At 42.4% G+C, this 63,437-nt stretch overlaps 1 protein-coding gene across 1 annotated transcript; it reads left to right on the plus strand.

Annotated features, from left to right (window-relative positions):
• Nucleotides 1–9,951: 9,951 nt before the first annotated feature.
• On the plus strand, nucleotides 9,952–42,986 carry LOC122560451 (WW domain-binding protein 2-like). Its single transcript, XM_043711084.1, has 10 exons — nucleotides 9,952–9,974; nucleotides 13,486–13,594; nucleotides 13,692–13,830; nucleotides 18,376–18,468; nucleotides 21,377–21,535; nucleotides 23,274–23,381; nucleotides 28,021–28,062; nucleotides 32,404–32,496; nucleotides 42,048–42,152; nucleotides 42,964–42,986. Exons 1-10 carry the CDS (start codon nucleotides 9,952–9,954, stop codon nucleotides 42,984–42,986), a joined length of 894 nt encoding a protein of 297 aa, XP_043567019.1.
• The last annotated feature ends 20,451 nt before the right edge of the window (nucleotides 42,987–63,437 follow it).

A 63,437-nucleotide genomic window follows, 5' to 3' on the forward strand; every position in this document is an offset into this window, starting at 1 on the left:
GGAGTGTTGCTGAACAAAGAGACTTTGGAGTGCAGGTTCATAGTTCCTTGAAAGTGGAGTTGCAGGTAGATAGGATAGTGAAGAAGGCGTTTGGTATGCTTTCCTTTATTGGTCAGAGTATTGAATACAGGAGTTGGGAGGTCATGTTGCAGTTGCACAAGACATTGGTTAAGCCACTTTTGGAATATTGCATGCAATTCTGGTCTCCTTCCTATTGGAAAGATGTTGTGAAACTTGAAAGAGTTCAGAAAAGATTTACAAGGATGCTGCCAGGATTGGAGGATTTGAGCTATAAGGAGAGGCTGAATAGGCTGGGGCTGTTTTCCTGGAGTGTCAGAGGCTGAGAGCTGACCTTATAGAGGTTTACAAAATTATGAGGGGCATGGATAGGATAAATGGAAAAAGTCTTTTCCCTGGTCAAGGGAAGTCCAGAACTAGAGGGCATAGGTTTAGGATGAAAGGGGAAAGATATAAAAGAGACCTAAAGGGCAACGTTTTCACGCAAAGACTGGTACGTTTATGGAATGAGCTGCCAGAGGAAGTGGTAGAGGCTAGTACAATTGCAACATTTAAAAGGCATTTGGATGGGTATATGAATAAGAAGGGTTTGGAAGGATATGGGCCAGGTGCTGGCAGGTGGGACTAGATTGGGTTGGGATATCTGGTCGGCATGGACGGGTTGGACCGAAGGGTCTGTTTCCATTCTGTACATCTCTATGACAGGCATAGCGTGTAAAGAAAGATTGGATCGATTATATTGGGCTTTAGAAGAATGAGGGAGGATCTCATGGAAACTTGTAAAATTGTAATGTTTGATACACTTGCCTTTATTAGCCGGTGCATTGAGTCTAGGAGTTGTGATGTAATGTTGTGGTTGTACAGGACATTATTAAGGTCACTTTTGTATTACTGCATTCAATTCTGATCTCTTTCATGTAGGGAAGATGTTGTGAGCTGTCGAACTTTCTGCCGCAGAAAGCAGTTGAGGTTAAAACATTGAAGTTTTCAAGAAGGAATTAGACTTGTTCTCTGTGCTAAAGAGACTGAAGGGCTTGGGGAGAAGGTGGGAATGGGTACTGCGTTGCCTGATTAGCAATGATCATGTTGAATGGTGCAGGGCCAAATTACTTACTCCTCCTCCTATATACTCTGTGTCTATGTCTGAAGCATCTTTGATTGGGAACGGAAAAAGTACTTTGGGGAGAGGTTTTGATGTAAATAAGTCTCTCTTGTAAGCAGTGATGTAATTGTGACCTCAATGGTCATGTGGTAGAGTTCCAATAAGACATTGGACCCTATATAGCTTGGTGTCTCTTACTCCATAGCCTTACTATTACATGCAAAGCTAGAATAAACATAAACATTAACGGTTACTACAAGTGTAGCCTGAACTTGTATCAGACCCCAATAGTTCTAGCAAAGAACATGATCAAATATAAAAGATAACTCTTGACAAGAACATGTTCACTTTTTGTTTGCTCATAAGGGATTATGTTGAGTTTGGCACATTTGTTTGACTTTGAACATTTTGAAATTGCCATATGTCCTTGCTTGTATAAAACTGGCATTGAAACCCATAGCTGGTGACATATAAATTTGTCAATGATTATGACATATCAGTATGTTACATGGGGATGGAGGCAGAGAAAAAGAAGAGAAAGAGGCAAGAGATACCGAGAGGAGGGCGAAAATGAGGAAGAGATAAAGAGTTAGAAGTGAGAAAGAAAAAGCAGGTTGAACAAGAGATTTAAAAAAAGAGAAGCAAGGGGAACGGAAAATGTATTGAAGATAGGACAGGAGTAAGAGAAAGGAAGAGGCAGAAAAGGCAACATTTTCACACCAACAGTGATGTGAGGGGCATAGACAGAAATTGAGAAAGAGAATGGCACTGAATACAGTGGAATCACAGAAAGGAGTGCCAATTCTACAAGGTCCAGAAAGGTAGAGATAATAATACCAAAATGGTGCAAAATAAGTTATTAATATTCACAAATTGTGCTCATGTAGAGGAAACTAAACGACTCACTGTAGCATCTTGTAATAACAATAATATGCAATTGAAACAGAAAGATATCATATTAAAAGTTGCATGGCCCAGATGTAGTACCAAGTTTAAGAGTTGGGTCAGATCCCAAGTTTCTAGAAATGAATACTTCATTTCCTACAGTAATGGGAGAAATATTGGAATGTTTGTTCGGCAAAGAATTAGCCCAACTTATAACTTAAATTCCAAATTGCCAAAAGGAACTTGGCTATGCACACTTCAAAGGGGCAGTAATCAGTAGTCCAAGTTCATTTCACTAAATAACAAAAAACAGCCTTCCTGCAGATCTCCAAGAATGTTTTTGAACTTATTTTTTACCGCTGTGTTTTCCTATAACTTCTGTTAAATTGTTATTCAGTAAGTTTGTAAAGACAAAAGTAGGAATGTATAGATTACGAGTTAGCCATTCAGGGACTTGAAACTGCTCAGGTAACTAATATGATCATGATCAATCTAATTATGGTCTGAACTCCACCTTCCTGCCCACCCCCAATACCATTTAAGTATCTTGTTGGTCAAGAATCTATCTCTGTGTTAAAAACACTCCATGAGACCACCTCCACCATTCCCTGGGGAAGACAGTTTCAAAGACTCACACTCCTCAGACAGAAAAAAGGTTCCACATCTCTGTCTTAAATAGGAAGTCCCCTTATCTTTAAACTGTGTCCCCTAGCTCTAGTCTCTGCCATAAGGGGAAAAATCCCATCAGCATTCGCCCTGTCAAGTTCACACAGCATCTTTTATGTTTAAATAAGATCACCTTTCATTCTTCCAAACTACGATGAGGAGAGGCCTAACCTGTCCAGCCTTTTCTCAGCGGTTAACCTTTCTCATCACAGGAATGGCATAGCTACAATGTTCCTGCTGACACTTTTGATGAACTTGATATCATTCTCTGTCTATCATGATAATTCCCAGCAAAAAATATTGGTGAAGGCTGAATTTTCTCTTCTTGCGATAAAGCGCGGAGGTGGAATGTATAATCTCATTTGCTAGGAATGCAATTCTGTAATTTTTTTTAATAGGGCAGTGATGGCCTAGTAGTATTGTCACTAGACTATTAATAATCCAGATACCCAGGTAATGTTCAGTGGACCCAGTTTGAAATCCTACCTTCGTAAACTGTTGAATTTGAATTCAGTAAAAAGTCTGGGATTGTTTTTATTCATTTGTGAGATGTGGGCATTGCAGGCCAGTCAGCATCTATTGCCCATCCCTAGTTGCCCTTGAGAAGGTGGGGGTGAGCTGCCTTCTTGAACTGCTGCAGTCCACCTGCTGCGAGTTGACCCACAATGCTACTGGGGAGGGATTTCCAGGATTTTGACCCAGTGAAGGAACGGTGATATATTTCCAAGTCAGGATAGTGAGTAGCTTGGAGGGGAAATTGGAGATGGTGGCATTCCCATATCTCTGCTGCCCTTGTCCTTCTAGATGGAAGTCGTGTTGGGTTTGGAAGGAGCTGTCTGAGGAGCTTTGGTGAATTAAGAGTCTAATGATGACTGTTGTTGATTGTCGGAAGAACTCATCTGTTCATGAATGTTCTTTAGGGAAGGGAATCTGCCACTTTAACCAGAATGGGCTTCATGTGACCCCAGACCCATAGCAATATGCCCAGAATCCCTCTGGGCATTCAGGGATGGACAATAAGTACTCACTTGGCCAATGACATCATGAACCATTACTGACTAAAAAAAATCCACACAAAGCATGCCAATCACAATGGAAGTGACAAACATTTCCACCTTTCGCTATTGGGGCCTCACAATTCTGCTTCAGCTAGGCGACCAACAACATTCCTGCTCTCAGAATACTAATTGGAGTTTTTTAGTGAGCTGGATGAAGTCTAGCTCAGCTTCTGACAATGCTTCAGTCTCCGGTCTCCACTGAGTACCTTTATACCTTATAGTTTACAAAAGGTTGCAGCATTATGAACTGATCTTGTGAGAAGTCACATGGAACATGAATGGATCACTTCCATCTGTGACTATTCCCATATTATCTGCAATGCCTCTTCCCCATGGTATGAAGATGTGGGTGTGTTATACCTTTAGGAGAGTAAAAGCTAGCAGTGACAGCACCAAGTGTTCTCAGTAAGACACAATGTAACATGTGCTCCAGCTACTGGGGTAGCTGGTTGCCTGGAAACAACAAAACCAGATTCGAATTCGGCCAATCAGTTTAAATTGTACCCCAAAAAATACCAAATTCCAATCAAGTTTGAATTGAGTATATTGATAATCTTAAAAGACAATGACACAATCAGATGCTTTGGTTATAAAACCGGGGAAAATTGAAGAGTTGGGAGGAGAGCTGTCACAATAGAAGAAGTTTGCACAGATGAAAACCGCAGCACTTACCTAGGGAGTCAATCTAGCAACAAAGATAAAGAGAATATTTGACTGCTGGCTGGTTTTAAAATTTGAATTTTCTATAAATCTTAATTGGGAGTTTTATCCGACTAGTATTATAGAAGGGAAGATAAAAGGCATGTTAGAGGAAGGAATTGTAAATAGTTATTAGTTCATTATTCTCTGTTATACTCTAAGAAGTAAAGTTGTTACTTTTTACTTTAAATAGTTCTTGGCCACTTGCATTTTTACAGATTACTGCATGGGATAAAACATTTCTGGTTGCTGGTTTTAAATTAAGCAGGAGGATTTACCCCGTGTCATAACATCTGTAACTAAATTGGTTTTAACTTCTGTAATACTTATTGTTCTGGTGGCTGTCGTAATAAGGTTAGAGTACAATTTTAGAACTGGATGTTGCATTATTGACCACTCTCAACAAAACAGCGCAGATTTAATACCTCCTGTGAATTGATGACAAAATGGCATTGTGTTCTTCAAAAAAACATTCTTCAGCCCAAAAAGCTCTTTCTATCTTCCATCTATCATTGCCTTTGGCTGTCCCTGCCCATCCAATCCCTTACACTATATCCCATTTAGCAGAGAAAGGACAATAGCAGACTAGCATTAGAAAGAACTTCACATATTCGCATTCTACCTTGACTTTGCTAGAATAATACATAATTCATAATACATTCCAGTGCAACCCTACATAATGCCCAATTACTGAAACACAAACAATTTTGCAGTACATAACACAGGTCAAGTTGCAGAAAATTCTTCTCGAACTACTCATTGAATTTGAGTGTATTCATTAGCCACGTCATGAAAATACAAAAGCAACCTTTTAAAAATTCTGGATATCTAAAATAAAAACTAAAACTTCTGGGAACAGTCAACATGTCAGGCAGTATCTGTAACTGAGTTAACATTTCAGGTCTTTGCTTCCTGATCTACTCAGTATTATCTTATATCAAAACAAACACTGAGAAATAACATCATGTTAGTTCCTTACAATTATCAATATATCCCTGGTGTAGTGAGATCATATCTGGGTTGTTGGTAGATGACAGTACATACACTTGCAAGTGAACATTAAAACCTTGGTCAAGTAAATACATGATATACAGCAGGGGGAAGAGAGGAAATCTTTTGCAACCCTACACACTGAGGTCTCACTTCCATGTGATTTGAAATTATTATGACATAGTTTCTTACACACTGGCTCAGTAATCTTCTTGGAGAAAAGATATAGTTAATCCCTTACACTACAGCAGGCACCAAATAACACAGTAAAAAACTGAAAGATAAAATCATTACCACCAGATGAGCTGCACAGCCTGCTACCTCAGTTATGGCATTCATTTATAGCTGATTCAGTTTGGTCATTTCCAATTTTAATAATGTCAAACTGATAGGTCTTGTATGCAAAAATACATTCACAATGTGCCTATACCCACCCAACCCGAACATGATTGTAACAACACTACCACAGGACTGTGATAGGTCAAACAGAAAGCCAGCCATCCATCACTCTATTATCAAACATCTTTGTTAGTGTTGGTCACGTCATATGAATGAATAAAACCAGCACTTCCAATCTCACCAACCTGGACCTCATCTAAAATTCTACTTCAGGTGGTGAAGCTCCAGTAAAAGGAGCTGTGTAATTATAAAAGGACGCTATCTCCTGGATTAAGATGTCATACAAGGTCAGGTCAGCTGATACCACTCCTCTGTTCTTTCCCCATAGTCTTACGGCCTTTCCCCCTTCAGATATGTCTCCAATTCTCTTATGAAAGCCGTGATTGATCCATTGTCCACCATCACTTCAGGCAGTGCATTCCAATTCGTAACTGCTCACTGTATAAAGCAGTTTTCCCATTTGTCACCTTTGTTTCTTTGGCCAATCTTTGAAACCTGTGACCTCTGATCCTTGATCCTTCCACCAATGGGAACACCACACTGTGCTTTATTCCCTTAATAGCAGTGTTATGTAATCATTTAATCAACTCTTCAAAAGATCCTTTCTGTGTCTCTGGTCTATAGAACATAGAACATAGAATATAGAACAGTACAACACACTACAGGCCCTTTGGCCCTCAATGTTGTGCCGGCCTTTTATCCCACTCTAAGATCAGATTAACCTTTATACCCTTCATTGTACTATCTTCCATGTGACTATTCAAGAGTCACTTAAATGTCCCTGATGTACCTGACTCTACTATCACTACTGGTGGTGTATTCCACGCACCCAGCACTCTCTGTGTAAACAACCTACCTCTGACATCTCCCCTAAACTTTCCTCCAATCACCTTAAAATTATGCCCACCATGATAGCCATTTCTGCCCTCGGAAAAAGTCTCTGGCTATTCACTCTACCCATGTCTCGCATCATCTTGTACACCTCTACCAAGTCACTTCGCATCCTTCTTCGCTCCAATGAGAAAAGCCCTAGCTCCCTTGACATTTCTTCATAAGACATGCCCTCCAGTTCAGACAGCATCTTGGTAAATCTCCTCTGCCCTCTTTCTAAAGCTTCCACATCCTTTCTATAACGAGGTGACCAGATTTAAACACAGTATTCCAAATGTGGTCTAACCAGGGTTTTATAGAGCTGCAGCATAACTTTATGACTCTTAAACACAATCCCCATGCTAATGAAAGCCAACACACCATATGCCTTCTTGTCAACCATATCAACTTGGGTGGCAACTTTGAGGGATCTGATCAAGACAACTGAATCAATTGAATTCAATGAAATATCACTCATTTCATTCTCTAAGCTTAGACAGTCTATTCAATGATGACCTTGTAGCGCAGTGGTAATGTCCCTACCTCTGGGTTAGAAGGCCCATGTACAAGTCCCAACTGCTTCAGAGGTGTGCAATAACATATCTCGACATGTTGACTAGACAGGTCTAGATGCTCTACTCTATACTTTGCATCCATGACATCACCAGAATAGCTACTGCATATCGAAACAGATGATGTCAGGACTTTATTACCATGGTTTCTGTCATTGTTGAATTATACTTCAGCAATGATCTCACAACCACCAATCACAAGAAGCCCAATAATGGTTTAAGTTCTCAAATTGCCTATCTAATGGAATAAGCAGATCTAATGGCCACCACAAACTAAAGTGGAAGCAACTTACAACAGTAGTGGAGGTCACGTGGCTATAGCAAGCCAGACAGCACACCATGTAGAAATGCATCTCTCCAAGCACTGCCAATCTTGCAAAGTCAAAACATTATGTGCTTTCAAAAAGGAAGTAGATATAACTCTTGGGGCTCAAGGGAAATGGGGGAAGAGCAGGACTAGAGTATGTGCTCAATGATCAGCCATGTTCATATTGAATGAGGGAACAGACTCGAGGGGTTGACTGGCCTACTCCCATCTTCTACATTTCTAGGTTTCAAACAGGTTTGAGAAGAAAAAATCATGTTGGTTCAACTCAGTAAGGTTTATTCCCAGAAGAGTATTTTGCTGATGAAGCCTTGTTTATGCTCCAAATTGTATTTCATGATAAAATCTAAAGTGAGATGAAATACCATATCTTTTAGTCGCTAATTCCGCAGTTAATTATCTGCAACATTCTTATTCAAAGGATTTCCCCAATAACTTCTCAGTTATTGGCCAAGCTACTTGAAGGCCCCATGGTTGATGTACAATTAAATAATATTAACCGGCAGAATTAAGCTTGGAACAATTTGTTTCAGAATGAATGGGTTGGGGAGAGTTAAAAACATGTTACAACCATTGACAATGTAACCAACCTGTGCCATTGACCATGTCACAGTTTACAGCTAGCCACAGATCACTTAACTATCTTTGCCAACACAGAGTTCAGATTTACGGTTAGGCTAGGACCAAATATTGGTGATTTCTTTAAATTTGGTCACGGGATATGGGCATTGCTGGCTTGGACAACATTGATTGCTCATTCCTAAATGACCTGGAGAATGGAGTGGGGACCTATCCTTGTGACGTGTTGCAGTCCTTCAAGTGTAAGGTCACCCACAGTGCTGTTAGAAAGAGGATTACAGGATTTTGACCCAACAGCAGGCCCAAGAACGACAATATGTTTCCAGGTCAGCGTGGTGTATAGCTTGGAGAGAGACATGAACATGGTGAAGTCCCCATGCCTCATACTCCCTTGAACTTCTACGTTGGGGATTTCTAAAGATTAGAATTAGCTACCGGGTAGAGTCAGAGTTTAATATTAGAGTTGTCCTGTGGATTCAGGCTAGCAAGTTAACATTTAGTCGTTAGTGAGAACAAAAAGTGCTGAAGATCACGGCAGGTCAGGCAGCAACCATGGAGAGAAAGCAAGCTAACATCTCAAGGCTGCGTGACTTTTCATTAGTGTCTGTTCTAGTATTCCGTTTGAGGACCAGTGATTATTTACTAAGATCAGAAACCACTAATGCCTAAGTGTTGGATTCCATTCCCTTGCTTAGAGCAGTAACATTTCTGATACAGCAGCTTTGACATAGGAAAACATCTCAATTCCATGGAAGAGAGTCTATCATTCCTTGGCAAATGACTGGTGGACTAGACCAGAAAAGCCCCTAACCTCTCCTTCATTAAACGTTAGTGCACAGGACTAAATAGAAGGGAACCCAGGACTCATCTGATCCTGCTGGAAATAATTCTTTTAAAGTACAAGGCTTATAAAATTTAAACAAAATAAAGCACAAGGCTGAGGTGCTATTGAGGCACAATAGTAATATCTCTGCCTGAGACAGGTAGGCCTGAATTCAAGTCCTATCAGCTCCAAAGGTGTGTACTAACATCTCTGAACAGGTTCATTAGAAATTATCTGAAGTACAAGGCTTTTGAATATGATTGCATTTTCTGCCAAAGTCTTTGGGTCGATTTGGAAATGTTTTCTCAAAAGTGAGGCTAGCTTGTTTGGAAATGCATTGACCCAGTTTTGGATGTAACAACAATATAGGCAAAAGACTCTGGGAGCCACAGCCACTTGCATTTATATATAATTTTTAATTCGGGATCAATAGTGCTGGAAGAGCACTATTGATCCCGAATCTGGTTTCCAGCATCTGCAGTCATTGTTTTTACCTTTATAATTTTTAATGCTTCAACTAAAATGAATTTGAAATAAAGTAGCTTTGGCAGGTATATACACAACCCTCTGTTTCTGTTGAACACGCAATTTCAGAATTTTATTTCAAAAGTTAGGCTAGTATCTCACCAATGTAAATTCATTAACAGTAAAACCTGCACTTTGGTATGGGATTAGGCCTCATTGTTTTCTAGCTACATATTACAAGTCATAGGAAGTCATTAAAAGCTAACAAATTTCCAAAGATTTAGTTGTCAGTATCCTATTTTTCTTATGATTAATGGAGTTGAAACTCAACCTAATTTTCTAAAGCTTATAATGCAGAAATGTTGTTGCACTACAATTCATGTGGCAGTTTATTATGTTTGAACTGCATGTTTAATAAGATATAATTATTACCTTAACTGTAATGTACCATCAAAAACCCTGGATAAAAAGTCAAGTCACACATCCAAAATGAGGGTACGATGAACTGCAAAGGTATCCAAAGGTAATCCTGGTCTTGTGAGGTCACAACATCCAACAAAAAAATGTTGAAGAGGAATGGAAGCCAGCTAAAGGAAATACACAATACATCAACTGTGCATCTCCAACATGAAAGAACACACCCAGATGACAGAAATGTGACAGAATAGCATGACAGCCAACACATTAGCAACATGCCTGTGAATTGAGAACAGCCAAGGGTTAAATCTGCAACTCCAGAAGGTTACCACACCAAGTTCTAGAAGAGTTGTCCAACCACTGAATAGATACTTGGCTTCTCAGACTTCAAAACTCACACATTTTATAGTTTCTACCTCTGTATAACTACTTTTGTTATTGTCCAATGATCTATATGTTTCCACTGGTAGAATAAAAGATCTATCTTTGGCGAGGAAAAAGAAGATTGTTACATCACTTAGAGTAATGTCTCTGTAAGATACAGGTGAGCCCAGTACGTGTCAACACATGACAATAGACCGTAATCATTCTGTATTGTTACACCCTAGACAAAGGATGTGTCTGGAGATTACTCTGTACTGTCTGTACAAGTTTAGTTGCAAATAAACACACCAGAGATTTCCACGTAAGCAGAATCTGTATACCTAATTTACACGGAGATTGGCTGACTGTGGTGACCACATCATAATTTGAGCTGCTTTGGTTCCACTTAAGGGACACATCATCTCCACCCCATCCTTGATCTGTTTAGGTTTCTCCAGATTTTCCATTGGAAAGTTGAATCCTGGGTCTTAACCAGTTGGATCAGTTACCAGGTTGTGGTTGCTGATGTCTGCAAACGTCCAGGAAAAGCCCCATCAGGAAGCAGGGTTTTCGTCAGTTTGTAGAGTGTGACGTTTCTACCAGCAAGGACCAAGCAACTTCAGACGACTGTGTGGAGTTTATTATTGAATGCCTATGTCAATGCCAATGTTTTGTTAGCTGTCAGCTGATGGAGGTGTTCTCTGTGGAGGATATTTTCCCTGCAGACCTTGGGAGGTTCAATATGCATAGGCACAGGAAGCCATTTGAGTTGTGTTGACTTCAATGTTCCAGAAAGCGTTGCATGACTTCCTGGAGGTGGATACACTGGTGTGATGGATCCTGAGTCAAGTTGAGTGTGTCACTCTGGGATTTGATAAATCAGTGCTAGTGGAGCTGTGTACAGCTCACTTCTAACCATTAGTTTATGGATGAGATTCATTCTCGTCGTGACCTGTGCCTGGTGTTTTGGAGGTGTTGCTGAGTGGTCAATGTACAATCAAGTGGGATGCCAAGATATCTTGACATTGACGTATGGCAACGTAGTTGGCCAGCGTGTTGGTTAGCTCAGTTGACTGGATAGCTGGTTTGCTCCAAACAGTGTAGTTTCACTTGCTAAGGTAGCCGGGCCCTACATCTGTGGAGTACTCACCCTCAGGTTAAACTCACCATCAGTCATCTTTCTTTCTTGAGAGAGCAACATTCAGTCTTCTTGAGAAAGTGACTTTCACTTCACAGAGTGTTTGAGTTATAGGGAGAGGCTGGATAGGCTGGGGCTTTTTTCACTGGAGCATCACAGGCTGAGGGGGCGATTAGATTAGATTACTTACAGTGTGGAAACAGGCCCTTCGGCCCAACAAGTCCACACCGACCCGCCGAAGCGCAACCCACCCATACCCCTACATTTACCCCTTACCTAACACTACGGGCAACTTAGCATGGCCAATTCACCTGACCTGCACATCTTTGGACTGTGGGAGGAAACCAGAGCACCCGGAGGAAACCCACGCAGACACGGGGAGAACGTGCAAACTCCACACAGTCAGTCGCCTGAGGCAGTTTACAGAGGTTTATAAAATTACAAGGGGCATGGACAAGGTGAATAGACAAGATTTTTTCCCTGGGATGGGGGAATCCAAACTAGAGGGCATAGGTTTAAGATGAGAGGGGAAAGATTTAAAAGGGACCTAAGGGACAATATTTTTATGCAGCAGGTGGTGTGTGTATGGAATGCACTACCAGAGGAAGTGGTAGAGATGGTACAATTGCAACAGTTAAAAGCCATCTGGTTGGGTATATGAATAGGAAGGGTTTGGAGGGATATGGGCCAGGTGCTGGCAGGTGGGACTAGATTGGGTTGGGATATCTGGTCAGCATGGACGAGTTGGACCGAAGGGTCCGTTTCCATGCTGTACATCTCTATGACTCTATGATACTATGACTCAAGTAGAGCGATGGTGTTGGTTGAAAGGGTGAGAGTAGTGGGGCATTTGAGGTTTGCAATAAAAGAGCAAACACACAAGCATTTTTCTTATGTCCTATTCCCAAGAACCTCTTTACATTTAGAATGCCATTCATTTTTGGGAAAGCATCAGCTTTTATAGACTGACTAGGTCAGTTTGCGATGTGTGGTCAGTGTGGATGAATTGGACCAAAGGGGCTGTATGACTCTATGACTCTATAACTGACTGGGCCTGTTCAGGTGGAAGCTGAAAAAAACAGATTAGCTAATGACTGGTCAAAGTCTTCATCTTCCAGAATGTGCTTCCTGATAGTGTAAATCTTCAGTAATTTTTTTTTCCCAAGTCCTGAAGTTCTCAGTGTTAATTACAGTTAATGAAATACCTTTGCATTGTAGGCACTGTTGGTAGGCAGCCAATTTACCCACTTCATTTTAATTTGAAATAATGAAACAGAGCTGGGATGGTGGTGGTGAGTTAATGCAATCGGCTAGAAGGCTGTGCATATGTCTCAGACTAACGTCAGCAATACAGCCAAGCTCCAGCTGCCTCCTGAAAGTGAAAGAGTACTGTAACCACTGCCAAGAGAAACACCTCGGGAAGAAATGTCTGCAGGCAATTAGCCAAGCCTCTCAAAAAGGATTTCACCTGAAACGTCGACTTCTCCACCTCCTGATGCTGCCTGGCTTGCTGTGTTCTCCACCTCCTGATGCTGCCTGGCTTGCTGTGTTCTTCCAACCTCCTGCCTGTCTTCTAACAGCCTGCCTTCATACTGAACACTGGCATTTCAAAAGAAGTGGTGAAAATTAGAAAAGAATAATCACATTGGAGAAGTTTGCATTGAGGTTTTATTTCGATGCATTTTCAAATTGATTAATCAGCCAGCACTTATTTCCCATCTCTACTGAGCTGCCTTCTTTAACACCTGTTGTCCTAGTGGTGGTAAGTAAAGTGAATAAAGCTGTTCAGAAGAGAGTAACCAGCATCTTGACCCCAGCACAGATTAAAGAGAGCTGTATATTTCCAAGTAAGGATGATGAGTGGTTTGGAGGGGAATTTGAAGGTGGTGGTGTTCCCATGTATCTGCTGCCATTGTCCTTCTAGATGGAAGTGGTTGTGGGGTGCTGTCTAACAAAATTTGGTAAGCAACTGTATAATGAGCATTCATGTTTTCTCTTGCTTATTAGCATTTCGATTTTTTTGTCATACAACATTACAATATTGAACCTATGTAAAGATGTCTCATACGAACCTGTTTAAATTTTCACTGTAACCAAATACTTTAATCATTATCAGAATTCTGTTGAGTTTTGGCAATGTTCAGTTGACATTGCAAGACATGAAGACCATCCCTGAAGCATTCAAAGGCAAGAAGAAAGGAAAGGTTTTCCTCACACAGCAGAGGGTAGGGGTATTTTAAAACAAATTACTTGATATAATTCCAGCAAAGAAATTGATTTATTTGAAATTACCTTCTCTTTAAATGGTTGTTTGCTCATCAGGTGATATTCATACCAAGTGATCAGTCCAAACCAATGAAGTCTTTCTCAATGCCTTTCAATTACATGGAAAGATGTACTGTCGAACAGGGCTTCTTGGTATCCAATTACATCAAGGGTAAAATTCATGCTCAGCCTGGGGGTAAGTGACAATTACCTTGTGTGAAAAATAAGGTGTTAAAATGTTCAATGCACAAATAGGTAACTCTAGGCGATTCAGGAAGACATTAACGTTTTTACAAAATTGTGCTTAATCAAGGTCCACAATTACCAGATGAAGCACCAGGTTAAGTTCATTAACTTCCACATCAGTCCTTTAGTACTGTAGCATATTAGAAGTGGAGTCAGGTTACCTTGCCACTGAAAAGCCAGCCAAAGTCAGATGTATAAGTAAAGCATCAACATTTTCTAAACTCCAACACCAGGCTCACATTTTATGTAGTTCTGCATTTTATAAGTACACTCTGATAAATTATTATCAAATCTCTTGTATTTATCTCTTTTAAAAAATCCTGTTCCATATTGTGAAGCAAATTTTAAGCTTCTACCTTAGAAATGCTGTGAACCCATCGTCTCAATTTAATGGTAAAGATGCCTGCATTCTTTGTGAATAATAACATTCTTTAGATTTGGAGACACCGGTGTTGGACTGGGGTGTACAAATTTAAAAATCACACAACACCAGTGCTCCGAAAGCTGGTGCTTCCAAATAAACTGTTGGACTATAACCTGAGTGTTGTGTGATTTTTAACATTCTTTAGAAAATCTTGATTTATTTTTCTGTACCTGATGTTTTGTTTTTTTTCCTCGTAACAGTCTGTAAAAACTGATGCTTTCCCAAAAGTGAATGACACTCTAAATGTAAAGAAGCTCTTGGGAGTCGGGCATAAGAAAAATGCCTGTGTGTTTGCTCTTTTATCTCAAACCTCTAATGCCCCACCACTCTTACTTTTTTCAACCAACACTATAGCTCTACTTGAGTCCTTTATTGTCAATGCTACAAAAGCCACTGGTCCCTTCTTATTGCTCCTAATCTGCCCTCTGCTCCTCCACCAACTCCACCTGGATGGTTCAGTCTCTTAATAATGCTCTGTTATGATTCCTTGGCTTTGTCAGAGTTTTCTTCTTCCTACAATGTTAAAATCCTGACTCTTGCTTCAATCTATCACATTGGATGTCATTTGTGAATTTGAGAGAGTGGCAGATGAGAGAGAGCCTCATTGGAGGGATTCAAACATGGAGTCCCATGGAGGATGGGAATGGATCTGAGAAGTGACAACATGTTCAAGGATTTTCCAGGATAAAGGCAGATTGGAGATGGAACAACTATTTGCAAGAACTGTATAGTTGAGGGGTTTTTTTAGGAGTGAGATGAATATAGCAGAATAAGAGGGACTACAATAGAAGAGACAGAACCATCAATAATATCAGCCAATATGGAGGCCAAGAGGTTAAGTTGGATGGTCAGCTGGCTAGGGAAGATAGGAGAGAAACAAAAGACAAATAAGTGTTCAAGACTAGGCTAGGGTGAGCTTTAGAGAACATTTAGCTTGGTGGGCCAATGATGCAGCACAGGCAGCTGATCATATTTAAAAGTGAAAACAGAAATTGCTGAAAAAGCTCAGCAGATCTGACAGCATCCCTGGAGAGAAATCAGAGTTAACTTTTGGGGTTGAGTGACTCTTTCTCAGAACTCAGCTGATCATATTGTTGCTTGATCTTAGTGACAAACAAGTAACTGAGCCTTCACACGTATCTGGAGGTCACGATGAAGGAGACTGGGGAGAGGAGCACTTTGTGATGGGAGGGAAGCAGATGGAGGTGAGAGGGATAATACTGGAATAGAGCACAGTTTTAGCAGACAAGGGCAGGATTTGATGGTATTTTGTCCAGCCAGATCTGGCAGTTGCCTGCCAAATCATTTCTTTGCATCTCTTGGACTTAAAGAAGTGATGATGAGGCCTGCTCTAGGTTGGAGTGAGAAACAGTGAAGACTTTACTGTGGACAATGGAATCAACATAAATTGAGCAAATTGGTAACTGTAGAGACTGTTGTGTATTATTGCTGTTGTGATAAATGGAAGGCCAGGGGCTAGGTAGTTGGAATTTTAAAGCACAGTTGTAAGCAAATTAGTCAATAGGTATTTTATTTCCAGGAAATGTAGAGGTCATTTCGGATTGACATTGACAGGCAGGGACCTGTCCTCTGGAAGGACATGTCCAGCCATTGTTCCTCTTCCAACTAAACAGCAACTAACCAATTCCTGATGCATTCCCCATGGCAAGGCTTCAGAGTTGACTTTCTTAAATTTCAATAAAAGCTTGAGGGATAACTGTTCCCTGCAGTTTGGGGAGTACGCCTCTTCTTTTATTGTTAACAAAAAGAAAAAAACAAAGTTGTAAATACAGAGACTTTAGCTGAGGCATAGAATTTAAGAGCAGGTTAGGACCCAGCTAGAACACAGTGTGCAGTTGTGGAATCCACATTATAGGAGGAATATGTTTGCACTGGAGAGGGTGCAGAGGCGATTTACCAGGATGTAAGGAGGAGAGATTGGATAGAATGGGGTTGTTTACCTTGGAGTAGAGGAGGCTGAGGGGGAATGCAATTGAGACGCATAAAATTTTGAGGGGCATAAATAGGATAGGAGAAGGTGAGGACTGCTGGAGAGCCACAGTCAAAGAGTGCAGTGCTGGGAAAGCATAGCAGGTCGGGCAGCATCCAACGAGCAGGAGAATCGATGTTTTGGGCATAAGCCCTTCATCAGGAATGTGCATATTCAGTCTTACCTGCTGTCCTAGCCGTTACTAGCGGTGTTCCGCAAGGATCTGTTTTGGGACCATAGCTGTTTGTCATTTTTATAAATGACCTGGAGGAGGGGCTAGAAGGTTGGGTGAGCAAGTTTGCGGATGATACGAAAGTCGGAGGAGTTGTTGACAGTGAGGAAGGATGTGGCAGGTTACAGCGGGATATAGATAAGCTGCAGAACTGGGCAGAAAGATGGCAAATGGAGTTCAATGTAGCTAAGTGTGAGGTGATTCACTTTGGGAAGAATAACAAAAAGATGGGGTACTGGGCTAATGGACGGAAACTTGGTAGTGTGGATGAGCAGAGGGATCTTGGTGTCCATGTACACAGATCTCTGAAAGTTGCCACCCAAGTAAATAGTGCGGTGAGGAAGGCATATGGCGTACTGGCTTTTATTGGTAGAGGAATTGAGTTCCGGAGTACTGAGGCCATGTTGCAGTTGTATAAGACTCTGGTGCGGCCGCATCTGGAATATTGTGTGCAGTTTTGGTCACCATACTATAGGAAGGATGTGGAGGCACTGGAACGGGTGCAGAGGAGGTTTACCAGGATGTTGCCTGGTATGGAAGGAAGATCGTATGAGGAAAGACTGAGAGAATGCCCTGCCAGTAGAGTGGTGGACTCTCCCTCTTTATGGGCATTTAAGCGGGCATTGGCTAGGCATATGGAGGATAGTGGGCTAGTGTAGGTTAGGTGGGCTTGGATCGGTGCAACATCGAGGGCCAAAAGGCCTGTACTGCGCTGTATTCTTCTATGTTCTATGTCCTTTTCCTGTGGCACACACATAAATAAGATAGACAGGAAGGGTCATTTCCCCTCAGAAGGGGGAATAATGACCGGGGCTGGCAGGGGGGCATAGATTAAGTAAGGTAAGGTGAAGGGCAGGACGTTTAGAGGGGATATCAGGAAAAATTCTTTCTCCCAGAGGGTAGTGTGAATCTGGAACTCACTGTCTGTGAGGGTGGTAGAAATAGAAACCCTCATAACATTGAAGAAGTATTTAGATGTACACTTTCGATGTCAAGTGATACACAGCTATAGGCCAAGCGCTGAAAACTGGGACTAGAATAGTTCTTGTTCTTAGCCAGCGCAGGTTCAGTTGGGCTGAATTTGATGCTGTAGACTTCTATGACTCTATGATTTGAGTCTGTAATGCATTGGTTGGGGTACTCAGCAAAAGGTCAAGTTACACCCTAACCTTTCGCGATGTGAAAAAGGTTTTTCTCACATTTGCTTTTTTTATGCATCACTTTAAATTGTTGACTTCTGGTTCTTATCCTTTTACAAGTGAGTGCAGTTTCTTAAATGGCTCAGTGTCATATTTTGAATTTTAATGCTTTTGACCAGTGTTTTGCAACATTTTATTTCCTAGAAGTGGCTATATAAGCATAAGTTATTGTTGTTATTTTCTCTTTAATTCTTTTGAACCATGACTGTCTTCCTATCTGTCTACAAGATACATTATTCATTTTTTATGAAAGGACTACTTCTTACATTTGAATGAATCAATCAAAATCAAACTTACGTTTTGGTGCGTTACCTGTAGCAAAATAAAGTGCACTTTGTATTTGTAAATATTTACAAATAATATGTGAGTGGCTTTCACTGAATAGGTTATTCATGGGCCAGGGGTTATTCCAGGAGACGATTATGAGACACAGGTTGCTGAAGTTTCAGACCTCCAACAGCCAAGAAACTTTTTAAATATTTCATTATTTAACAATCTGAATTTTGGTTTAAGTGTAAAGTAACTAAGCAAAGCACCAAGCATACAAACACCTTAGATAAGTAACAGCCATCAACGATGTACTGACTCGAAATGCAAGTGCACTTGACAAAGTTTTTTGCAATTGTCACAGCGTTTGTCTTCTGAACCAGGTGGCTGGGAAGGAACAGCAACTTTCAAACTGTCGTTCAATTCAGGAGGAGCAATTGACTTTGGAAAGGCAATGATAGAAGTTGCCTCTCATGGTAAGTCATGGGAAAGTTAGTAAGAGCCTTTAAAGATACTCCCCAATTGCCTTGGCCCAATCATGGTCCCAAATCCCCCAGAATTAAGCCGTGTGAAGCAGAAAGGAATGGAGAAACTAGTTGACAGTTATCCCACAAAGGGTGTGAACTGCAGTTTATAATTAAGAAAATCTGACAGAACTCAGCCTGAAATAACCACAATTAAAAATGGCATCATGGTTTCTAAAAGAGCTTTGAGGCTCCATTATAATACTGAATAGATAGTCTGGCACATAGTATTTTAAAATTCTAATTCAGTCACTCACGCTTTATTATTCTGTTATTTTCAAGTACAAATAATACTATATTCAAATGCATTATATACAATAGAGTTTGAATCCCATACAAAAGGTTAAACTCACTGTTAAATGTGCTACAATTCCCCATAACTTCTTAAAAAATATCACAGTTCCCAGTAGCCCATAGAAGGAACTGAAGGACAGGGTTTCTTGTTTTAAGATTTTTAAAATTCATTTGTGGGATGTGGGTGTCACTAGCTGGGCCAGCATTTATTGCCCGTCCCTAGTTGCCCCTTGAGAAGGTGGGGGTGAGCTACCTTGAACCGCTGCCGTCCACCTGCTGTGCGTTGATCCACAATGCCATTAAGGAAAAGAATTCCATGATTTTGACCCAGTAACAATGAAGGAACACTGATATATTTCCAAGTCAGGATGGTGAGTGATTCGGAGTGGAACTTGAAGGTGTTCACATGTATCTGCTGCCCTCATTCTTCTAGATGGAAGTAGCCATGGGTTTGGAAGGTGCTGTCTGAGGATCTTGGGAGTTTCTGCAGTGTGTCTTGTAGACAATACACACTGCTACTATTGAGCATCAATAGGGAGGGAATGGATGTTTGTGGATGTGGTGCCATTCAGGTGGGCTGCTTTGGTGTTGTTGGAGCTGCACTCAACCAGGCAAGGGGGTGTATTACATCTCACTCTTGACATGTGCCTTGTAGATGATGAAGAGACTTTGGGGAGTCAGGAGGTGAGTTATATGCCTCAGTTTTCCTAACCTCTCACTTGCTCTTATAGCTGTGATGTTTATGTGGTGAGTCCAGTTGAGTTTCTGGTCAATGCTAATATTGGGAGATTCAGTGATGCCACTAAATATCAAGTGGCAGTGGTTAGATTGTCTCTTATTGTGATGGTCATAGCCCAGCATTTGAGTGGCATGAATGTTGCTTGCCACTTGTCAGTCCAAGCCTGGATATTGCCCAGATCTTGTTGCATTTAAACATGGACAGCTTCAGTATCTGAGGAGTTGCGAATGGTGCTGAATATTGTGCAATCATCGGTGAACATCCCCACTTCTGATCTTGTGACAGAGGGAAGGTCACTGATGAAGCAGCTGAAGATTGTTGGGCTTAGGACACTGCCCCGAGGACCTCCTGCAGAGATGTCCTAGAGCTGCAATGACTGACCTCTAACAGTCATAGCCATCTTCCTATGTGTTAGGCATGGCTCTAACCTCTGGAAAGTTCACCCCTGATACCCATTGATTCCAGTTTTGCGAGGGCTCCTTGATACCATACTCAGTCAAATTCAGCCTTGATTTCCAGGTCTGTCATTCTCACCTACCCTCGGGAATTCAGCTCTTTTGTCCATGTTTGAATCAAAGCTATAATGAGGTCAGGAGCTGATTGGACTTGGCGGAACCCAAACTGAGCGTCACTGAGCAGGTTATTGCTGAGCAGGTGTTGCTTGATGGCACTGTTGATGACATCTTCCATCACTTTACTGATGATCGACAGTCGATTGATGGGGTGGGAATTGGCCCGGGTTGGCTTTGTCCTGCTTATTACATACAGGACATACTTGGGCAATTTTCCTCGTTGTCAGGTAGATGCCAATGTTGTAACTGTACTGGAACAGCTTGGCGAGGGGAGTGGTAAATTCTGGAGCACAAATCTTCTGTAGTATTGCTGATTGTTGTCGGGTCCACAGCCTTTGCTACATCCAGTGTCTTCAAGCGTTTCTTGACATCACGTGGAGTGAATTGAATTGGCTGAAGACTGGTATCTATGATGCTGGGGACCACTGGAGGAGGCTGAGATGGCTCTTCCACTCGGCACTTCTGGCTGAAGATTGTTGTAAAAGCTTCAGCCTTGTCTTTTGCACTGATGTGCTGGGCTCTCCCATCATTGAGGATGGGGTTACTTGTGGAGCCTCCTCCTCCAGTGAGTTGTGTAATTGCCCACGACCACTCATGACGAGATGTGACAGGACTGCAGGGCTTAGATCTGATCCGTTGGTTGTGAGATCACTTACCTCTGTTTATCACTTCCTGCTTATGCTGCTTGGCTGAAGAAAACAATAAGGGGGCAGAAGATGAAATGTGAGAGTAAGCTGGCAAGTAATATCAAAGAAAATTGCAAGTTTTTAAAAAATATCTAAAAAGTAAGGGAGAGGCGATAGTGGGCATTGGCTCACTGGAAAATTAGGCTGGAGAAATAGTAATGGGGTCCAAAAAATGGTGGAGGAACTGAATAGGTACTTTGCATCAGTTTTCACAGTGGAAGACACCAGCAGCATATCAGAACGCCAATAGGGTCAGGGGGTAGAGGTGAGTGTCATGATCATCACTGAGGGGAAGGTGCTGGGGAAGCTGAAATATCGAAAGGCTATCTCGTCCCTTGTTGCCTCCCCCTGCCCCCTCCCCCCCCCCACCCATCAACCATGCGAGAGGGAAGTTAGCACCAACATTTTACCTCAAAATACTCCAGCTGACTAAAATTACCGCTTTACAAAAGAAAAACATATGGTTGGCATAAAACAGCGAGGACTGATGACAAATTGTAATGCAGGCGATGTTGTAATATGTGATGTTTAGTCATGTTGCTGATTACAGTTTTAACATTTCCTTCCAGCATTAAAAGGTCCATCACCTTACACACCTGTGGTATATGTCTATGAAACAATTAGTGTTATACCAACAAGAGGCAGCAGATTTTTTTCATCAACTACTCCAGTTGTAGAACAAAGTCAACAGCAATACACATATGTTCCTGGACCACCACCACCAGCAGGTAATATTAACTCTTTTATCTGAGATTTTGATCATCAGAATGTAGAATAGTAACATTCAGTCTTCAATATAAAGCAATCCTTTAAAAGGACAAATATTGTTCCCACAAAAAGTAATTGTATTTTTTATTAGCTATTGTAAGTTTTGAAAATTTTGTTTTTCAAAACACTTTGCTATTTTACAGGCCAGCTGGCTCTTTTCTGGCAGGTTTTGCGTGTACTCCATTGTAATATTTATCGTCAGCCTCTTTGTTTCCCAATAAGATGTGCCTATTCTGCATTCAAGAAACAAATACAGACACAGTCGATCCACAAGTGCAACTCAAGCAACACAAAAATATCAATTTGCAGAGAATAACTAGAATGAAGGTGTTGGACCTACCCCTCAGCATCAGGAGCTGACAGTTGAGCCATTTCCTAACTTTGCAAATCCCGATTCCATCATGTCCTCCCTCTCCCACAGTGGTTTCAGCTTTGTGAGATGTGACGACTCAGAACCAGAATCTGCTGCCTCTTTTGAGCAAGCCAGAGGCAGCTACAAAGGAAACAATGGTCAAGGCACTCTCGTTAGAAGACCAGCCACTGTTTACTGGCATGTCATCCACTTCAATTCAGGGGTGTTGGTCCCTGTAGCCCTCATATCCCACCCTCCCGCATTACACTGATAAAACTGCAGATGCTGTAAATTAAAAACAAAAACAGGAGTTGCTGGAAAGGCTCAGCAGGTCTAGCAGCATCTGAGGAGAGAAAGTAGAGTTAACATTTCCGTTCAGGTGATCAGATCAAGGGTCACTTGACCCTTGCCAACCTTACCTAGTCTGACCTACATGTGACTCTAGACCCACAGCAATGTGGTTGACTTTTAACAACCCTCTGGGCAATCAGGGGTGAGCAATAAATGCTGACCCAGCCAGCAATACTCACATCCCACAAATGAATTTAAAAAGTTGACTCCATTGTTCATTTGCTCAGTTGAGCATTGTTGATTCGACTTTCTGAGAGTGGGAGGGGGGGGGGTGCAACTGCATTCACAGAAACATTTGGAACAGATAGTCGGATGGAGAGGCAGGGGGTACATTAGGGGGCATTACAGGCAGATGAGAGGAGGTGAGATAGTACGAAGGGCAAATAACCCTGAAACTGCCCCAGCAACTACCATGCTGTCAACACTTTGCAACCTACGCCCTCCCTGCCTCTCTTACTGATCACACTGGCATCCCTGCCTTGTTCTGGCATTCCCCAACCCACATCCCATTCCCTGAACCCAAAGGTGCTTTTGAGGCACCTTTCCTCCAGCAGCAGCTTCAGCAATGACCACTGCTGATGGTGGCGCTGCTGAGCTGCTGTGGCATTGATTGGAGCCACAGGTCTCAGTGGTGGAACGCCACCATTAATTGGACTACAATCGCTGAATTGGCTACTGGCAGAATTCAGAACATTGTTCTCTAAGGAGCTTCTCTGACCTATTCCTTCTCTGGCTATAATCCTTCACAACTGGAACCACCCCACTAAAGCTCCCTCTCCATCACCTCCTTTATAAAGTGCACAGCCCAGAATTAGATAGAATACCTCAGCTAGGATCAAGCTGGTGTTTTATGTTGGTTCAGCACAGCTGCCTTTCTCTTTAGCTTTATGCCATTAGTTCAAAAACCCAGGATACCGTGTGCATTATTAAAGTGCTTTGTTAACCTGTCCTGTCACTTTCAAATGTTGAAATATTAATTTTGTTTTTGACTGCAGGTGGTTACTATGCACCAGTTCCTCCTATGTATGCTCCTTATGGACCTCCACCTCCAGCGTATTTTGGAATGCACCCTCCTCCAAATTATGCTCCAGCTGGAACATCAGGTAATCAATCTCTTCGGGAGTTGGTTTATAACAGATTTCAGGCCGGGCGGTGAGGATATGTTCAAAACTTCCAAAAAAAGCAAGTTACCACATATAATCCTTTCAGGATATCATGGTATTGATAGCATGTTCCTTTGGTGAGTCATAACAGATTCTGGTCAACCAGACTGTCCTTGCCGAAACAAAATAACAACTGCACAGTCGGATATGATTCCAAGAGCAGAGACCACTTGCTGAACAGTCCCAAGTGCATTAGTAGCAACATCCAGTCAAGCACATAATGCAGTAGATGCTGGAGATCTGAAACGAAAACAAAAACTGCTGGAGAAACACAGTTACTCTGGCAGCATCTGTAGAGAGAGAAAGCAGAGTTAATGTTCCACATCCAATGACCCTTCTTCAGACCTTTCTGAATTCAATCCAGTGACAATGAAGGAATGGTATTATAGTTCTAAGTCAGGATGATTAAGAAGAGAAGGTAACAAGTGCTTGATTCATCAAGCTACAGTGTCTGGATGCTTAATGGTAGATGTTGGTGAATTGAGAGATGATGGAGAAGGAGCCTTGATGCAGTTCATTGTGTAGATGATACGCACTGTGACAAGGAAGATGGTGCTGTCATTGTAATGTCACTGGGCCGGAAGTACAGATGCTTTGGGAACTCAGGTTCAAATTCAGGTTCATCAGGCAGGGGAATTTCAATTCATTTAATAAAATCCGAAGCTGAAAATTAGTCTCTGATGTTCACCGTGAAACTATCATTGCAGATGCTGGAATCTGTATTGAAAACAAAATTGCTGGAAATCACAGCAGGTCAGGCAGCATCCATGGAGGGAGTGCAAGCTAACATTTCAAGTCTAAAACATAAAACATAGAACATTACAGCGCAGTACAGGCCTTACAGCTCTTCATGTCGTGTCAACCTGTGAAACCAATCTGAAGCCTATCTATCCCACACTATTCCATTTTCATCCGTATGCTTATCCGATGACCATTTAAATGCCCTTACACTTGGCGAGTCTACTATTGTTGCAGGCAGCGCGTTCCACACCCCTACTACTCTCTGAGTAAAGAAGCTGTCTCTGACATCTGTCTTGTATCTATCACCTCTCAATTTAAAGCTATGTCCCCTCGTGCTAGTCATCACCAAGCTCTTACTGTCCACCCTAACTCTCTGATTATCTTATATGTCTCAATTAAGTCACCTCTCAACCTTCTTATCTCAAACAAAAATAACATTAAGTCCCTCAGCCTTTCCTCATAAGACCTTCCCTCCATACCAGTATACATCCTAGTAAACCTCCTCTGAACCCTTTCCAAAGCTTTCACATCCTTCCTGTAATGCGGCAACCAGAACTGTACGCAATACTCCAAGTGCGGCCGCACCAGAGTTTTGTACAGCTGCAGCATGACCTTGTGGCTCCGAAACTCGATCCCTCTACCAATAAAAGCTAATCCCCTATATGCCTTCTCAACAATCCTATCAACCTGGGTGGCAACCTTCGGGGATCTATGTACATGGACATCGAGACCTCTGCTCTTCTACACTCCCAAAAATCTTACCATTTGCCCAGTACTCTTTATTCCTGTTACTCCTTTCAAAGTGAATCATAGAACATAGAACATAGAAGAATACAGCGCAGTACAGGCCCTTCGGCCCTCGATGTTGCGCCGATCCAAGCCCACCTAACCTACACTAGCCCACTATCCTCCATATGCCTATCCAATGCCCGCTTAAATGTCCATAATGAGGGAGAGTCCACCACTGCTACTGGCAGGGCATTCCATGAACTCACGACTCGCTGAGTAAAGAACCTACCCCTAACATCTGTCCTATACCTACCCCCCCTTAATTTAAAGCTATGCCCCCTTGTAATAGCTGACTCCATACTCCACCTCACACTTCTCTGTATTAAACTCCATTTGTCACCTCTCAGCCCAGCTCTGCAGCTTATCTATGCCCCTCTGTAATCTGCAACATTCTTCATCATTATCCATAATTCTACCGACTTTAGCAGCATCTGCAAATTTACTAATCCATCCTTCTATGCCCTCATCTAGGTCATTTATAAAAATGATAAACAGCAATGGCCCTAAAACATTCCTTGTGTACACCACTAGTAACTGAACTCTAGGATGAACATTTCCCATGAACCACCACCCTCTGTCTTCTTTCAGCTTGTCAATTTCTGATCCAAACTGATAAATCACCCTCAATCCCATGCTTCCGTATTTTCTGCAATAGCCTACAATGGGGAACCTTATTGAACGCCTTACTGAAATCCATATACACCCCATCAACTGCTTTACCCTCATCCACCTGTTTGGTCACCATCTCAAAGAACTCAATAAGATTTCTGAGGCATGACCTACCTTTCACAAAACCATGTTGAATATCCCTAACCAACTTATTCCTCTCTAGATGATTATAACTTTTATCTCTTATAACCATTTCCAACACTTTACCCACAATTGAAGTAAGGCTCACTGGCCTATAATTACCAGAGTTGTCTGTACTCATCTTCTTGAACAAGGGGATAACATTTGCTTGAACAGCAAGCTGATGACTAGACTAGATGACTCTTAGTCCACATGCTGCCTGACCTTGTGATTTCCAGCATCTTTTGTTTTCCATGAAACTATCATTGACTGCTGTACAAATCCATCTATTTCATTAATGCCCCTTATGGATGGAAATTTGCTATCATTACCAGTCTGTTTCAATGTGATTGCAGATCCACAGCCATGTGGTTGATTCTTAACTACCCAATGAAATGGCTGAGTTCCCAAAATCATTCAATTCAAGGGCAATGAGGGTTGGGTCACAAATTCTGGCCTTGTCAGTCACACCCACATCCCAATAGAGAAAACATTTGGGCACAAGTACTGGTGACAATCAATAGCAACTTTTAAAAGGAAATTTAATAAAGAACTGAAGAGCACATTTTTTCCAATCCGGCAATGGGTAAAGAACAGGAGGGAAGAGAGACTAATTCCAAACATAGGCAGAATGGGCTGAATGGCCTCCTTCTGTAATTCTATGAGAATGGACAGCACAATTTGTTTGTACACTGTAGTAGGGCTTTAAATGCTCTTTTTTAAGTGAACACTCACTGTTCAATGATGTTAGTCATTGCAGTTAAGATTCAACCACATTATTATGGATCTGCAGTCACATGTCAGCCAGACCAGATTTCCTTCTTAAAAGGACTGAATTTATTAATTACTGGAAGTGAGAAGAAATAATGATGCAGCGCACAAATACATGAATTGGGAATGAGCGATGAATTCAAAAAAAGTACAGGGTGAAACTGTTTTTGAATAATTTGTAGCTGTTGGAACATTGCAGTTGTTACATGGTGTGGCACCAGTAATGTTGACTTTGGTGGTTCAGCAGTTGCTTTTGATGTTCTTGTCTTATTTGCAGGCTAACTGACATTTTCTATCCTGCTTCCTTCTGATGGTGGCTGGCTGTCAGACAATGAGAGAATCGCTTTGCTCTTTTACCTACAGTGCATGGGTGCTTAGTGGCTGTTCTCGCACTGTGATCTTCACAGTACACTGCACTAAAATGGCAGGCCATTAACACATGAACAGAAAAGTTGTATTTGGCTTTTAACCCTTTCTTTTGGACATCCCTGGAACAGTAAAATACAAACATGCCAAGAGGAAATGGCTCCCTGTTGATAGGCTCTTTGTTTTTAGCCTTTCTGTTTAAAGTTTCCGTGACTCTGTACAAATGTGATATTCCATGGGTCATTTTGCCGGTCACTGCAGTCATCCTTTGGCTGTAGCAGTCCTCTTTAAATAGAAACACATGCTAGAATTGAAATGTTCCATTAGTATTTCAGGATTCAGATCCATTGTCATGACATTGGGAATGCTTAAACAAAACAAAATTAGAGGAGCACAGATATCTCGGAGGGTTGAAAGGGGTGCAGGAACTTACAAAGATAAAGAGAGACAAGGCCATACAGGTAACCAATGCTTTTCGAAAGTTCGCTTTACGCCAATTCACTTTTACGAAAGACTTACGTTGTATCCATTTTCGCTAACTGAAAGAAATCCGAAGAGGATTTTCGCTTTTACGAAAAAGGCGAAATTTTTCCCATATTAATTAATGCTTCTTTGCTTTATGTCATTACGGCTTATGAAAGGTTTCAGAGGAACACTACTTTTGGATAGCGGGGGAAACCCATCCAGGGATTTGAAAACAAGTTTACAAATTTTAAAATCAAGGCATTGCTTAACTGAGCCAGAATAGATCAACAAACACAAGAATGTCAAATAAATGGGATTCTGCGTAAACTAGGAAGAGTTCTGGATTATCTGATGTTTAAGAGAGTGGGAGATCAAAGCCCTTCATCATATTGCTTATTGCGAATAAAGTTAGACCATAGAATGTAGAACATAGAAAAGTACAGCACAGAACAGGCTCTTTGGCCCACGATGTTGTGCCGAGGGTTAATCGTAATGTAACATATAGTAACTTAACCTATGCACCTCTCAACTCACTGCTGTCCATGTGCATGCCCAGCAGTTGCTTAAATGTCCCCAGTGATTCTGCTATGAACTAGTTATGAACTACTTTGTTTTATCCTGTGAATGTTAACCGTTTGTGCACTTTCACTTTATTCAGGCTACACACAGCCCCCTATGATGACTACAGCTGGAATGCCAGGTAGGAAAGGCTCTTTCTCCTCATTCACAAATGCAGATAGGGCAAGTAGGTTAGAGGCTGAATACTAGTTGGAATAAGAGAGGGAAAACAAGAAAGTGCTGCATCCAGCAAAAGAAGGAAAGACTTAACTTTACATCACATTTTTCAAAATCTCACCACAACATGATCACACAACCAGAAATCATAGAATCCCTACAGTGTGGAAACAGGCCATTTGGCCCAACAAGTCCACACCAACCCTCCAAAGAGTATCCCACCCAGACCAATTACCCTACCCTATTACTTTACATTTCCCCTTGAGTAATGCACCTAACCTACACATCCCTGAATACTCTGGACAATTTAGCATGGCCAATCCATCTAACCTGCACATGTGGGAGGAAACCAGGGCACCTAGAGGAAACCCACACAGACACAGGGACAATGTGCAAACTCCACACAGACAGTCACCCAAGGCTGGAATTGAACCCAAGTCCCTGGTGCTGTGAGGCAGCGGTGCTAACCACTGAGCCACTGAGCCACCCACAAATGTGGCCTCAACCAGATAATCTGTTTTAATGATGCTGGCTAAGGGGGTAATGTTTGGCCTGATAGCTCCTTCCTGAAAGGAGTTACACAGGTGATCTGCTGTGAACCATGTTTCTACCAACACCATTAATTATATTCAAAACAATAAGATGTTAAAAGAGTGACTGCTAAAACACTAGATTCGTAGGTATGAATCAGACATATATGATGCTGCAGAGCTGGGAGTAACATGGAGCAAGTCATCATCACAGTGAAGCAGAGTGGGAGGAGTGTGCAACAGGTCAGCAAAACCTCTTAGCAGTCAGAAGAAGGACTTGATGGGAAATATGGAACACCCATGGTTGACAAATGCAGACAAGGAGAGTATCCAATCAAACACTAAGCCATACACAGCAGCAAACACAAGTGGAAGATCAGATGATTGAGATTTTTTTCAGGAAGTAATACCAGGTAATTAAAGACATGGAGACAATTGAGACAGAAAGTAAATTAACAACAGATATAAAAACAAACAGCAAGAGCTTCTATGGTTATATAAAAAAATGAGAGTAACTAAAGTCAGTTGGGACGCTTGAGGATGCACATGGGGAATTATTAATGGAGAAGACGGGATGGTAGCTAATTTAATCCTATACTTTCATGGTAGTGGACATTGTAAACACTCAAAAGATATCAGATAAGTGGGAGAAAAAGTCTTATAGCAGTCTGTATCTTGACAATGTATTTAACAAACTAATGGGAACGAAAGCAGGCAAGTCACCAGAAGCTGAAGGCCTGCATCTAAGGGTGTTAAAGGAAGTGGCTATAGAGACAGTTGAGGCATTGGTAGAAATAGTCCAGGACTGTCTGGATTCTGGGAGACTTCCGCCTGTCTGGAAAGCCATTAATGTGATGCCACTGTTCAAAAAGGGATGAAAGCAGTAAACTGGAAACTAAAGGCCAGTTAGCCTAATATTTATCATTGAGTTAAAATTAGAGTCCATTATTAAGGAAGAAATAGCAGGAAATTTAGAAAAGCTAAGTGCAATCCATAAGAGTCAACATGGCTTTGTGACAAATCTACTAGAGTGTTTTGAGAATAAGTAGAGATAATAACAGAGAACAAGTTGATGTAGTGTATTTCCATTTATAGAAGGTATTTGACGAAGTGCCACATAAAGGGTTATTACACATGAGAGCAGCTCACAGTATTGGGGGCAAGCTTTGTATGGATTGAGGATTAGTTAGCACACAGGATAAAGAGAGTCAGGATTACTTTTTTTAAGGTTGGAAAGACATAACTAGTGGAATGCCACAAGGATCAATCCTGGGGCCTCAATTATTTACTATCTATATTAGTGGCCTGAGTGTAATGTATCCATATTTGCTGATGGTACAAAGATAGGTGGGAGGGCGAGTTATGATGAGGACATAGGAATCTGCAAGGGGATGTTGACTAAAGGAGCAAAAACTTGGCAGATGGAATTTAGTGTAGGAAAGTGAGTGAACACTTTGGTAGGGAAGAATCAAAAGGCAGACTGTTCCTTAAATCGAGAGAGACTTAACTCAACGAGCACAGAGTGACCTGGATGTCTTTGTGCATGAAACACTAAATGTTAGCGTGCAAGTGGATTAGGAAAGCAAATGGAATGTTTTTGGTTTAGTGCTTGGAGGTTGGAGTTTAAAAACAGAGAGGTCTTGTGACAAGTTTTTACAATATGTTAGGTTGGCATACAGTGTACAGTCCCGACATTTAAGGAAGAATATATTGTCAGTGGAGGGAGTTCAAGAGAGATTCACCAGACTGATACTTGGGATGAAGGAATTGACTCCTCAAGAATGGTTAAACAGTTTAGGCCTCTATTCATTAGAACTTAGAGAATAAGGAAGGATCTTAGAGAAACATACCAGATTCTGAGGGGGGCTCTTCAAGATCGATGTTGAAAAGATGTTACCACTGGTGGGGCTATTTCAAATGGAGGGACCACAGTTGCAACATAAGGAAAAATTAATTTAAAACTGAGTTGCAAAAGAATTGCTTCTTCAGAGGACTGTGAATGTCTGGATTTCTCTACTCAAGACAAGTGCAGAGGCTAGATCGCAGCAAGTATTTTAAAAGGGAAATAGATAGAGTTTTGAAATTGTCGTGGAATTGAAGATGATGAGGAATTAACACTAAAGAAGGTTGGAGCGGATTAGCCATGATCTTATAGTATGCAGGGACAGACTTGATGGGGGCCAAATGGCCTACTTCTGCTCCTATTTCTTATATTCTTAAGTTCTGCAAATAAACCAACAATCAATACAAACTTTGTACTTCGCTATCTGGCCATGAATCTATCACATAGTCTATTTGTACTTTGTACACAATTCCTTGTTTCATCTGAACACAGCCATAGAGCCATGCAGCACAGAAACAGACCCTTCAGTCCTACCTATCCATGCTAACCAGCTTCACCAAACTAAGCTAGTCCTATTTGCTTGCATTTGGCCCATGTCCCTCTAAACCTTTCCTATTCATGTACCTATCCAAATGGTCTTTTAAATGTTGTAACTGTACCTGCACCTATCACTTTCTCTGGCAGTTCATTCCATATATGCCACCATCTCTGTGTGAAAAAGTTGCCCCTCAAATCTCTTTTAAATCTTTCCCCTCTCACCTTAAACCTATGGCCTCAAGTTTTGAACTCCCCTACAGTGGGGAAAAAGCCTTTGTATTTTACCTTATCTATTGCTTGTGTAATTGGGATGGAAGGTAATTTAAACAGCTTATGAATTTGAGAAGTCTGAAAAAATAAAAATCTATTATTTTCTGTGACAAGATAAATTAAAGCTTATGAGAGTAGATTATAAGTTTTAATTGGTTAAATTGTGTTGTACAAGTGAAGCATAAGATCAGTAAACAATTAACCACTATATTTAGAATTATTATGTTGAAAATGAGGAAAGCAACTGAGCATAAATATTTAAAAGTTTTGTCAATGCTATTGAGGAAGTGCCTGTTTAATATTCTGTTACAGTGGAAGTTTGTTAGAACATTGATGTTAAAACTTTAGAGCTGCGCCACATTGATAAAAAAACTCTTCTGCATAGCAAAAGAAGGTTTAACTAATGATTTACCTCCTTTAGAGACCCCTGTGAACTAAGAAAATTTGCAGTATGTTGAACTATGGTTTAGCAGACTTCCACTGTATGGTATACTTTTTGAAGGACCTCTTCTTTAAAACCTGGTGGCATTCCTCTTCAGGAAAACGAAGGTTTCAGAAATTGATCAATTTAGTATAAAAAAGCTGTTCACTGTGTCTCGGTACACGTGACAATAAATTCAATTCAATTCAATTCAATTCAATTCAGTTCAATAAAACTCATTCCACAGAGACGCCCCCATTTTAAGATTTATCTACTGCTATTGCAGTGATGTCAGCAAAATTTGTTTTTATTATCTAATCCTCCTATCACAATCCCCACTCGTAACTTCCATAAATCCAGAATTGACTAAAATTGTTTCAACTGGAGTTGTCAGCTCAAACCAGTTCAGCATCTACCTCGGAGGTTTGAGTGAATTGAACAACATGCTAGACATTCCTGCCAGAACCCAATGGCTGAAAATCAGTAACTAAGCCAATCTGAAGTTATAGTTCACTTTATGAAGGGCATCAATAGGCTGAAACAACAATATATTGAGACAACAGCTTCGCTTCACTTGGAGGTTACCACTGATGATATTACCTAGCCAGATAATGAAACTTCTGAATATCAAACCTACAGCTCAGCGAGCAAACCTACACCCTAAATATATTTCCTCTTTAAAATTGTATCTTTTTCCTTTTCTAGGCAGTTTCAATCCTTCAGCTCCTCAAACATATGCTTTCTCATCTCCACTGACCAGCCCTGATCATCCAGTTCCTCGCACTGCAGGAACACCATGTAAGAAAGCCTGTCTGGTTTTACTTGTTAAAATGGGGTTTGGGGTTTTATTGCTCATTATTTCTTTGGTTTAAGCATCACTGGCCTCCATTTCTATCCTTGTAATTCCTGCAAGTAGACCATAAAACTCTACAAATAAGTGTTAACTAGAGATATACTTAACTCTATACTTGGCTCACTGGGATATAGAGTTGAGGGTGTATTGCTGGAAAAACACAGCAGGTCAGGCAGCCTTCAAGGAGCAGGAGAATCGACGTTTAGGACATAAGCCCTTCTTCAGGAATGTGACTTGTGAGGTAAATGGGAGGGGGTGGGGTTTCGGGGTAAGGTAGCTGAGAAAGCCATAGGTGACAGAGATAAAGGCGACAGAGAAGGTGATAGATTGGGGGGGGAGTGATGGACAAATCCGGACAACGGTGCTGAGTTGAAGCTTGGGACTGGGATAATGTGGGGGGAGGGGAAATGAGGAAGCTGTTGAAATCCACCTTTATCCCATGTGGTTGCAAGGTCCCAAGGCAGAATATGAAGTGTTCTTCCTCCAGGCGTCGGGTGGTAATGGTTTGGCGGTGGAGGAGGCCCAGGACCTGCATGTCCTTGATCGAGTGGGAGGGGGAGCTGAAGTGTTCAGCGATGGGGCAGTGGGGTTAGCGGGTGCACGTGTCCCAGAGATGTTCTATGAAACGATCTGCAAGAAGGCGTCCTATATCCCAGATGTAGAGGAGACCACACCGAGTGCAACGGATGCAGTAGATGACATTGGTAGAGGTACAGGTAAATTTCTGACAGATGTGGAAGGATTCCTTGGGGCCTTGGATGGAGGTGAGGGGAGTGTGTGGGTGCAGGTTTTGCACTTCCTGCGGCAGCAGGGAAAAGTTCCAGCAGTGAGGTCTGGGCTGGTGGGGGTGGGTAAGGACCTGACGAGGGAGTCACGGAGGGAATGGTGTTTCCAGAATGCTGATAGGGATGGAGAGGGAAATATATTTTGGTGGTAGGGTCCTTATGGAGGTGGCAGAAGTGGTGGAGGATGATGCGATGTATGCGGAGGTTGGTGGAGTGGAAGTTGAGGACCAGGGGGGTTCTGTCCTTGTTGCATTCGGAGGGGTGGGGTTCAAGGGCGATGGTGCATTAAGTAGAGGAGATGCGCTGGAGGGCATCATCAACCATGTGGGAAAGGAAGTTGCGATCATGGAAGAAGGAGGCCATCTGGGACTCTCTGAGGTGGAATTGTCATCCTGGAAACTGATGCGGCGGAGACGGAGGAACTGGGGATAAGGGATGGCGTTTTTAAAGGAGGTAGGATTTCAACAGCTTCCTCATTTCCCCTCTCCCCATGTTATCCCAGTCCCAAGCCTCTAACCCGGCACTGCCCTCCGGACCTGTCCATCAATTCCCCCTCTGTCCTATCACCTTCTCTCTCACCTTCATCCACCTATCGCTTTCTCAGCTACCTTCCCCCCAACCCCAACCCCCCCTCCTATTTATCTCTCAGCCCCAGCCCACAAGTCTCATTCCTGATGAAGGGCTTATGCTCAAAACGGCAACTCTCCTGCTTCTCGGACGCTGCCTGACCTGCTGTGCTTTTCCAGCACCACACTCTCGACTCTGATCTCCAGCATCTGCAGTCCTCACTTTCTCCTCACTGGGATATATCATGCATTGTCAGGTGATGTCTTCACCTTTAGTGTGGATTCCATCTCAGCATAGAATATAGAAATCATGCGGGAAAATTATAAAGTAGGTAAATAGAATCATATTGGCACCAATATTAAACTCTTGTTGTCCACAGATGAAGCTTACAAGAACACATATGTGTACGAGTTAGGAACAAGAGTAGGCCATCTGCCCTTCGAGCCTGCTCCACCCTTCAATAAGACCATGGCTGATCTGCTTAATCTGCACGATAGACTTTCATGACTGGATGTGGCAGGACTGCAGAGCTTAGAGCCAATTATTTGGTTATAGGATCACTTAATTCTGTCTATCACTTGCTACTTATGCTGTCTGGTATGCAAGTAAACAGGTTTGGTAGCTTCACCAGGTTGACACCTCATTTTCAGATATGTCTGGTGCTGCTCCTGGCATTCCCTCCTGCACCCTCCATTGAACCAGCATTGATCCCCTGGCTTGATGGTAATGGTTGAATGGGGGATATGCCGGGCCACGAGGTTACAAATTCCGCTGGAATACAATTCTGTTGCAATTCTGGCCCACAGCGCCTCATGGATGCCCAGTCTTGAGTTGCTAGATCGGTTTGAAGTCAATCTCATTTGTTGATATTACCACAGGAAATTATGCATGAAGGCAGGGCTTGGTATCCCCAAGGACTGTGAGGTGGTCACTCTTACTGATACTGTCACAGACAGTTGCATCTGCAGCTGACAGATTGGTAAGGATGAAGTCAAGCACATTTTTCCCTCTTCTTGGTTCCCTCACCACCTGCCACAGACCCAGTCGAGTAGCTATGTCGTTGAAGACCTGACCAGCTCAATCAGTAGTCCTGCTGTTGAGCCACTCTTAGTGGTAGATATTGAAGTCCTCCACCTAGAGTACATTTTGTGACCTTGCCACTCTCAGTGCTTCCTCCAAATGTTCTTCAACGTGGAGGAGGACTGATTCATCAGCCAAGGGTGAACAGTATATAGTAATCAGCAAGTCGCTTCCTTATCTATAGTTAACCTGAAGCAATGAGACTTCATGGGGTCTGGAGTCAACGTTGAAGACTCCCATGGCAACTCTCTCCCGACTGTATACTACTGTGCTGACACACCTGCTGGTCTGTCCTGTCAGTGGGACTGGATATATCCAAGGGATGGTGATGGTAGAGTCTGAGACGTTGTCTGTAAGGTATGATTCCATGAGTATAACTAGGTAAGGCTGGTGTTTGACTAGTCTGTGAGACAGCTCTCCCAATTTTGGCACTCGCTCCCAGATATTAATGAGGAGGAACTTTGCAGGGTTGACAGGGTTGCCTTTGGCTTTGCTATTTATGGTGCCCACGTCAGATGGTCCATCCAGTTTCATTTATTTGTTGAGACTCAGTAGCAATTGACACAACTGAATGGCTTCCAACATTATTTCAGAGCGCAGTTGAGAGTTCAATCAAATTGTTGTAGGTGGGGAGTCACATGTGGGCGGCACGGTGGCACAGTGGTTAGCACTGCTGCCTCACAGCGCCAGAGACCCGGGTTCAATTCCCGCCTCAGGCGACTGACTGTGTGGAGTTTGGACATTCTCCCCATGTCTGTGTGGGTTTCCTCCGGGTGCTCTGGTTTCCTCCCACAGTCCAAAAATGTGCAGGTCAGGTGAATTGGCCATGCTAAATTGCCTGTAGTGTTAGGTGCAGGGGTAAATGTAGGGGAATGGGTCTGGGTGGGTTGCGCTTCGGTGGATCGGTGTGGACTTGTTGGGCCGAAGGGCCTGTTTCCACATTGTAAGTAATCTAATCTAATCTAAACATGTAGATCAGGCGAGGTGAGGATGGCAGATTTTTATTCCTGAAGGACATTAGCGAGAGCCAGATGGGTTTTACCAACAATCGACAATGGTTTCATGGTCAACATTAGATTCTTAATTCCAGGCTTTTAAAAATTGAATTCAAATGCCACCATCTGCCATCATGGGATTTGAACCAGAGTCCCCAAAACGTTGAGTGAGCTTCAGGATTAATAGTCTAGCTACTTAATACTGTTAGACCATTACCTCTCTTGAGTCAACCTCACAGATCTGTTTGCAATACATTTACATCCTTCCTTAAATATCGAGGCTGATATTGTACATGGCCGTAGTACTGTATCCCCCCCCCCCCCCCCGGTACCCGCGAAGGATACATTCCAAGACCTACCGTGGAAGCTTGAAACCACTGATAAGAGCAAACCCATTCATTTAAATGGGAAATTTACCTTCCCAGCAGCCCCCTGGTCCCTGGTTCCGGAAAGTTCCCAATAATATGTTTGGGCCACATTAAACCACAGGTAACTAAAACCACAGAAAACGATTCCACGGATAAGGGGGTAGCCCTGTATCACCAGTACCCTTTATAATAGGCATTGTCTCTCAACTTTTGTATTCAATTCCCCTCACAATGAACACAAACATTCCAGTAGTGTTCTTGCTGTACCTGGACATCGTCCTTTACAATCCATGAACTAGGACACTCAGATCTATCTGCAAGCACTCATCATTTAGATAATAAGTTCCCCAATTCATACATCCCATACCAGGATGCTCTCACTCTGTATACCTGGCAGCATTAGCACATGATTCCTTTTTGTCTTCTGGTGTGTCCCGGGCATGAACATAACACAAGACTGTTGGAGTCTTCTAATCTGATTTACAAGAGCACATCTCTCTGCTTCTAATCTCACTTAACTGCTTTCGTTCAGTAATTTGCTTATTATCCTAGACTGACTCGCCTATCTTTAATTATGTTACTTTCTACAGTTTCACTATCACTGGCTTAAGCACTCCGCATTAAAATCTAATCTGTTCTGCTGCTCATTTATCAAGAAGCATATATTATGATTAGTGATGGAAAAGCTTTATTCATCGTTCTTTATCTCTCCCATTTTTTCTAGCTGATTATCACCCTTATCTGGGGTTACCTTGACAACCTGAAATGTTTGAAGTTCTTCCTAATAAAGTTATCCTCCCGTAATATCATTTTATGTCAGGGTGCAACCATTATTTATGTCACATTAGCTATTTTATGTCACAGTACAATGGAAAAAGAAATGTTCGGGGACAATTTTTGCACGAAAGAGCAGAATATTAGCTAACACAACACAGATATCCTGTTAAGCCGTTATGATGTGGAGGTGCTGCTGTTGGACTGGGGTAGACAAAATCAGAAGTCACACCACTTCAGGTTAGAGTCCAACAGGTTTATTTGAATTCACAAGCTTTCGCGAGACAAAGAAGCAGCATTCCAAAAGGTTGTGATTTAATATAAACCTGTTGGGCTATAACCAGGTGTCTTGTTACTTCTGACATTGAACAGTTATGCATAGATATACAGCAACACTAGACGAGATTGAGCATTCCTGATGAAGGGCTTATGCCCGAAACGTTGATTCTCCTGTTGCTCGGATGCTACCTGATCAGCTGTGCCTTTCCACTCTTCAGCTCTGATCTCCAGCATCTGCAGTCCTCACTTTCACCCAAGGCTGAGCATGTATTAATGTATTAATGTTAACTCCTTCCACAACGATAGCTTTCCTGCCTACAAAGTCCTGTTGAAATGTATACTTTATTCCTCCAACAGAGGAGCTGACTGTCAGGAATTCAGGCCTGCTCTAGATTCTTACAGGGCAGTCAGAGGGAGATGACAGTGTAGCAGTAAAATCACAAGACTAGTCGCCTAAAGGCTGAGCCTAATGTTCTGAAGGCTTGGGCTCAGATACTACCACAGTAACTGGTGAAATTTTGATTCAATTAACAATCCACAGGAAGGGCACAGGAGACATGTGGAGATTATTTAAGGAGCAGTTGTTGCGAATGATGCACAAATTTGTTCCTTTGAGACAGGTACGAAGAGGTAAGATTAAGGAACCTTGGATGCCGAGAACAGAGGAACTTCTTGTCAAAAGGAAGAAGGCAGCTTACGTAAGGTGGAGGAAGCAAGGATTTGGCACAGCTTTAGAGGATTACAGGCTTGCTAAAAAGGAGCTCAGAAATGGACTAAGGAGAGCCAGGAGGGGGCACGAAAAAGGCTTGACAAGACGGATTAAGGAGAATCCAAAGGCATTTTACTCATATGTGAGGAATAAGAGAATGATCAGGGAGAAGGTAGGGCCGGTCAGGGATAGCATATGGAACTTGTGCGTGGAATCTGAGCAGATAGGGGAAGCCCTAAATGAGTTTTTTGCTTCAGTTTTCACCAAGGAAAGGGAACTTGTTATAAATGAAAACTTAGAAGAGGTGGGATACAGTCTTGACCAGATCAAGATTAATGAAGTTGATGTGCTAGAAACTTTGGAAAACATTAGGATTGATAAGTCCCCAGGGCCAGACCAGATTTATCCTAGGCTGCTCCGGGAAGCGAGAAAGGAGATTGCTAAGCCGCTGGCGAGGATATTTGCCTCCTCACTCTCCACGGGAGTCGTACTGGAGGATTGGAAGGAGGCGAATGTTGTTCCACTTTTCAAGAAGGGGAATAGGGAAATCCCTGGCAATTACAGACCAGTCAGTCTTACGTCTGTGGTCAGCAAAGTTGTGGAAAGAATTCTGAGGGATATGATTTATGACTATTTGGCAAAGCATAGTGTGATTAAAAGCAGTCAGCATGGCTTTGTGAGGGGCAGGTCATGCCTCACAAATCTTATTCAGTTCTTTGATGAGGTGTCAAGACAATTCTATGATGGTCGAGCAGTGGATGTGGTGTATATGGACTTCAGCAAGGCATTTGATAGGGTTCCCCCTGGTAGGCTCAATCATAAAGTCAGGAAGTATGGGATATAGGGAGATTTGGCTATCTGGATCAGAATTGGCTGGCTGACAGAAGGCAGAGAGTGGTTGTAGATGGAAAATATTCTGCCTGGAGGACAGTGTTGAGTGGGGTCCCGCAGGGCTCTGTTCTTGGGCCTCTGCTCTTTGTAGTTTTTATAAATGACTTGGATGAGGAGGTTGATGGGTGGGTTAGTAAATTTGCAGATGACGCAAAGGTTAGAGGTGTCGTCGATAATATAGAGGATTACTGCAGGCTGCAGCATGACATAGACAGGATGCAGAGCTGGGCTGAGAAATGGCAGATGGAGTTCAACCTGGACAAATGCGAAGTGATGCATTTTGGAAGGTCGAACTCGAATGCTGAATATAGGATTAAAGACAGGATTCTTAGCAGTGTGGAGGAACAGAGGGATCTGGGTGTGCAAGTACATAGATCCTTCAAAGTTGCCACTCAAGTGGATAGGGTTGTTAAGAAAGCATATGGTGTTTTGGCTTTCATTAACAGGGGTATAGAATTTAAGAGCCGCGAGGTTTTGCTGCAGCTCTACAAGTCCCTGGAGACCACACTTGGAATATTGTGTCCAGTTCTGGTCGCCCCACTAAAGGAAAGATACAGAGGGTTTGGAGAGGGTGCAAAGAAGGTTTACCAGGATGTTGCCTGGACTGGAGGGCATGCCTAATGAAGAAAGGTTGACAAAACATGGACTTTTCTGTCTGGAGAGAAGGAGGAAGAGAGGAGACCTGATCGAAGTGTACAAAATAATGAGAGGAATAGTCAATAGCCAAAGACTTTTCCCCAGGGCAGGATTGACTGGTACGAGAAGCCATAGTTTGAAGATATTAGGAGGAAGCTATAAAGGAGACATCAAAGATAGGTTCTTTATGCAGAGAGTTGTGAATGCATGGAATGCGTTCCCAATTGAGGTGGTGGAAGCAAAGTCATTGGGGACATTTAAGCGACTGCTGGATATGCACATGGATAGCAGTGAGTGGAGGGGTGCGTAGGTTAAGTTACTATATTTTACATTAGGATTAAGTCTCGGCACAACATTGTGGGCCAAAAGGCCTGTCCTATGCTGGACTTTACTATGTTCTAACAATGGTGGGATTGAAAACTAGTTTCAGTCATGGTGACTACTGTTTATTGTTGTAAACATCTGTGCTAATATCCCTGAGGAAACAAGGTCTGCATCATGAGCTGGTCTGGTCAACACATACTCCAGCCCCACAGCAAAGTGTTTAACTGCTGACCACCTTCTAAAATGGGGTAGCAGGCCATTCTGTTGAAGGACAATTAGGAATGGGAAACAAATTTCATCCCATGAAATAACACTTTTTAAAAATCCATCTGAGGGTCTTAGTTGTGCGAACGTTGGCTCATAATTTGCTACAATTTCTTCTAACTCCCTGACTTGATCTGAGCATTCACGTGTTTCTCCCATGTACTCTGCCGACGTCTCCAAAGGCATACAAAATTACATCTGTACGTCAATGTGTGGGACAATTGGTTAAGCTGAAACAAAAGCAGAAATTGCTGGAGGTCACACAGCAGCTGTGGAGAGAAAGCAACATTAATGTTTCAGATCCGGTGACCCTTCTTCAGAACTGATGGTAACTAGGAAAAGATGTTTTTTATGCTGAAGAGAGCATGCTGAAATACATCTCATTTTCGGGTTGGCATTCTTGCAGTCTTCCTGACCTAATATCAGGTTCAATAATTTTATGAAGTCAATCACCTTCGATGTCCTTTGCCCATCTCCACACATTAACAGCTTTTCTTGCTTCCTGGCTGACTGTTGTCCCACCCTTTGTCTCCCTGTTATTCTCTCTCCAGGCTCCATCTCCACCTATCCTCACACTCCTTCCCCCAACCCCAAACCCTTGCAGTCAGCATAAATACCACTTTTCCTAGCTACGGTCAGTTCTGAAGAAGGGTCACTGGACTTGAAACGCTAACTCTGCTTTCTTTCCACAGGTGCTGCCAGACCTGCTGAGTTTCTCTATTACAGTCAGTTCCGATAGTTCTGTTCCCATGCAACCGTGGGTGGCACGGTGGCACAGTGGTTAGCACTGCTGCTTCACAGTGCCAGAGATCCGGGTTCAATTCCCGCCTCAGGCGACTGACTGTGTGGAGTTTGCACATTCTCCCCGTGTCTGCGTGGGTTTCCTCCGGGTGCTCCGGTTTCCTCCCACAGTCCAAAGATGTGCAGGTCAGGTGAATTGGCCGTGCTAAATTGCCCGTAGTGTTAGGTAAGGGGTAGATGTAGGAGTATGGGTGGGTTGTGCTTCGGCGGGGCGGTATGGACTTGTTGGGCCGAAGGGCCTGTTTCCACACTGTAAGTAATCTAATTTAATCTAATCAATAAGAAAAACATGTATTAGCAACACCATTTAAACTAATAGGGCTGAAACCACATTGTAACCAATATAGGTAAGGAAAGTTCACGTTCTACAAATAATGGTCTAAATTCTTCAATTGTATTATAGCCAATTCATGTTGCATTGTAGCAGAATGGTCTGTAATTTCTGTTCTTGTTTCAGATTTTCAGCTTCCACAGTTCTTTATTAAAATGATGAACCTATTTCAGTTCATTGTAAGTGTTCAGATAATGATCAAATTCACTTAGTGATCAGTATAAAATCAGCAATAGGCCACATTATCCTGCAGCAGTGAATTCTCTTATTGGGTTTACACAAGGCTAACTTTCTGAAACTGCTTACTTTTTAAAAAGCTGACCGCACTGAAATCTATCAAAAAAACCTCTCCATTTCACTAAACATGAGTAGACAAGGATGAAAAGACTTTACTACACAACAGATGTGAGGTATTCCGTAACTATATAAATAAGCTAATGGATCATCTGTTACATCGTCAACTTCCATTTAGTATCTTAACCATTTTTAGTTATTATTCTACTCATTATTTTAAATCCTCATTTTAAAATGTTAGTTTTTTTAAATCCTAAAATATACTGGGTAACTCGCATAATTCTTAACAAAATGTTAAACTGAAGGTTTTGAGATGCATTACTTTAGCAGAAAAGGGAAATATGGTTTGGCTTATCTCTTTACATTATCACTTCTTTCAATTGGGTTTTCTTTTCCAGCTGATTTCAATCCCCCCATAACTTCATTGCCTAATTATTATTCATCTCCATTGAGCTCGGATTCACAGCTGCCTGGTCAGAGCACTGAAACAGCTGATAACACAGGCAAGTCAACATTTCATTTTCACTAGTATTAATTACAGGAACAAACCGATCAATTCAGCAAAGTCGGAGGTCCTCCCTGTGGGTCTGCCCCTGGAGTCTGGCCAGTGCGGCCATTAATAGGTCCAAGCAGTGGGCCCTGGATGGGGTAATCATAATGCAACTGTTTGCCTCCTTCTCCTGATGTGTCCGTGCTAGGGTTTCCATGGAGATGGAGTATGTTGAGTTCCCTGGCACAATAGAGGCCTTTAGCAACCAGTGGGCACCATAGGGGCTGGGGTGCATCATCAACCTGGGGAGGGGGGGAATGTTATTTTGATTTAATCTGTTTCTGTTCCCCTATTCTAAATTTCCAATAGCCATTAGTTTGTGTTTTGGGTCCTCCGTTTCATCAGGGATTGTTTAACCTGTTTAAAAGAATAAAATCTGCACTGGAAGCTACGAGATGTAAGGTGAGACAGTCGACTCCATAAAGATAAAAAGAACTCTACCTCCAAGAAAATAATTTGAACTGAAGCACCTTGGTTACAATGGGTATCCATACATCATACAGCTTTTGTAAAGTGAACGCTAATTCAATGATTCTTGAATCTTGTGTGATCGATTTATATTGTGCTTAAATATCCAACACTTTTCTTTCGCTATTCTATTCTCTTTTATTAACAGAGGGACATCAGGTCCTGAATTTTAGTGATCCCTGTGCAGTTTCAGAGTGCTAGCAGATTGGAGTCTTCAGAATATACTTAGAGCATCAGCAAAGGGAACCTGTCATTGGGTTTAAAGTGCTTCATGACTGCTGTCTCTTTGTTTGCAGGGAAAGGGGCAGCCAAATCGTAGGCTAATATATATCGGAGCCTGGGCAGAGTGTACTTGCAGCACAATAGCTACACCATTCCCTGTGAAGCAAACCATAACTGGAAAAGCAGAGTGCAAACTGCAAGATACAGGCAACCAATTGTACCCTCAGACAGCCCATCTAAAGCAACAACAGGCGCACTGAGATAATGATTAAAGGTTGACGCCTACTCGGATATTTTCGAACTCACTGCTAATTTCCTTATCTTCATGGGTATGCACGCACAGACCAAAAATAAAGGCAAATAAAAAGAGAGCAGTGACACCCCCCTCCCGACACTGTCCCTTACAGTAAGTGTGTAATTGAGCTTCATGCTTCCCAAAGAAGCAAGCAAACACCTAACATTGTGCAAAATACATAAATAATAAAGACTTCTCCACCAATTCATGGGAGAATAAATCAGGGAAATTTTTCTCCAACCATTGAAGATCATTCAAATAATTTCCTGGAAAACACAAGTTAGGAATGTCACCCAATATCTCAACTATCTACTACATTCTCATTCAGCTCCCTTGTGAACACTTGTAGCAACTTCCAATCGTTGAACAACCAGGCAATGTATTCCAAAGTCAATGGCCTTTTGAAAAGGAGAAAATCTTGCGCCATCTCACCAAAGATCTATGTTTATGTAACATGTTCCTCTCCCCTCCCTATCCTAACAGAATGAAATAGCACATCCACACAGACGTGGTCTAATCATTTAGTTATTTTGAAGCACTCAATTAAATCATCCTAAAGTTAACACCTTACTTGATCTAAAGGATCCAACTCTCTGAATCTATGCTGGTAGCGAAGAACATTTAGAGCTTTTCCCTCTGATTGTTTCCACGTCCTCAACGTTCCCCATTCTGTGAATGGTCAACTTTACAAAGTATTCTGGATAGGGCTACCAATGGACAGCACACATTTACAGGTGTAAAAGTGGACAGGGTCCTGCACAAAAGGAAGACATAAGCATATGCTGTTTAGAGTCTATTAGGTGTCCTTGAAGTTTAAAGTTTTAATGCGAGACCATGATTGAACCATCAGTAGTAGCAAATATTGCTGTTATCTTTTAAGTTCTTGGGTTCCTAATGTTTCTTTCTAGTCAGTGTTGACACTGGATATTTTTCTGCTTGAGAGACCAATAGAGTGAGAGAGAGCCTTGTTCAACTGTTCCGCAGTCTATAATCCATCTCCTCTACTCTACCAAAAATGTTTCTTCAAGTATAAAACATATATTCAATGCCTGTGGAAATTTTTTTGCAGGCTTGATAAATGTAGGCAAGGTTCCATCTCCAACACGTGAAGATTATCACAGTGGTGTAAATTATATAAAAAAATCATGACAGCCTGTCCATGATCCCAATAATACCTACGTCCTGGAATTATTCGAGGCTCAGGTGAGAGAATTCCCAACTCTGCAAATCCCCAAACTCTAAAGATGGCACCCCACTCTCCTTTTTGGAAGTCTGGAATGCAAGTTCGATTAGAAATTGAGCTAGATGACCCAGAATGAGCTGAGAAGGTTGTCAGTTCTTGATGTGGGCTGTTCAAAATGTCAGCCCCAAGGCTCCAGCACTGTTTACAAAACTTATCATTCAAGAATAAAATGTGAAATATTCCTCCAGCCTTTTACCCACACTCCCTCTCATTGTCCCTTGCCCCCACAGATGATTCCGCTTATATTCAATGAATTTCATTGCTGCAAAGCTCCCCCACTTAGTTCTGATCCCAGCTGACAGTACCATGGGACAAGTCAAACCCCAGAATGAAACTTGGTTTGACGCATTAATTTTTTACAAATTAGTTAGTGTGGGCATTAATCACGGAAGCATATTCACACAAAGCTGCAGTACCAGCAGGAGCAGTTCACTCCTGGGGGTCAGTACCAGCAGGAGCAGTTCACTCCTGGGGATCAGTACCAGCAGGAGCAGTTCACTCCTGGGGGGTCAGTACCAGCAGGAGCAGTTCACTCTTGGGGGGTCAGTACCAGAACGAGCAGTTCACTCCTGGGGGGTCAGTAACAGCAGGAGCAGTTCACTCCTGGGGGTCAGTACCAGCAGGAGCAGTTCAGTCCAGGAGGGTCAGTACCAGCAGGAGCAGTTCACTCCAGGAGGCTCAGTACCAGCAGGAGCAGTTCACTCCTGGAGGTAAGTACCAGTAGGAGCAGTTCACTCCTGGGGGTCAGTACCAGCAGGAGCAGCTCACTCCTGGGGGTCAGTACCAACAGGAGCAGTTCACTCCTGGAGGGTCAGTACCAGCAGGAACAGTTCACTCCTGGGGGTCAGTTCCAGCAGGAGCAGTTCACTCCAGGAGGGTCAGTACCAGCAGGCGCAGTTCCTTCCCTGGAGGGTCAGTCCCAGCAGGAGCAGTTCACTCCTGGGGATCAGTCCCAGCAGGAGCAGTTCACTCCTGGGGATCAGTACCAGCAGGAGCAGTTCACTCCTGGGGGTCAGTACCAGCAGGAGCAGTTCCTTTCCTGGAGGGTCAGTACCAGCAGGAGCAGTTCACTTCTGGGGGTCAGCACCAGCACGAGCAGTTCCTTCCCTGGAGGGACAGTACCAGCAGGAGCAGTTCACTCCTGGGGGTCAGTACCAGCAGGAGTAGTTCACTCCTGGGGGTCAGTATCAGCAGGAGCAGTTCACTTCTGGGGGTCAGCAGGATGGGTGGTGTTCCTGCTGTGGGGGTGTGCAGGGACCCGAGACTCCTGAGTGTTCGCAGACTGAGGGATGGAGTTTGTGGCATCGCTTTTCTGGCAGCAAGGACTCAGGTCAGAGGCCGGAGCGTGATCTGGATGTTTCCTTTTATTTCCTATATTTCCTCTTCTGTTTTTAATCCTGACCTTTGAACACTAAGATGGCACTGGAGAATGGCACTATTGTGCTCTTTTCACTGTATTGTACTCCCATATCCCTGTATTTGAGTACACGTGACAATAGAATTTAAACCTTACAATCGTCTGGAGAAAATGTGAACATTACATACACATTAGGCATTTTATTGCCTATCTCTAATTGCACAGAGGGTAGTTAGGATTTACCCACTTTTCTGTAGGTCAGGCGTCACATGTAGGCCAGACCAGCTAAGGCGGCATTTACCTTCCCCTGAAGGACATTAGTGAGCCAGGTCGGTTTTTTTTGACAGCGGATTAATGGGCTCTTAATTCCAGGTTTTTATTGACTTTAAATTTCACTATCTGTCAATGTGGGATTCAAACCCAGTTCCCGACAATATTACCTGGGTCTCTGGATTAACAATCCAGCAATAACTAGGTCATCGCTTGTGGCCATTTGTACGGCCATTGCTGTTCCTTGGTTCTCCTGATGTATTGTTGAGTTGTTTCATGGTGCACAATCAGCCTGACCATTAGATTGCAGCCACTGTGATTCCATACACCTCAGCCTACAATCAACAGTGAGTGTTAAAACTTCCCAAAGCAGTGGGATAGACACCATCCCAAACACCCACATTTCTTCTAGATTATAGCTGTTTGCCCCATGACAAAAATGCACATGCAAGGAAATAAAGTTCTATTACTTATAGTTCTATATCACAGAGTACATTCCATTGAGAAAAGTACTCTTATTCATAAAACCAAATTTTAACAGCTTTGACCCTAACCCTAGCCCTAACCCTAATCTTAATCCTAAACCTAGCCTGAACCATAACTGTAATCCTAACACAAGCCCTAGCCCTAACTCTATCACAGGTCTGACATTTCTTTTCAGATTTTGAACATTGAACATAAGAATTAGGAGCAGGAGTAGGCCCTTCACATTTATTTATATTGTCTTCCGTCTGGCCCTTCGAGCCTGCTCCGCCATTCGTTTTGTGGACTCAGATGCACTTACCCGCGCTCTCACCGTATCCCTTAATTCCTTTATTGCTCAAAAAAATCTACCTTAGCTTTAAAAACATTTACTGAAATAGCGTCAACTACTTCACTGAACGAGAAATTCCAGAGATTAGCAACCCTTTGAGTGAAGAAGTTCCTTCTCAATTCAGTCCAAAATTTGCTCCCCCAAATCTTGAGGCAATGCCCTCTTGTCTTAGCTTCACCTGCCAGTGGAAACATCCTCTCTATTTCTATCTTTTCAATTTCCTTCATAATTTTATGTTTCTATAAGATCCCCCCTCAATCTTCTAAATTCCAGTGAATATAATCCCAATCAGTATCTCCTCATAATCCAACCCCCTCAACTCTGGAATCAACCTAGTGAACCTCCTCTGCACCCCCTCTAGTGCCAGTACATCCTTTCTCAAGTAAGGAGACCAAAGTACTCCAGGTGTGGTCTCACCATCACCCTGTATAGCTGCACCATAACCTCCCTGCTTTTAAACTCAATCCCTTTTGCAATGAAGGACAAAATTCCATTTGCCTTTCTAATTACTTGCTGTACCTGCAGACCACCCTTCTGTGATTCATGCACAATGACACCCAGGTCCTTCTGCATAGCTGCAACTTTCTACCATCCAAGTAATAATATTTTTTACTATTACTAATACCAAAATGTATGACTTCACATTTATTTATATTGTATTCCATCTGCCAGACTTTTGCCCACTCATTCCATGTAACTATGTTCCTCTGCAAAGTTTCACAGCCCTCTGCACATTTTGCTCTGCTGCTTATCTTGGTACATCTTGAGAGGTTTGACACTTCTTGGCATGTTTGACACATCGCAACAGTTTTCAACACTTATTGACAGGCCTGTTGGTTTGACATTCGTTGATATGTTTGACGGGTCTTTTACAGGTTTGACAGTTCCAGGAAGGTTATGCAGCGTTTACATGCAATTTTTCTCTGCAGTTAACAAATCCAAATGGTACCTGACTAGCAGATCCCCACCCTCACCCTACCTCCACCTCCAAGGGTATTGAACCTTGCTCCCAAAGGGCACCTACATGCTTTCTCCAAAGGATACGTCACGCCCATCACAAAGCATCCTGAAATCATACCCACAGGAATTCCTCAGCTCTCCAAGGCAGTTACCTCATTTCCCCTTCCCACACCTTACCCCAGTTCCAACCTTCCAGCTCAGCACCATCCCCATGACCTGTACTACCTGCCTATCTTCCTTCCCACCTATCCACTCCACCCTCCTCTCTGACCTATCAACTTCATCCCCACCCCATTCACCTATTGTACTCTTTGCTACCTTCCCCCACCCTCCTCTCTGACCTATCACCTCCATCCCCACCCCCATTCACCTATTGTACTCTATGCTACTTTCTCCCCACTCCCACCCACCTCTCATTTATCTCTCCACTCTGCAGGCACCTTGCCTCTATTCCTGATGAAGGGCTTTTGCCTTAAACGTCGATTTTCCTGCTCCTCGAATGCTGCCTGATCTGCTGTGCTTTTCCAGCACCACTCTAATCTAGACTCCGGTTTCCAGCACCTGCAGTCCTTGTTTTTACCTTTCTCCAAAGAGGAACCCTGCCTATTTAAATAAAATACATTGAGTACATTGGTGGTCTTGCAGGCCCAATGAGATCAGCGTATCAAAACAGGTTTTAAATGGATATAGCTTTCTGTTTAAATGGCCAGCTTCCTCTGTGAACACCACACAGAGCTGTGAAAACTGAGCTGACTCCACTCCTAGCTTAAGGAAATGGGAAATGTCATGTTTGGGAGTGGAACTTGTGATTTTAGTCCACCTCCATCAGGGAGATTTTCCAACATGGCTGAAAGCTGGTCCAAGTCCTTTTCACAATCAGCAGTCTTTAGTTCAATATCTTGCAAGGTATACATGTGCTCAACATTAACCTAATCCCCGCATAAAACACTGCATTTATCTACATTGAATAACATATATAAAGACCCAATTCCCCCATGTAGCGAGATTTAATCTGGCTGATTTTTCACCACCAAGGTTCTGACATTCACACAAATCTCTGCCCATCAACTTATGTGGAATTCCCCCAACACCTTCATCCAAATCATTAATAAAGATTGCGAGGAGGAAAGGTCCCAATGTTGATTCGTTGTGGGATTTCCATAGTGGCTGGTCTCTGCACAGAACCACTAGCAACTCATTATAACAGAGAAGTGAAATAGAAGGTTAGCTCTACAACTTTCCTTCAACACCCACCCAGAAGGGATATGTTTTGCAATGGGTAATAATGTAAAACAGACAAAGGGCTGTCAATTTGTTCTGACCTACTGCACAGTTCCACACGAATTCAAAATTATCTCCAACATGCTCTCAAATTGAAAGTTGCCTCCAAAGTTATTCAATATTTAGGTTTTCTCTACCATTGAGTCAGACAAGTGTGCAAATTAAATATATACTTATATAAATTTATATATACATTTATATATAGTTTAATATAATTTCTTTTAGAGTTTGGATTTTGAACTAGTGGCATGTGAGTTTGACCAATGTTGATGAAGAGGTTTAATGATTAATTTGTAAGAATTACTGTAGCCATGGTAATGTCTGGTAAAACACAGAAGAATGAGAGACTTTCTGGAGAATAATAGGGTTTTGCTTTCATTGTGAGAGCTTAATGACCAAGCAAATTAGGCCTCTGGTAGGAGAGTATGGGAATTTATTTTGGCGTAGGGGCAAAATTTATAGTTTGAAGATGGACAGAATCACAAAAATTGTTACAATGCAAAATGAGGCCATTCAGCCCCTCATGCCTGCACCAACTATTCAAATCAACATAATTATCAATTGTTATACTCCTGCATTCTCCATATAACTTTGCACACTCTTTCTATCAAAATCTGATTTGACTTCAGCTTTAGATAGACTTTATGTAATTGTCATGTGTACCTTGTTACAAAATACAGTGAAAAGTATTGTATAGTCTCGCCCCTCTCCGTTGCCATTTTAAAACACAGAAAAGCAAACCAAAGCATACATCATAACGGCAGGAAAATGAAGAAATAAAGAAAAAGTGGCCAACTCTATAGTCCTGCTTATTAAGTGCCCCATCATGGGCCATGGGTCATAGTCCTTGATAGCCAGGCATGAGTCCCTTCACCACGCTGCTAGAACAAAGTCACCACTCTTTGGTGCCATCTCACCTCCACCAATGCCCTCGCCACGATGAGTCCTTGCTGGACCTCATCAAAGCAGATGCCACCGATGCTGCCAGGCATCTCACCAGCCCAAACTCAACTCCACTGCCGCCATGAGTCTGCTTTAGGCCCACCTCACCAATGCAGACACTGCCAAGGCCGCTGAGTCTCGTATTGACCCAAACCCGTTCAAGGTCAAGATGTTCCTTGACTGGCAGCCAATGTAGATGAGAAAAAAAAAATCAGGAAGAGGAGCACAGAATTGACTTCTGTTAATACTACCAAAATGTGCATGCCACTTTGTGTCAGGTGGTTACAAAGGGAAGAGGCAGTATACAGTATTGGGTTAATGCAGAAATGTCCAGTGACCCCGGACCAGAGTACAAAATCCAAATGAGAGACTGGAAATAATCCATAAATGTTTATATCAAATTGTGAACCGTAAATGTACCTTTACTTTTCTATTAAATCCAGAACATGACATTGGGAGGCCCACCTGGCAAAGAACCCAGTGGTCACCCACTATCCAAAGATTGAAACCAAATGGACACACTTCACTTGAGATTCAAACAGACCAGGAAGCAAGAACATTTCATCTCTTGGTCTTGGATGGATTTAAGCCAAGGTCTCTCAATGTGCTAACTCTTAGCAATTCGATATCCAGGGTACACTTTATCTAAAGTGAATTAATAATTAAACTTACAAAAGCTTAGGTTAAAGAAACAATTTTAGCAATTACAAAAAAAACTTCGAAAAAATTCTCTTCTCAATTTCTGAGTAGGAAACATGAGGGTGACAAATGTGCGTCAGCCTAAAGGTGTGCCTGACAGTTGAGATACATGATGAACTTGAGTCTGGAACAGACAGCAGGTAAACATCACACAGCCTGGGCATTTAGACAATTGCAAACGGTGCTATCAAAACGTACCTTTTGAATGACCACACTCCTGAGTGGGAGTGCAAACTGCTGCACCTCTTGAAAGGGAGGCACATTTTGGGTCAATCAATACAAGTCATTCCAGAGCCAAGACCTTGGATACAGGGATCGCACAACATGCCAGAGAATAGGTTCCTCGATTCTCAGCCATCCAGACTTGGAGGTCTCTAATGCAGAAAGTGGGCAGGATGAGAGAGATGCTCTACTCATAGTGGGGCAAACATCTATAGCCAACCTCTGAGGGGGCAATAGGAGCAGATAAGTATGCATGAGGGTAGGTTGTACAGATGGGCTTGTTTCCACTGGAGTTTGGAAGAGTGAGGAGTGACTTGACTGCTGTGTCCAAGATCCTAAGTTGCACATGAACAGGACCTTTCTTCTTGCGGGTCAGTCCTGAACTAGGGGGGAAGATTAGGGATCACCCTTTTAGAATCAAGATGAGGAGAAAGATTTCCACTCATAGATTGCGTAACTTTGGAAACTACTACTTCAGAAGATGATGAAGTCTTGTGTATTGAATATTTAAAACAGAAGTGAAGAAATTAGAAACATAGAAAATAGAAATAGGTGTTGGCCATTCTATGTGGCTGATCATCCAATTCAGTACCCTGTTCCTGTTTTTGCCCCATACACTTTAGCCATTAAGAACTATATCCAACTCCTGCTTGAAAAATTCTTGCTAGGCAGAGGAATCGGGAGCTATTGGGTATAGATGGGAAAGTGAAATTTGAGACACAAACAGATCGGTCATGATCTTATTGAATGGTTGAACAGGCTCAAGGGACTGAATGGTCTACTTCTGTTCCCATCTTGTATGTTCATATGTGGCCTGTGCACAGTGTGTTATCTGCACAGTGCTGCAGATACCAGCGGTCCTAAGCTGTGGATATTCAAAGTTTTCAGGGACTCACAGCAGTCCAGATTCCACCAGTTTACCAGGATTGCTGAGGTGTCACCTTGGAAGGATGACAATTGTTCTCGAGGACATGATTCTGCATTCATCTCTCAAGATGACAATATCTGTCCTCCTCACTCTGTCAATGACAGCCAGGCCAGACTGCTATTACCCATGACAAGGTACAGTGCAAAACTGGGCCTTCTAATATATTAACCCCAACATTCTCTTTGATCTAACACCTTATTGTATTCCTTTTGGATATCCGAATATACAACATTACTGGCACCCCTTTATCCACCCTGAGTCTTACTTCCTCAAAGACTTCCAATAAGTTTGGCAAACATGATTTTCCTTTTACAAAAGCACATTGACTTTGTCTCATTGTATTAGGATTTTCTAATGCTCTGCTACTATCTCATAGAACCATAGAAGAGCATTCCACCCAAATCCAGCTAGCCTGCAGATCCCTGGATACAATGGGCAATTTAGTATGGCCGATCCACCTAACCTGGACTTTGGGAGGAAACTGGAGCACCCAGAGGAAACCCAGAGAGAACATCCAAACTCCACACCAACAGTAGCCCAAGACGAGAATCAAACCCAGGTTCCTGGTGCTGCGAGATAGCAGTGCTAACCACTGAGCCACTGTATGACCCTTAGCAATGCATTTGCTAAAGACAGACATGGAACGCATTGCCACAGAAGGTTTTAGAGGCCGGGTCATGAGTACAGTTAAGACTGGGATAGATAGGTTCTTGAGTATCAAGGGGATCTCAGGGAGAAAGCGGGAGAATGGAGTTGAGAAACTTATCAGCCATGACTGAATGGTGGAGCAGACTCAATGGACTGAATGGTCTAATTTCTGCTCCTGTGTCTTATGGTCTTATAGTCTCATGTGAGAACAACTGTCTTCTCATCTCCCTCCTTTCTTGAAAATTGGTATTACATTCATCGCCATCCAATCCACTGTGACCTTTCCAGATCAAGGGAATTTTGGAAGGTCATGACCAATGCAAGTTCTATCTCTGTAGTCATTTAGGACGATAGAATGCCCATTATCAGTACTAGGGACTTGTCAGCCTTTACTTAGTACCTTTATGAATAATCACAATTATTTTCTATTCTTTTTGCCTGCACTTTTCCAGAATCAAATTTGTATGCTCTACTGCGAAAGCAGATGCTTAAAACTTGTCATAGTTTCTGCCATTGTTTTGTTTCCGGCTGTTGATTCTACAGTCTCGGAATCAGGTCCAACCCACCATTTTTAAAGGACATCCAAGTCATCCTGACTCAGCGTAAATCCAGATCCATATTTTCGGACGACTGGCAAAAGAAAATGCAACTCTTCGAATTACAACTGCACCGATCCTCAAAGCTGAAATGTCTGCGTCGGGTGGATTCATGATCAAATAATGGTTGAATGCAAATAATGAATATGGCTTTTAAATCATCGCGCTGATGTAGGACGAGACTTTATTATTTTATTATCCTTTGCTACCCTCCCCATGAACTTTTTTTGTACCTGGTGCATTTGATAGATATGACCAATTACACTCCCAGATTTTCAGAAGCTTTTTATTTCTTTGTTGTCCCCTGAAGTTTCTTTTAGCAATTGTCTTCAAATGGAATTGGTGCCACTGCCCTGACTCTACACTGACTGACATGCCCTGTGTTGACTTTGCAACTGTTTAATCAACCCTTGGTCAACCTTGCTGATTTTTTTGCTAGTGTGTTCAAATGGCTTGCAGGATTGTTTTATTGCTGGTGTTTCTGTGCTGTATTTGCCTTCCGAGTTTTTGCTCACAGGCTCCATGTAATAGATTAGATTTACCCGATAGTTCAGGACTTGTAATTTTTATTTCTCAGCCATGCAACAGAGGAAAAAGAACAGGTGAAACAATAACAGGGGGCAGTTTGATCGACATCTGTGTTGATTTGGAGGGTGCAGACTGCTCCATGTCAAGAACTGGGAGACATGACACATACTTGGCTGCCAGCTACTGGGGACAACAGTGGTTGGATGGGGCTGGTGTAACAAAAAATGCAGCAAGAGGTCCGAGGAGCCCCACAAGAAAGCAACCTTGACTAGGGGAAAGGAATCCAGAACTGGCAAGCAGCATGGATGGTAGGAACAGCATGAAAGCTGATAACATAGGGTGGGGGAATGCAATGGCTGTATAGATTCTTCCCCCATGGTGGGCAAGTCTAGGCATAGGTTTAAGGTGAGAGGGTAGAGATAGAAAAAGAGTCATGGGGACAATGAGTGTCTTGAACGCATTACAAGTGCAATTTCATAATTTAAGAGGCATTTAGACAGGTACGTAGATGGGATAGGTATGGAGGGATATGGACCAAAGCAGGCAAGTGGGATGAGTTTAAATTGTGAATGCTGAGCAGCATGGACAAGTTTGGCCGAAGGGCCCATTTCCATGACTCTGTGACTCAGGTTGTACGTTTGCTCGCTGAGCTGGTGGATTTGTTCTCAGACTTTTCGTCACTATGCTAGGTAATATGCTCAGTGAGCCTCCAATGAAGTGCTGGTGCTCTGTCCCGCTTGTTATTTATGTGTCTTGGTCTGTTGTGGTTGCTAATCTCACTTCTGGTTCTTTTTTTTGAGAGTCAGAGAGTCATAGAGATGTACAGCACAGAAACAGACCCTTCGGTCCAACTCGTTCATGCCGACCAGATATCCCAATCTAATCTAGTCTCATTTGCCAACACTTGGCCCATATCTCTATAAACTCTTCCTATTCATATACCCATCCAGATGCCTTTTAAATGTCTTCTAAGTGCCTCCACCACTTCCCCTGGCACCTCATTCTATACACGTACCACCCTCTCTGTGAAACAGTTGCCCCTTAGGTCCCTTTTATATCTATCCCCTCTCATCCTAAACCTATGCCCTCTAGTTCTGGACTCCCCCACCCCAGGGAAAAGACATTGTCTATTTATCCTATCCATGCTCCTCATAATTTTATAAAACTCTATAAGTTCACCCCATAGCCTCCAATGCTCCAGGGAAAACAGTCCCAGCCTGTTCAGTGTCTTCCTATAGCTCAAAACCTCCAACCCTGGCAACATTCTGAACCCTTTCAAGTTTCACAACATCCTTCCGGTAGGCAGGAGACTAGAATTGCATGCAATAATCCAAAAGTGGCTGAACCAATGTCCTGTACAGCCACAACATGACCTCCCAACTCCTGTACTCAATACTCTGACCAATAAAGAAAAGCATACCAAATGCCTTCTTCACTATCCAATCTACCCACAACTCCACTTTCAAGGAACTATGTACATGCACTCCAAGGTTTCTTTGTTCAGCAACACTCCCCAGGACCTTACCATTAAGTGTATAGGTCCTGCTCTGATTTGCCTTCCCGAAATGCAGCACCTCGCATTTATCTAAATTAAACTCCATCTGCCACTTCTCAGCCCACTGGCCCATCTGGTCAAGATCCCATTATGCTCTGAGGTAACCTTCTTCGCTGTCCACTACATCTCCAATTTTGGTGTCATCTGCAAACTTACTAACTGTACCTCTTATGCTCACATCCAAATCATTTATGTAAATAACAAAATGTAGAGGGCCCAGCACCGATCCTTGTGGCACTCCACTAGTCACAGGCCTCCAGTCTGAAAAACAGCCCTCCACCACCACCCTCTGTCTTCTACCTTTGAGCCAGTTCTGTATCCAAATAGCTACTTCTCCCTGTATTCCATGAGATCTAACCTTGCTAATCAGTCTCCCATGAGGAACCTTGTCAAACGCTTTACTGAAGTCCATATAGATCACATCCACCGCTCTGCCCGCATCAATCCTCTTTGTTACCTCTTCAAAAAACTCAACCAAGTTTGTGAGACATGATTTCCCACGCACAATGCCATGCTGACTATCCCTAATCAGTCCTTGCCTTTCCAAATACATGTAAATCCTGAGCATCAGGATTCCCTCCAACAACTTGCCCATCATCGATGTCAAGCTCACCAGTCTATACATCTCTGGCTTTTCCTTATCACCTTTCTTAAACAGTGGCACCATGTTAGCCAAACTCCAGTCTTCCGGCACCTCATCTGTGAATATGGATGATACAAATTTCATAGCAAGGGGCCCCGCAATAACTTCCCTAGCTTCCCACAGAGTTCGAGGATACACCTGATCATGTCCTGAGGATTAATCCACTTTTATCCATTTCAAGACATCCAACACCTCCTCCACTGTAATATGAACATTTTTCAAGATGCCACCATCTGTTTCTCCACAGTAAACACAGATGCAAAATACTCATTTAGTATCTGCCCCATGCCCAGCGGCCCAACACAAAGGCTGCCTTTGCTGATCTTTGAGCGGCCCTGTTCTCTCCCTTGTTACCCTTTTGTCCTTAATCTATTTGTTAAAAACCCTTTGGATTCTCCTTAACCCTATTTGTCAAAGCTATCTCATGTCCCTTTTTTGCCCTCCTGATTTCCCTCTTAGGTATACTCCTTCTGCCTTTATACTCTTCTAAGGATTTTCTCGATCTATCCTGTCTATACCTGACATATGCTTCCTTCTTTTTCTTAACCAAAACCTCAATTTCTCTAGTCATCCAGATTCCCTACACCTACCAACCTTTCCTTTCACCCTAACAGGAATATACTGTCTCTGGACTCTCGTTATCTCATTTCTGAAGGCTTCCCATTTTCCAGCCATCGCTTTACCTGTGAACATCTGCCTCCAATCAGCTTTTGAATGTTCTTGTATAATACCGTCAAAATTAGCCTTCCTCCAATTTAGAACTTCAACATTTGGATCCGGTCTATCCTTTTCCAACACTATTTTAAATCCAATAGAATTATAGTTGCTGGCCCCAAAGTTCTCTCCCACTGACACCTCAGTCACCTGCCCTGCCTTATTTTCCAAGGGTAAGTCAAGTTTTCCATCTCCTCCAGTAGGTACATCCGCATACTGAATCAGAAATTTTTCTTGTACCCACTTAGCAAATTCCTCTTCATCTAAACCCTTATTACTATCGCAGTTCCAGTCTATGTTTGGAAAGTTAAAAGGGTTGGTAAATGAGTTGTAAGTTGATGTGTTTGTTAATGGAGTTCCAGTTTGAATGCCAGGCCTCTAGGAATCCCCATGCATGTCTTTGTTTAGCCTGTCCCAAATGGATGTATTGTCCCAAGTGAACTGGTGTTTCACTTTGTCTATGTGTCATGTCTTTTGGTGGCTAGTTGGTGCTCATATATCCTGGTGGCTAGTTTCCTGCCTGTCTGTCCAATGTAATGCTTGTTGCAATCTTTGCATGGTATTTTGTATATGATGATCGTTCTGCTGGTTGTTGGTATGACTGTTAAGGATGGGATGGCATGGGAGTGATGGAATGGGAGATTGAAATGGCATAGGAAGAAGGGACCGGGATGAGGATGAGATGATAAAAGAAATGGGATGGGTATGGCATGAGGTAGATGGTGAATGGCAGTGGGGACATAAAGACATACACTTGCAATTAATTCACTAACTTCACTGCAGATGTTCCGAGTCTCTACTGATTAATCATAACTTACTCGACTATTTTGCAAATGCATTATTTTCTATTACAATGACTTGCTAATTTAAAATTGGTTGCCACATTTTCCAAGATCGCTCATACTTTAATAGCTTTGTAGTTTAAGAATAGAACATTTTTTTTAAAAAGAAACTGTACATTTTACTGCAAACAATAAAAGTCAAAATAATTCCATCTCATTGTCGACTTGTTGTGGTGATTCAAGCACATCCTGAGATATCACATTTAGCAATTCCACACTCATGAGCATTACTTCTTTTTAACTGATGTATGGGTCAATCTATTCAAACCCTTCGATTTCTTCAGGTGAGGGCAACCTCCTAACTTCAAATAATTAGCTTTTTTTTTTCATTTTGTGTAGATTTGATTTACTTTATGTCTTGTATGATGTCGAATAAAGAAGGGCTTGAACAAACAAGAGATTCCAGAGGCCAAAGCAATCCTAGGGAGTTTTTCCACTTTTAACTGAATTTTGATTCCCATCAATTTTTTCACCATTGGAACATCTGATTTATTTACAGATTGGAATGACACTTCCTTCCACTTCAGATTGTTTTGTTTGCCATCTGTGGAATTTGTTGCACATCCCTAATTGCCCAGAGGGCAATTGCCCAGTGTAGGCCATATGTAGGCCATACTATGTAAGTATGACCAATCTCCTTCCCTAAAAGCAAACCAGGGAGGTTTTCTGATAATAGTTTATTTTGTTCAAACATCGGATTCAAGCTTCACCATCAGCTGTGGTGGGATTTGAAATCATGTCATCACAACATGAGACAGGGAGTTTTAGATTGCTAGTGCAGCAACATTACCACTAGCCTTCCCATTTGCTCTGCCTCAATTTCCTTGTCCACCCACACACTGTAATAGGTTTGCTGACTTTTAAAGGAGAGCCCCACTGTTCTGAGGAAGGGTCACTCGACCCGATACGTTAACTCTGATTTCTCTCCACAGATGCTATCAGATCTGCAGAGATTTATCAGAAATTTCTGATGTTCTTCACTTAGTTCTGGAGGCAACAGAGGAACCAAGGTATCCCAAAACCTATTGGAAAGGGTAGAGGAGAACCAACCATGTTCCTATTAACAATACTTTCATATTTTTGTAGTGTGCTTTGAGAAACGATGCGTCATAAATTAATGTCTATGCATAATGTTGCTCTGTAGAAAAGCGTCTCATCGCTCTGAGTTGAGTTAAAGTCTTTTAAGTTTTGAAAGCTGTTAGAATCAACAATTCAAAAGAACAGCAATGTAGAAACAAATTTTAAATATTTACCTTTGCAGCTGATTAGAGCCAAAGTCTTGTCAAAAGTAAATCCTGCTTTTTTTCAGCAGCTCCCTGTCATGGTCAGCACTTTCATGGTTCAGTAAGTTTAAACTGTTAATAATATTAATTGTGCCATATTTAGTTGTTGGAGTTAATCTAACAGTGAGGCATAATGACAGCTGGAACTTGAGTCAATGGAGCAAGCAACCGTATATCTCTTTAATCAATCGGATTGAAGGATTATGGAACAGGCAGCACAATGATTAGTGAAGCAGCATAATTTAGAGCTGGTGAATTAATTGCCCATCTCAGACAGCAACTTCTGGATTTCCACATTTAATTTGACAACTCATTTGGATTGGCGTGCACTATTGCGCTGGCTGCGATATTGAAAACAAATTATCATATTCTCCCGGAGATTCCTGAAGAAGGGCTTATGCCCGAAACGTCGATTCTCCTGTTCCCTGGATGCTGCCTGACCTGCTGCGCTTCTCCAGCAACACATTTTCAGCTATCATATTCTCCCACTTGGTCATAAACAAAGTGCCATTTTAGGTTGCAAATTGTTGTTAATTTGACCTTTGTTGGCACCGCAGTAACATTTCTGCTCTGAAAATAGGATGTTTTTGACTTTAAACAATGCTATGATGTGAGAAATGATCCTGCTTTGACCACAATAAGCATTGATATTGATGGTAAAAGCGTGAATCACATCTGCTGCATCACAGAGTAAAGAGACATGGACACAGTCACTCACTTCATCGTGACTTTGAACGCAAGCAATGGGAAGGTGATCAGCAGCAACTTGTTGTACTCAATCTGAGTGTACTCCTCACTAAATGATCATTAACAGCTTCAACCAAAATCAATTTTATGCTGTTAAAAAAAGACTGCTTTGTGGGTGAAGACCACTCTGGTCTTCAGTCACACTTTATCTGGATTATCCTTTCCCTCAGAAAATTGTTTTTTGGTTTGAGTAATCATAGAATCCCTGCAGTGCAGGTGCAGGCCATTCAGCCTACACCAATGCTCTGAAGAGCATCCAACCCAGACCCACCCACCCCTACCCTATAACCCAGGACTTCTATTGGTTAATCTACCTGCCTGCACATCCCTGGACACTATGAGTAATTTAGCATGGCCAGTCCACCTAACCTGCACATCTTTGACTGTGGGAGGAAACCGGAGCACCCAGAAGAAACTCACACAGACGCTGGGAGAACATGAAAACTCCACACAGACAGTCACCCGAGGGTGGAATTAAATCTGAGTCCCAGATGCTGTGAGGCAGCAGAGCTGACCACTGAGCCACTGTGTCACCAATGTCTAGACTTTGTCCATTAAGGTAAAGCAGCTGAGATATTGGCTTTGTTCCAAGAACTGACTCAGAGTAGGTTGCTCACTGAACATAGATCCATGGAGAAATGCACAAGCTTCAGTCATCTCTTTCCTTCATTCCTATATCATCACGACTCGCCAGTTTTGAGCATCATGACACAATTTGTATTAAACAACAGTCTGACTTGAAAATCACAGAATTTGCAACAAAACAAAATCAACTTGTCTCCATTGAGCATGTTCCACAATGAGATGCCTCAATGCCATTGTATGTGGGAATGGCTGTGAAGGAGTTAAAGTCGAGGCTTAATGCAACCTTTAGGTGGAGAAGACGCAGTCTAATGCAAGTTCCCGGTGGAAACAGATCTGGCTCCCAGCTGCTTTTACATTATTGCCTCACCACTGAAAATATTTAGGCCATCAGAATCACAAATGGTTCATGCCATCTGCTCAGAAATGAATTGTAAATTTGCCTCCACATTCAACAGGAAGAAGCTAGAAGGAGTTAGTGTTGGATAGCAGTATAATTTCTTTGAATACAAGTCTCTGTAATAAATAATTGGGAAACAATTGAAACTTTTGTTTCTGTTTCAGATATTTCTAACCTGTGTCCAACAGCTATATCATTTTTGATTCTCTGTTTTGTAATAAACTTATTTAGATTTAGATTTTATTGTCAGGTGTACTCGAGTACAGGGATATGGGAGTATAGTGCAAAGTGTACAAAGGCGCCATCTTAGTGTACAAAAGTCAGAATTAAAAACAGAAGCAGAAATAAAAGAAATAAAAGAAAAGGAAACATCCAGATCATGCTCCAGCCTCCGCTCTGAGTCCTCACTGCCAGAAAAACAAAGCCACAAACTCCATCCCTCAGTCTGCGGTGAGAATGTCTCAGGCATACCCCCCACAGCAGGAACACCACCTACCCTGCCGTCAGGTACCTGGGCCCAGCCACAACCTGGAGCCACATCGTTGGAACCATGTCACCATTCTTCAGCGCCATCTTGCCTTCACCTGTGTCATCGCTACCATGGGTCTACATGCCTCCTGGGACCACCATTTCACCAAGGAATCCACCCCCACTGACCTGCAGGGAAGGAACTGCTCTCGCTGCTACAGAACCCCCAGGAAGGAACTGCTTCTGCTGGTATTGTCCCCCCCTCCCCTTACCCCTGCAGGAGTGAACTACTCCTGCTGGTACTGACCCTCTGGTACTGACCCCCCAGGAGTGAACTGCTCCTGCTGGTTCTGACCCCCCAGGAGTGAACTTCTCCTGCTGGGACTGACCCTCCCCAGGAAGGAACTGCACTCACTGGTATTGACACTCCGGGGGACCACTGCCACTGTTGCTGATATTCCAGGAAGGAACTGGTCCCACTGCTACTGACACTCCCGGGGACTGCTCCTGCCACTGCCAGAATTAAAGAGCAAAATTTTAAAAAAGAGAAGAAACTAAAAGGAAGCAGGCAGAAGCGGACGAACCCTGAGATCAAGACCTGGCCCAGACACTGTTACTCCGCCATCTTCTTACAGGAATTAGTCTGCTGGTAAAGAACGTCTGCAGCCTCATGTGTACATGCTTCAATGACTAATGCTCACATTAACAAAACTGTGTGTTCCATTGTGGGACCTGACATGCCCAGTAGTGCCATCAGCTGGGGTCATATCAGAATGGGGGATCTTTGAGCATTGAAATTCATTGAATGTAAGAGAAATGTGTATCTTTAAAAAAAAACAGATACGTAGAGGTTCAGGACATAAAACTGGAAGGTTATGGTGATGTTTTTTAGATGAATTGGGCTTTCAAACACTAGTGACATAACAGAGTTAAATTTCATTTTAGTTAGGTACCCTGGCAATTGCCAATTTAGCAGCATTTTCTTTGGGGAGGGGGTGATTGAGGGAAAGGAAACTAGGCTAAACAAGGTGTGAAGGGGAGATGATCCTAACATCCTGAACAATATCCAACTATCAATTAACATCACACAAATATGTTGTGAAACTTGAAAAGATTTACAAAGATGTTTCCAGGGTTGGAGGATCTGAGCTACAGGGAGAGGCTGAACAGGCTGGGGCTGTTTTCCCTGGAGCGTCAGAGGCTGAGGGGTGACCTTATAGAGGTTTACAAAATTATGAGGGGCATGGATAGGATAAATAGACAGTCTTTTCCCTGCTGGCAGGTGGGACTAGATTGGGTTGGGATATCTGGTCGAAATGGACGGGTTGGACTGAAGGGTCTGTTTCCGTGCTGTACATCTCGATGACTCTATGACTCTAAATAAATTACCTGCTCCAATCACATTGCAATTTGTGAGACTTCTCTTTGCAAATTGGCTTTTGTGTCTCTTGCATTAAACCACACTTCAAAATGACGCAAAAACAAAACAGAAATTGCCGGGAAAACTTAGCTGATCTGGCAGCATTTGTGGAGAGAAAGCAGAGTCAACAGGTAGGGTTCAGTCACCTTTCTTCAGCTTTCGCAGTACTTTGAATTTTGTTTTGCTTAGTCTTCAAAATGACAGCTTTTACAAAGAAATTTGTGACAGAGTGATTGTTCCAAATGGCAAAATGGTCAATCAAATAGCCACCAGTGCACATGCTGGTTTGGTGTGTTTTTTGAAATATATTTACTGGAATGTGTATGTAACATTCTCAACTTGAGCTCTAATTATGCAGTTGATTTCTGAAAGCTATCCTGCCTCAGTGTGTAAATGCATCACATGGTGAGCTATTAAACTGTAGAGACCAATAGTTCAGCTCATTCAATAGACAATGGCTTGGACTCAATTTCTTCATTCACTGGAAGAAAAACTCAAATCGCTGGAAATACTCAGCAACTCAGGCTGTGAAGACAGAATTAACATTTCATTTTGATCTCCTTTCATCAGAACTGGAAACAAATTAGGAATTTAATGGCACACGATCCAGTATAGAGCCAAGGAAAACCATGAATGGGCACAGGGAGAGATGACGGTGGCAAAATGGAGGGCAGGAATGATAAAGTGGTAAAAATGAGATGGAACAAGACAAAGGTGGGGGGGGGTTATGATAAGAGAATCGAACGATGGAGTCCTGTGGAGCTGTAAGTGACTACAGCAGAACTGTTTCCCATCTCCAGCTGTCCAACAATATCCAAATTATGATACAAAATTGTTCAACTCAACATCATGTCTGTGAGGGTATAAAGTGCCTGATGGATGAGTTGATGATCTTTGAGGTTCTGACTGTGTTAGCAGATTTTGACTGGGGCAGTCATGGCATCACATTTGGTCTGATCACCTTTGTTCACGAGAAATAGAAGATTCGGTCAGGTATCCCAATGCTGGTCACTATCAGATGTCCTTGGAGAATGTGCTTGTTTGTGGGAATAGTTACTAACAGGCTTGAGCCCAACTGTACCCTTTTGCAAAGACTCTCAACTGTCTCTGC

Source organism: Chiloscyllium plagiosum, chromosome 21 (genome assembly GCF_004010195.1).
Source record: "Chiloscyllium plagiosum isolate BGI_BamShark_2017 chromosome 21, ASM401019v2, whole genome shotgun sequence".
NCBI lineage: Eukaryota > Metazoa > Chordata > Chondrichthyes > Orectolobiformes > Hemiscylliidae > Chiloscyllium > Chiloscyllium plagiosum.

Bases quoted from the DNA above. Each gene is read 5' to 3' on its own strand.
- LOC122560451 (XM_043711084.1), top strand. From the start codon at position 9,952: ATGAACTGCAAAGGTATCCAAAG. The intron at 13,831-18,375 runs GTAAGTGACAAT...CTTCTGAACCAG, and splicing joins AATTCATGCTCAGCCTGGGG to GTGGCTGGGAAGGAACAGCA. The intron at 21,536-23,273 runs GTAATATTAACT...TTTTGACTGCAG, and splicing joins TGGACCACCACCACCAGCAG to GTGGTTACTATGCACCAGTT.